The following is a 72,089-nucleotide window of genomic DNA, read 5'->3' as shown; positions in this document are numbered from 1 at the left end:
GTAGGTCACATATATGCCAAAAACATGTAGGTCAGATATATGCCAGAAACATACATGTCATATACATGCCAGAAACATACATGTCACATATATACCAGAAACATATATGTCACATGTATGTCAGAAACATGCATGCAACATTTATGCCAGAAACATGAAGGTCACATATATGGCCAGAAATATATGGATCACATGTATGCCAGAAATATATAGATCACATGTATGCCAGAAACATTTAGGTCACATATATGCCAGAAACATACATGTCACATATATGACAGAAACATACATGTCACATATATGTCAAAAACATGAAGGTCACATGTATGTCAGAAACATATAGGTCACTTGTAGGCCAGAAACATGTGGGTCACATGTAGGCCAGATACATGTGGGTCACTTGTAGGCCAGAAACATTTAGGTCACATGTAGGTCAGAAACATATAGGTCACATGTAGGCCAGAAACATACTGTATGTCACATAAATGCCAGAAACATATATGTCACATGAATGGATAAAGCATATATGTATACATTTATGCCAGAAAAAATGTTCATATATGTACAACCCCTTATCAGGAAAATGTTGCAACAGTATGGAAAATGCAAATAAAAAATAAACTAGTGATTTCCAAATTTACTTTGACTTGTATTTCACTGCAGACAATATGAACACAAAATATTTCATGTTTTGTCTGGTCATCTTCATTTAGAGATTTTAGAGCACAATATGCTGCCTTCTTTTCCAGGAACGCCCATGCCTATTTCAACAGGACAATGCAAAACCACATTCTGCACACATTACAAAGTCCTGGCTGCAGAGGAAGAGGATACAGGTACTTCACTGGCCTGCCCGCAGTCCTGAACTGTCTCCAATAGAGAATGTGGGGCACATTTTGAAGCGCAAAATGTGACAACGAAGAACCTGTGCTTTTGCCCACTTTAAGACTTGTTTTCAGGATAAATGGGACAAAATTACACCTGAAACACTTCATCAACGTAAACATATAAGCCAGTAGCATATACATATGTTCATTTATGTATAAAACTATATCTACACATGTACGTATAAAATGTATATGTGTACATATCTTGCAGAAAATATATATGAATATCATGGATAAAAGAAAGACACAAAAACGAATTCTTTCATTCCTGGTTGAAGGTTTTAAATAGAATGTTATGCTTGTGGTTGAAGTCAAATTAAAAATGGCCAATTGTGTTTTGATACAATTCAAACTGATTTGAATGACTGATTCGAGTTGACTGTATACTTTAATTCAGGACACATTATTGGTGCAAATTAGCCAAATGCAATTATACAGTATGTGCAGAATTAGATGTTTGTTGTTATGACTCAAGTTTAATTTTTAATCAATTATTTCCAAATTGATGACTTCGTTGAAGTATACGCCATCTATAAATTCAAGCTTTGTCTAGAAATCTCCAGAAAAATGACACACATATCATTGAAGCTTTCTAGCAGGTACCTTTACTTAGGGAACAGTGCACATGCACATTCGAATAATCAAAGAAATCACATGGCAAATCAAATTCCGCTCAAGTGTTTGTTTTAGAGGACCGTGTTTTCATGTTCCTGCAGTCCTGTGGGTTATCTATGCCTTGACTTGCAGATGCTCACAATGTGTGCACATTTAGTAGCCTACAGATTTCATAATGTTCCACACATATTAGAGTTGCATAATAACAAGTTCATAAAAATAAAATTATTAGTGCTGTGTATCAATAAAGATAATGAAGTAAAACAAATCCAATTATTTGCTAAATCAATTAATTGATTTGATGAGAAAAGAACCAATATTAGATTCAAGAACATTAGTTGATACATAAAAGTGTACTTTCTTTTGCAAGTGCAAATTTACTCTTAACTGTACTGTAAATAATCTGTAGATTCAATGCAAAAAATTAGCAGGACAATCAAAGAAATTTGATATAAAATTTTAAAATGTATAATATGCGATCCTGTCAATCAAACTATGTAATTATTTTAAGAATCAATAACTTAAATGTTATTTAAATTATCCTTTTAATAAACCATGTCCAATCTTGCTGTTTTTTAGCCAAAATGACAGTGACCTTTTTGTTTACATGTTTGCGCTATCATGTGATTTGCGTTTGAATGGCAGAAGCGGGAATTCATTTAAAATAATGTGATCAAACAGGGAAGACTTTACCTCGCTCTCATTTGATACTGTTATGATCATCAACAATCGAGCGGCTGCAGATCTTTGGTAAACACACACCTTCACCTGGACTACAATTCTATCACTTAACAAACTACAAATTCTGTCATGCACTTCGTACACACCGGTTCCTGTTTCACTTTGATTACACACTCACACACACAGCCGTAGGATCATTATTGACTGATTACATGGACTTTACTTACAATGCACACACACAAATCTTGGCTGAGTCTTGTTATCTGTTCTCTGTAACATTATGACGCGTTTCCTTTCCTTGATGCCTGTACTGACCGTTCGCCTGTTATTTGACCACGACTCTGGATTGTCCGTATACATCTGTTTGTTCCTGTGTTGACCATTGCTTGCCTGACAATTATCATAATAAATCCTGCATTTGGATCCGCACCTCCATTGTCTGCGTCCCCATCAATGACAAATACAGATAACAAAACCAGAGAACATTTGTTTCCAAACGTGTTTGATTTGTTTAAAACTAGAGTTTTAAAAAATGTATGTAGATATATTTTACATGTCTGTGAGGCAAGTATTTGTTAAGATTCCAGCACGTTTGTTGATCCAGAGGGTTCATAACAGTGAAGCTGCAGAAATAACTTGCGTCTGGATGAGCCCATCTTCCAGAGCATCATCTGCGACCCATGATTGGCTCATTTACTAGAAGATGAGGATTTATTTGCAGATGTTTCCAGATTCAAAACTATATTAGTGGCAAATCTTGTGTATTTTGTAGTCTTTGCTTGTGATATGACCATGCCACACATTGATTGATTGTCTCCACTGCCCCGGTTCCTTGTTTAGCCCATTGTTTTCCTTTGTATATAAGCCCCTTTGTTTCACTCACGCTTTGTCAGTAATTAATTGTGTTCAATGTATAGTTCCAGTTTTTTTTTTTGGCTGCTCCTGCCCAGTTTTTTTGTTTTGTTGTTTTGGTTTATTCCGCTTCTTGCCTTTGCCGCAGACAGACACTGAATGGTGACAACAGAAATGTTTGTCAGGTTTTGTTGGATCAATCACTCCAGTCAGCACCTGTTGCGTTTGGTTGGCATTTTGTTATATTTAGTTTGTAAACATTCTTTATTTTTTATATTTCCACTAATAACTCAGAAACATACTTTAAAACAAAAATTAAAGAAACAAATATAAGGGTGACTAATAATTCAGGAGGGCTAATAATTCTGACTTCAACTGTATAAAGTATAAAGTTTTGAAATCACCACTTTTTCCAGACCTTTAATGAAAGGCATCAATTCAGATTCAGATATGAACCTTTAAATTGGGACTTTGAGAAGACTTGCTGTAAAGCATCAAATGGGTGAATGCATTCAAACAGCCACAAACGATGATCTACTTTTTACACCTTGTTATGGGACGTACTGTCAAAATGCACAGCAAAAAATGGATTGTAATGACATTCCTAGTTGAAATAAACATTATTTTTATTGTCTTGCTTTCCTGCTCGATCATAAACTACATAACATTTGTTCACCACTAGACTAGAAAACCACACTAAAATCTCTCTCACTGAACAAAATCTGACTAAAACTGTATTTGACCAAGAGCTGTATTGTTAATGCATATTAAAACTAGTTGGAAAGGCAAATATGTTTCGATGGACTTGAAATTGTGATTGAATCGATGAAAACAAGAACCTGACCCTAGTTAAAGGTGCAAGATGTACAGGCAGCAATGGTTTGGTTTACCATGCAGTTTAGTGCATCTTTTTTATAACTTATTTTGTGTCCCAACCAGTGGAAAAATCCACAAACTCCAACAACATCAATTCCAAGTAGCAGATTGCTCTGGAAGAGAAACTTCATTGTTCAAAATGACCTATGCCTACTGAAAAGTATTAAATATGTTAATGTGGTTCCCACAGTTTTGCTAAACTCTTTATTTGGACAAAACATCAACAGTTTGTCTTCTATTTTACTGGCATGTGTCCCTGTCAGTGAATACTAGGTCATAAGTGTTCATTATAATTGGCCCACTTGTCGCAGAGATGATTACACAAACAGAGAAGATGAACTCAATGTTTCAATGATCTTTGCTTAATTCACTACACAAAAAACACTGTAACAATTCCAGCACTGTCAAATCTCCAGTATAAACCAGTGACAAACACAAATGTAACAGCCTAACAGAAATAAACGAAGCTTAATAAGTAAATATTCATTAAAATCATCAATGAGTTCTGCATAATGATTTCAATGTTATTTGTTAGTGTTTTCTCAAGAATAATGTTTTATTAATTAATGTATTGTGTTGTCAGAACAAATATTAAACAATTCAACAGGTTTCAACATTAATATTAATGAGAACTGTTTCTTGCCCATCAAATAATCAAATCAGAACAATTTTTGAAAGTTCATGAGCTACCGAAGACTAAATTCAGCTTAGAAATCATAATACATTATTTTATTTAATGTTAAACATAGAAAACCTTTGTCTAATTTGTAATATTAGTATTATAATAATACATTTCACAATATTAGCGGCTTTACTGTAATTGAATATGATTAAATAAAGTTTAAGTGAGTAATAAGTGAATAATTGATAAAACAAACAAACAAATCAGTAGCTCTTTACATGTATTAACTGCTAGTCTGGTTTAATTATTTTATATTTGAGGCTTTTTTAAAACATCAAATATTGATATATGTAGATTTTGCTATTAATTCCATCAATTAACATTTTAATTCCATCAATTAACATTTTACTATTAATCCACTAATATTAATTATCAGTAATAGTACTAATTCACTAATAATTCAGAGAATTGTACTGCAGCTTCACTAAGAGAACAGGTAAACACAAAAGCACTATCTTTCTTTACACAGTCTTCTAGCTGTCTGAATCAATTGCTTTGAAACACCAGAGTCTCCCAGCCGGGGAAAGTCTCTCACAAGCATGGACAACTTTGTGGCTGACAGCCGGAGATGTTTCCTATGAGGTAATGAGCCAGGAAGACAGAATGAAAGGCGACGGATAGAAAGAGACGGACCGAAAAGAGTAAACAAGTTTAAGAGATGGAAATAATAGATGGATAGTGCAGTATGGATTTTACCTTGACTGTAAGAATTCACTGATTGATTTAGTGCTATTCCTGATATGGTATTGGGTTTCAGCATATGTGCCAGTTATAGTATTATATAAGACTTATTCTCTGTAACTTTGTATACAGTCTCTATAGGTTAAACTCCATAGTATCAATATTTAATGCAGCAGATCAATGTCAGTGTCTATCACTCTATCAAAACAATGATGCTTTAAATTGCGTTGGATACTGATATTGGGGGTAAAAAACAGGTAATTTGAAAACATGATTTAACATACCTTAGAATGAAAATCTGGATGTTCCTATAGCCAAAGCTGAATAATAAGTTGCAGAGTTCAGTACATGGAAATTATATACAGTGATTTGCCATTCTCATTAAAATTCCATAAGAAGTAAGTGGTAAAGTCTAGATGGGACACAGCTGCAGATACATCAATATAGCATACATTTTGTGACACTGTACAACAATAATTCATATTTTTATATTACTGTGAGGGTTGGGGTAGACGATGTTCAAATACAATTTAATGCATGGTCTAATAATTAATATCAATGATACTCTGTATACTGTTTTTACATTACTGTGATGGTTGGGTTTAGGGTGGGGGGAGCGGTAGACAATAAAATCCAATTTAATGGGTAATTTAATAAAACAATATAAATAATACTATGTATAATTACTGTGTGTTAAATTACTGTAATGGTTGGGTTTAGAAATTATTTTAGTGTTAATGTTAATGTTAGTGTTAATTGTTAAGCTCCTCAGCCTTTTCAAACAAAGAACAAAAAAGAACTTTAAAATATAGTGGGGCTTTAAAGGTGCAGTCAGTGATTGTCTTTAGAAAATTTCTAAAGGCCTTGAAAATCTCTTCACATTCCAATAGTAATGATTAAAGTAAATGATCTAAATGTATTTATATGTATTTTCATAATCTGGGTAAGGCTTAAGACTAAAAATGCTTGTCCAATTAAAAATTGTTGGGCCGTCAATTCCCATAAATCCGATAAGTAGTCCAAACTGTCTGTAAACAAATGTAGATTTGTGCATCTGCGCACCCATTCACACAGATCCGCCATTTGCATGTGTGCAGTATTCACATGCACAAGAGAGAGAGAGAGAGAGAGAGAGAGAAAACAAATGCTGAATCAAAACTTTTTAAAATCCTGAATCAATGTTGGAGTTACTTTTGCACGCTGGAGGAGGGATGACATCATGGCTGAAGTATTTCTTTTAGACAAGTTCTGTTTTAAAACTATTTTAGTCACGCAAAGCTTATGTAGATTTTGTTGTTGTATTACATAGAGATATTTACTTAAGATTTACATTAGATGTTGCATATGCTATTGCTGTCTATTGGAAGGAATGTGTCAATAGAGTCACCATTTTAGTACAGGGTAGCGCTCCTTTGAAATGAATGTGAGACCAAGGTGCAGTGGAAGACTGGTCATCCGGTGTTTATTCTTGACTAGTGCGGTAATGACTTTTGTCCTGGGAGCACTGTACAAATGTGGCGGCGGTATAAATGCATGCTCAGGGTCCGTATGAAATATCTAGTGTATCTATCTATAGTTTTATGAATGGATTATATTCACTGAAGTGTTTTTCAGCCACTGAAATCTTCCAGTGAAATGTGACTATTTTCAGTTTCATAAGGGTCCTTTTACAGCATCGATAATGCCGATTTTTATTTAGTTTAACAACAAAACATAAGCAAATAGCATTATTCCACCTAGCCTGCTTTACTGAGGCAAAGTTGGCCTTATATTTACATGGTTTGAACAATGACAACCTGTGACACGCTCCCTATATTGTTTACCATACTACTTTGAATATTCGGTCTGAAATAGCATGTAAGTATGGCTTAGTAATAAGTATAATTCCTGCACCCCGCTGGCCAACCACTAAGCATACAGTAGTTGCTTAAGGACAAAGCGTATGAGAGAGTGAAACCAGCGATCCTTGCATGCTACACAACTGAAAACGTGCTAGATATAATACAGTTTTTCGTTCAAAATTGTAGTATTATAAAGCTCTATAAAGTTATTGGTCTTACTTTATATTAAGTGTCTTTAACTACTATGTACTTCCATCAAAAATAAATACAATGTACTTACTGTGTTCATAATGTATTTGAGACCACTTGTGGTGCTCTTGGGTAGGTTTATGAACAGGTTTTGTGGTATGGGTAGGTTTAGGGGGGTTAAGGTGTAAGGGATGGTCAACAGTGTATTTACAAATGTAAATACAGAATTTAATTACAGATGTAATTACATACAGGTATTTAATCAAGCATAAGTACACAGTAAATACATGTATTTACACAATAAGTACATTGTAATGAATTATTAATTTCTGTGTAAGTACATATTAGTTAAGGACACTTAATATAAAGTGGGACCAAGTTATCTAACTGGTGAATGACATGATCTAGTGGGTTGTCTGCTGTCTTCTTTAAGGTTCGTGTTCGTGATTCCAGGAGGGGTGGGTTTCACAGGGGAGTGACTGTTTCAAAAATATTATTTTAATGGATAGCATTTTGGCAGATCACATACTGCATCTTTATTCATAGCTGAATGTGAGCACCATATTTCTACAATAATATCAAATATTGAAAACTGCCACTATCTAGTGACTGACAATGTAACGCAAACTGTAACATGTACAGTAAATTATTATTTCTGTCTGCATTTTAAACAAATGTCCTATCTAAATTGACAATGACATCTACGCAATGACTGTTCTTTCCTTTTTGTGTCACAAAAATAGCAGATGCTATATGCACCAGGGTCAAAGAAAGACAGCTGTTAAGACTTGCCACTTTCTGTCAAAAAAAGACCAGGCTCTATCTATGATGCCTGATAAATCCTCTGGTGCAAAAAATTAAAAAACTCCATCCCATATACAGTTGAAGTCAGAATTATTAGCCCCCCTTTGAATTTTTTTTCCTTATTTAAATATTTCCCAAATTATGTTGAATAGAGCAAGGAAATTTTCACAGTATGTCTGATAATATTTTTTCTTCTGGAGAAAGTCTTTTTTGTTTTATTTCGGCTAGAATAAAAGCAGTTTTTAATCTAAAAAAAAACATTTTATGGTCAAAATTATTAGCCTGCCTAGTTAACCTAATTAACCTAGTTCAGCCTTTAAATGTCACTTTAAGATACAGCTTGTCTGTAAAAAAATCTAGTCAAATATAATTTACTGTCATCATTGCAAATATAAAATAAATCAGTTATTAGAAATGAGTTAATAAAACTATTGTGTTTAGAAATGTGTTTTGAAAATTGTGTAAAAAAATAAACAGGGGAAACAGGGGGGCTAATAATTCTGAATTCAACTGTATGATTAAAAAAATACATGTGTAAACAATATAAAACAAAAGTGCAAAAATAATATCGGTGCAACAATTTATAATTCACTTGTATTACTAATAGCTATTCATTATGAGCACAGACTTTCTAAATGTTTAAAAACAAAATTCCTCTGCTCTGCTTTTTAAGAGATTTACAAGTTGAACTGCTCCAATCTGGGTCTGTTCTTAAATGTAAACACATGAAATGAAGCTGCTGGTTCAGCAGGTTCAGAGCAAGAGAAACCAGTAAGATTTACTGCAAAGTTTGCACAGATGCCGTGAGCTTCTCTGAAACAACATGTAATAAAACAGGGACAGAAAGACAATGGCTTGCTCGTATAAGCAAACTTATAGGAGTTGAAACATTAAATTTAGCAATGGGTTTTATAGCGCTTGTAAAAATATACTTTAGAAATTAACATTTTTATGATTATTTAACCGCACTGCCTTAGACTTTAATTCCAAAATGCATTACTGGGTAAGACTTTACTTGAAGGGGTGTTCACAACAGTGTCATGACACCTTTATAATCATGACATGACAGTTGCTAAAGTGTCATTCGCCCAGTTATGTTATTTTAAATGCAAAGGTGACATAGTTTGAGATGTCTTTTTATTACAACTTGACATAAAGAAATGATAACATGTCTTTGTCTTTGTTATGCAACTTGATATTAACACGTTATATTTGGAATATAGGGGCGTCACGGTGGCGCAGTTGGTAGCATGATCGTCTTACAGCAAGAAGGTCGCTGGTTCGAGCCTCGGCTGGCATTTCTCTGTGTAAGTTTGCATGTTTGCGTGGGGTCCCCATGTTCGCGTGGGTTTCCTCTAGGTGCTCTGGTGTCCCCCACAGTCCAAAAACATGCAGTATAGGTGAATTGTCCAAAGTGTATGTGTGTGAATGAGAGTGTTTGGGTATTTCCCAATGTTGGGCTGTGGCTGAAAGGGCATCCACTACATAAAACATATGCTCGATAAGTTGGCGGTTCAATCCGCTGTGGTGACCCCAGATTAATAAAGGGACTAAGCCGAAAAGAAAATGAATGAACGAATAAATTTGGATTATTATTATATATTATGGATATTTATTAGAATGTTCTGGAATGTTAACTCGTACCTACATTTAGAATAAGCAAAACTGCGTTAATGGGTAACACTTTTTTTTTTAAAAGGGTGTTGATAAGTCTGACATAAAACTTTTATAATCGTGACACAAATATTAAGGAGAGTTTATGAATGCTTATGACAACTGTTATTAAGTGTCATTCGCTTATGTCATTTTAAATGTAAAGGTGACATTTGAGATGTCTTTATATCTTTGCCATGACAACTTGACATTATCAGGACAACATAATCTGTCATAAATCTGTCATTAACATGATTGTCATTATGCCATTATAATTGTGTCATGCAATTTTTGCTGATCCTTTTTCAGTGAAATTTGTCATTCAAATTTATCAATAAAAGTGTCATTACTCTGTCAAATTATTTAAATAATTTAATTGAATGGCAAATTTAATTTGTACCACTGTAGTTAAGCCAAGAAAATGGCTTATTTATTATTAATAAATTAATTATTTGTTTATGACACTGTTATAAAATTCATGACAATCATGTTTATGACAAGTTATGTTGTATTGATAATGTCAAGTGGTCACAACAAAGAAGTTTATGATGTACCGTGCATACGTATTCATATCGCTTTGCTTTTTCTAAATTTTTTATGTTACAGCTTTATTCCAGAATGGATTAGATTAATTTATTTCCTCAAAATTCTACACACAATACCCCATAATGATATAAATTATTGTATAATGATATAAATATTGTTGCAAATTTATTAAAAATAAAAACCTAAAAAATCACATGCACATAAGTATTCACAGCCTTTGCTCAATACTTTGTTGATGCACCTTTGGCGGCAATTACAGCCTCATTTTTGAATATGATGCCACAAGCTTAGCACACCTGTCTTTGGGACTTTTTGCCCATTCCTCTTTGCAGATCCCCTTAAGCTCTATCACGTTGGATGAGAAGCAACGGTGTACAGCCATTTTTAGATCTCTCCAGAGATGTTGAATAGGATTTAGGTCTGGGCTCTGGCTGGGCCACTCAAGGAAATTTACCGAGTTGTTGTGAAGCCATTCCATTGATATTTTGGCGGTGTGCTTTGGATCATTGTCCTGTTGGAAGATGAGCCGTCGCCCCAATCTGAGGCACTGCTTCACTCTAAAACATTTTCATTTTCATTTTCATTCAGGATGTCTCTGCACATTGCTGCATTCATCTTTCACTCTATCCTGACTAGTCTTCCAGTTCCTGCTGCTGAAAAACATCCCCACAGCATGCTGCCACCACCATACTTCCCTGTAGGGATGGTATTGGCCTGGTGATGAGCGGTGCCTGGTTTTCTCCAAACGTAACGCCTGGCATTCACTCCAAAGAGTTAAATTTTAGTCTCATTGGACCACAGAATTTTGTTTCTTATGGTCAGAGAGTTTTTCAGATGCTTTTCGGTAAATGCCAGGTGGGGAGTGGCTTCTGTTTGGCCACTCTACCATACAGGCCTGATTGGTGGATTGCTGCACAGACTGCTGTCCTTCTGTAAGGTTTCTCAACAGTAGAACCCTCGAGTTCAGACAGAGTGATCATCGGGTTATTGATCACCTCCCTGACTAAGGCCCTTCTCTCCCGATCACTCAGCTTAGATGGCCGGCCAGCTCTAGGAAGAGTTCTGATGGTTCCAAACATCTTCCACTTACGGATGATGGAGACCACTGTGCTCATTGGAACTTTCAGAGCAGCAGAAATTTTTCTGTAACCCTCCCCAGCCTTGTGCCTCGAGACAATCCTGTCTCGGAGGTCTACAGACAATTACTTTGTCTTCATGCTTAGTTTGTGCTTTGACATGCACTGTCAACCCTGGGACCTTATATAGACTGGTGTATGCCTTTTGAATTCATGTCCAATCAACTAAATTTACCACAGCTGAACTCTAATTAAGCTGCTAAAACATCTCAAGAATGATCAGTGGAAACAGAATGTACCTGAGCTCAATTTAGAGCTTCACGGCAAAGGCTGTGAATACTTATGTACATGTGATTTTCAGCTTTTTTATTTTTAATAAATTTGCAACAATTTCAAGAAATCGTTTTTCACATTGTCATTATGAGGTATTGTGTGTAGAATTTTGAGAAAACACATGAATTTAATCCATTTTGGAATGAGGTTGTAACAAAAAAATGCGGAAAAACTGAAGCGCTATGAATACTTTCCGGATGCACTGTATTTGGTTGTGTCAAGTTGTCATAAAGACATCTCAAACTGTCACCATTGCATTTAAAATAACATAACTTTGTGAATTACATTTAATAACGGTTGTCATAAACTCTCATTCGTATTCATGACATGTCAAATCATGATTATAAAAGCTGCAGTCTTACAAACACCCCCTTCAAATAAAGCATTATTCATCATTACTAATGTGCTAATTTCAAATGTAGGTACAATTTGACATCCCAGAACATTCTTATGAATATCAGTTTCAGCCACTTGATGCACCAAAGCTTGCAAAGCTTACTACACTGACATCAGAGTTACAGATAATGAATTTAACATAAGGGCTAGAGTAGTGAAGTAAATGATCTCTGTTTACATGTATAAGAGCAGCTATTAAACACCTGCGGTATGAGCGGATCTGAGCGAGTTTGAAGGCCAGACAGTGAAGTGAGCAGCCTGTGCTGTGATTGGGGTTGCTGATTTCCAGCTGAGATCACCAGCTGCTCTCCTGTTCATATTCACCCCGCGCTCTCTCCTTTTCTTGTCCATTACTCTGTATCTGCCTAATTTTCACTTTAGAATCCCCTTAGACTCCAGCAGAGAGAATGATGCAGAGGGGAAACTGAAAGATGTAATGGGGATTTTTCTACTCATTTTTGAAACTGGGTTTTTAGGGGAATATCATCACTCTTCTTGACATGCTACAGAGGGGATATGAATGGGGAAATCCAGTGGAGATTTACTGGGAATACCTGGATACTGCAAGACAAATGAGATGTTTTCAATATCCCCAGTGATTCTAGACAGCAGTGGCATCAAAAGAAATGCAAACAGAGGCTTTAATAAGGAGGAAAAAGGAAAACATTTGTCTGAACACAGTGAATATAAATTTTTATCCATTTATTTAAAAACCATGTCTTATATGAAAATCCAATAATAATTATAATCTATTATTAATAGTTTTTTTAAGAAAGAAATTATATATAATTATAATATATATATATATTATAATGACAGATATTTAATTGTTTTTTATTATATATATTAGTGTTGGACAAAGATAAACATGCATAATTGCATCCAAAATAAAAGTTTGTTTTAACAATGCTTGTGTGTGTGTTTTATATAATTATTATGTAGATATGATACACACACATACATAGAAACAAAGCTTATTTTAATTTATATATAAATTGTAGCATGTACACATGTAAACATTTTCTCAATTATATGCATGCATGTATGTATATATATATATGCAGGTTAGGTTATTTAGGCAAGTTGGTTTGTTCTGTAGACGATCGAAAAATATTTAGCTTTAAGGGGTTAATAATTTTGACCTTAAATTGTTTTTAAAAAATAAAAAACTGCTTTTATTTTAGCCGAAATAAAACAATTAAGACTCTCTTCAGAAGAAAAAATATTATAAGACATACTGTCAAAATTTCCTTGCTCCGTTAAACATCATTTGGGAAATATTCAAAAAGAAAAAGAAAATTCAAAGGGGGGTTAATAATTCTATATATTCATATGTATTCCCTTTTCTCCCAATAAATAAACTCTCCTTTTTTTTATTATTATTAAAAAAATAATATAAAAAATTAACTGGATGATTAATATACATCTGGTGATTTTATTTTACATATATAGTTCTTTTAATATAATAAACAATATTATTATATAAATACACTGTTAATTGTTTATTCGCTGAAAATGTTTTCTCCTTTTCCCCTTCCCTGTTAATAATTTTTGCTATTCCTGAATTTAATTTAAATCCAGTGGGTTTATATTTTCATAAAATGCATTTCTAAATAATTATTCATAAGCAATCATATCAGAAATTAGTCTAGAATGTCAAGTCATTTTATTGTGAACATTTTCATTTTAATACATCAAAAAAATCGTATAAAAATAAATTTATTAAGAAATAAAAAAAACTATTTTATTCTCTTCACTGTAAATATGTAAACTTTTTCCTGGCACAGTTTGTTAAATTTCCTTTTAAAATCTCTAGTATTCACATTAAATCTCAGAATGAGTACAATTAATCAGATTAAAATATATATTTAGCGATTTGGGTTTTAGAATAGCGCATTATAAATAAAATGTATTATATAGTCAAATTCTATTCCTAATTTTGTATATTAACAAATTTTTACCACCATCTCCCCCACCCCTCCCCAATTTAATTTCATCATAATTTCATCCTTTTCTTCACAAATTTTCCATCTATCTATCTATAGATAAAATTAAATCAATCATGATAAAATTAAATGAAGCTATTTAACTATCTATCTTATTTCTTTATTCCATTCCTAGAATGTACATTCAGTCATTCTCTTGCATCCCTCATGCCTTCTTTTGTTCCCTTGCTCTCTATCTGTTAGTCTCTCCATTCTCCCACCTGTCCCAGGCCTGTCTCTCTCCTGGAGGGTGACAAGTGTGTGCATAATGAAGGCCCATTAGGAGAAACAGCGGCAGCAGCTCCGTGCCGCACATGTTCAGTGGTCAAATGCTGACGACAGCTGCGCCAACACACACACAGACACACACACGATCCCCGAGACCTCCCTGGGTGTCCCGCAGTCTGCCAGACGAAACAGCCCAGACAGCTTCAACAGGAGGCTCAACCTGAGGATATAAATGGTGTGTGTGTGGGGTCGCCTGTGACACAGACAATTGCAATGTGATATTTCTGTCAGGCCGAGTCCACACTGAGTGGGTGCTGCAGTAAAGGTAGATCCCCACAATTCACATTTATCATCATAAATCTATACTTAAGAATTTTGATGGTCGTCAAGCTATAAGCATCTGCTTTCTTTGCCTGTCAGGCTTGAATGGTTCTGCCATATGTCTCCTACTAGAAAGTAAATTAAAAAAGTTTTGTATTTATTCATTCATTTATTCATTTACTTTTCGGCTTAGTCCCTTTATTAATCCGGGGTCATCACAGCGGAATGAACCGCCAACTTATCCAGCACATATTTTGTACAGTGGATGCCGTTCCAGCTGCAACCCATCACTGGGAAACATCTATACTCACTCATTCACACACATACACTACGGACAATTTTTCCTACCCAATTCACCTGTACCGCATATCTTTGGACTGTGGGGAAAACCGGAGCACCCAAAGGAAACCCACACGAACATGGGGAGAACATGCAAACTCCACATAGAAACGCCAACTGACGCAGCCAAGGCTCGAACCAGCGACCTTTTTGCTGTGAGGAAAACATGCTACCCACAGCGCCACCGCAACGCCAGTTTTGTATTTAAATGGTATGAAACATGCAACACAAATGGGTTTATTCAACACAATCTCACAGCATTTCGTAACTTTTTGATTTAGTGGCTAGTTTGTATTAATTCGTACGATCTAGTTCGTACAGTTTAGTGCGATTTGCTCATCCCCCAATGACGGTTGGGTTTAGTGGTGGGGTTAGGTGCCACGACTCCTTTTTAAAATCGTTTTTAAAACCTTTTTAAAAACAAACTGCAAACTGGTCTGACTCGGGCTGCTATATCTTTTACAACAGATCTGACTTCGGTTTTCCGATAACTGACCTGGAAAATTCGGAAAAGTCCCATTGACTTAACATTGGGCCAAACTTTGTGACCTCATAACTTTGTGCCAGACTGTCATACAGACTTAAGGTTGAGCTCATTTCACTCAGACTACCAATCTGCCAATCACTGATAACCTTTCAACTTACTAGCCACACCCTAGCAACAAAAAAAAAAATAATACAGATCTAATCTATTAATTGGAAATAAAATTTGATTAAAATGAGAAGAAAAAGTCAGATGTCTAAAATATTTTTCTGGGGAAAAATACTAATAACTGATAACAATAATTAATTTGATTATAATATGAGAGATTAATACTAAAATTTGATATTTTCAATGAAAAGATATATTTGAAATTATTAAAATGTTTAATAAATAATATTTTAAAAACATTGTGGCAACCCCTAAATGTTTGGCAGAAAGATCTGGGATGTTCAAGCGATGCAGACACTTGGACACACATTTGGCAGTATGCTGGCAATATGGAACAGAACTAAAGAACAACAGTTACATTTTCGCATCATCTCCAAATGACCCCATCCTATAGACACAAGTTTAACTCAAATTATTCTCCAATTTGTTTAAAGTGAAAAGTTATTTTATGCATTGGTTTTGGAATTGTATCTTTATTAAAGGCTATTGGGTAAAGATATGGAAATTGAGTCTTACATTTAATACAAAATGTGACTTCGACTCTTATAATTTTTTGTTAGGTGTTGCTGATAATAATTTGAAGAGTACAAAAAACATCAAGCTGGTTAACTTTATTAGCTGCTAATAAGAGTATATTTCTTAAATGGATATCTGATAAACCACTGACAGTATCAGAATGGCATAAAGTAATATTTGATCTTATGTCATTAGAATACTTTACCCACATGGTCCTTTCCTTGACCATGAAGGTTCCAGGATTTCAGGTACCTTTTTGTAAAAACTTAGATCACCATAAATCTTAGTTAATTTATGTATATTATTATTATTATTACTTTGTGTATTTTTATTGGTCTTCTTTTTGATCTTTATTATGTGCTGTGATTATGAGAAATTTGTTGGTTGTAATCTGTGGTTATTGTTCTGTTATAAAACATTGTATTTTTTTAATAAAATGACTAGACAGGACTATTTCTGAATGACAGACTACAAAAATGTCCGTGTAAAAGACTGAGGTTATTAAAATTGTAAAGCTTTTGAAAGAAGTCTCTTATGCATTCTATTCTTATGCTTAATAAAGTTAAGTTGCTCATAAAGCTTCTATTTGAATATGTTTTTAATGTAATTTATTTATGTGTCAGCTGAATCTTCTGCATCATTACTCCAGCCTTCTGTGCCACGGGATCCTTTAGAAATCATTCTAATATGCTGATTCGGGCAAACCAGCCCCTTTTTAAATTTTTTTGGTGGATACATTTCAAATAAGTATTTTTATATGAACAAATGTCTGTATATGTGAATCAATCCATCCATCTATCCATCTATCTATCTATAAAACAACACATGCATAGTATCAATAAATCAATATTATATGTTTATAATCGATATGTATTACTACATTTATAGTATCTGTTGTCACATCACATCTGTTTAAGATTGTTTAAGATGAACTGGAAGTTAGATTGCTTTTTTTAATTCAAGGCACTCATTTATCTTCTTGATTATAACACTTAGATTATAACACTTACACAACATTAATTGATACACTGAATAATGATTCTTTTACACCAATCTAAGACTTTAAATTTGTGACTAAATAATGGTTACAGAGGTAAAAAAAAAAAAGAAGTCCAAACTTAGCAGTATTTAGCTAGCAAGTTAATTATAACCACTGTATAATTTCAATACAGCCATCTAATATAAAAAGAACTATATCACATTTGAAAAAACATGTGTTAAAAAAATGCCATTTTTATAAATGGAACGTAACATTTTTAATTAATAACAAAATTCCCTTGAAAATGCATTAAAACTAAATACATATTTATACAACAGTTCTGTCTGGCTCTCAAGTCTGATTGGCTGATAGCAGTGCAATATTCTGAAATATCAGAACTACTACCACCTCTTCACCCTTGTGTATTACTCCGCCCACATAGAGTGACAGCAGATCAATAAACCAACTACAGTTTGACAAATATTTCAGCTGTTGGACAAGATAATGTACTTTTGAGGCTTTTTTAGGCGTGAATAGCTAAAATAGAAGTTGTTTAGATTGCTACTATGCAGGTTGTTTATGAGGATAGTGCCTATTTTAAATATTTATAATTTCGGAGATATAGCACCATCCACAAGATGGCGACTTAGACTATATAAAAAGCCTTTAGAGGAAGGACAAACCCAGCGTAATTTTTTAAACCACAGCTGATGAAATCATTATAAAACTGGTAAGTGACATTCTAAGTCGATATCTCTCTTTCGTATGTTGCAGTTCTGTATTTATTTCATAGTAATTGTAGTGTGTTGAGTGTGAGATGGATCTCACATATCAGGAACGTATGTATTTTTTGTTGGCCACTCTTTGTATAACCCTGAGTTACTTTTTGGTTGGCCATCTGTTTCTAATGAGTCTCCTGTTTTCGATACTGCAAACCAGTAAACAAAAAGAAAAAAGAAATGCTCACATGCGCTTAGTGTTTTTCCTTAACACAAACACAACAGTAATCTGCTAGTGGTTGCTTTGCTTTGGCTTTTTCAGGAATAATTATTATGATATCCAGATTGCAACTGAGAAATTCTCGAAAAACTCTAGACTGATGGCATTTCATGCCATTAGCCTTATAATCTTAAAATGTGAGCAAAATCACCTATTTTGTCATCACTTTAGACATTACGCCACAGAATCATTCAAATACTAGCTCTACAGTGACATTGGTGAAGTAGCAACGGTTTCTGCTGTTCTAACGTCAGCTGCAGTTGTGAATGAATGGTTGAAGAACGTACTTTCTCATACAAAAGGATTTTCAGAATGTCTGTGATTGATTTTTTATATTCATGATTATGCCATCAAGCTGTTGTATAAATGAGCAAAATCACACTCGTAGCTGTGCAATATTGCAATATGGATATATTTTTCCATATAGATTCAGTATACTTATTTGAAATGTATCACTGCTCCATAAAAATATATATACTAAAAAGAAACAGTTTTTTCAGTGCTACAAAAATAATTATAAATAAATGAGAATATAAAAAATATAAATGCTAAAATTAAATGCTTGGTTTAAAAAAAAGAAAAATTTCTAATTGAAATGTATCACTGTTTGTAAACGTCATGAATTAAAAAAATTGGAGAATCAAACTGAAACGTGTTGATGTTTTAATAACTTCTGGCTGATAGTGAAGTAACAAAAGACCCTTTATACTTTATTAAAACACAACCAGCAACAAAGAGAGCGCCTGAAGTCAAATGAAACAGCACTGTGAATTGTGCGTTTCTCCTGTCTCTCTCTGCAGTTCACCTCAGAGCACACAAACACAAGCCCTGATGCCCTTCAGCCAAACAGACACAACAGAAGAGGTTTCAGCTGTACTGCAAAAACCTCCTGGAGAATATCGACTATAACCTGACACAGGGCTTCCTGCCTCCCTCAGGTACCACAGAACAAACATCAATGCTGCCTGAAGATGAAAGCACAAGAAGGCATGAATGGAAAGTGAAATGAAGAGGTAATTATAAAAATAAAATAAATGGCATCAGTTGAAAATTTTGTGAATGTGTAAGCGTGTGGAAAACTGAAGACAGGACAGAAATACACACAGCCTGATGTTTATAAGATCAACATGGAGAGAATAAAACCAGTAGAGCAGCTGCTGATAAATGTTGTATATATACTCAAGCTGAATACAGAAAAATAAACTTTAAAGCAGGGGTGCCCAAACCATTTCTTATGAAGAGTCAAAAACCAAAGGTGGGCCGAAGGTACATTAATGTTTCCATGAGTAATCTCCTCATTTATTTCCTAATATTTAAAAATAACTAGAATGCAGTATGTAAAAAAATGAACTTATTACAACGAAAACATAAACAATCCCATTAATACAACGGAGTTCAATGCTGTAAACACAGTTAGCTGCACCGGCCTTTGGCTTTGATTTTCTTGCCATTAATTACATTTTTTTAAAAATCTGATGAATTTACAAAACTGAAGAAATTACCTAAACAAACAAACAAAAGGTTACATTACATTTGAAATGATGATATCTGTCAAAGATATTCACCAGACCACCAACCCAATCATTCTCCCTCTCTTCTAAAATGGAATGGTGGGCCAAATCAAAGGTTAGAATGGGCCAACTTTGCCACAGCGGAATGAACCGCCAACTTATCCACATATGTTTTATGCAGTGGATGCCACTGCAGCCGCAACCCAACATTCACATTCACCCACATACACTACGCCCAATTTAGCTTATTTAAATCACCTATATTGCATGTCTTTGGACTGTGGGGGAAACCGGAGCTCCCGCAGGAAACCCACACAAACACTGGGAGAACATGCAAACTCCACACAGAAATGCCAACTGACCCAGCCGGGGCTTGAACCAGCGACCTTCTTGCTGTGAGGCGATTGTGCTACCCACTGTGCCACTGTGACACCTAAATTTAGGAATATTGCATTAAAAATGCTTAATGGAAACACAAAGATGTGCATACATTTTGAAAATGCACATTTAAAAAAATGTATGCGCACAAATGAGCAGGACAAAGTTTTTATCCAATAAGAAAAAGTGCAGAAACGATATGATACAAACATATAAAAATATAGAAATGAATTAATTTCAACATGTGCATTTACAACACAATTTTTGAGTTATTTTTTTAAATGACAACTCGAGTGTTTTATGTTCAATCTACTTAAATTTGTAAAAACTAATGAGTTAACAATTCCTTCATGTTGTCCCAACACAACTTTGTGTTGAACCCAGCATTTTTCAGTGTGCATCAAAATTTCATGTGAATTTTTTTTTACAGATCAGGCGTGATGGGACATTGTAAATTATCTCTAATTATGTTTTGGTCATAACTGCCTTAGCCAAAGTCTGTTATTAAAGTGGTTCAGTAGTATTACCTTGCTGCCATGTGCATGCGGAAAGTGATGATTTTGTTCTCTGACTTATTGGATTTAAACAGTGCTTTATTTGCAAATGTTTTACACAATATTCCAGTTATTACATTTATTTTGCAACAATATTACATTTAATTTGCATCTTTGGATTTAAACATTGCTAGTGGATACCAGTTTTCAACATTCTTCAAAATATTTTGTGTGTGTGTGTGTTCAACAGAAGAATAAACTTGAAGGTTTAATTTTGGGTGTACTATCCCTTAATTCGAACACTTCCTAGGTATCATGGTTTCTAAATGGCTAAACAAAACAATATTCATTAATCATCACTTCATCATCTCTTGTTGGGAAATTAAAAATGTTATCATTAGCCCACTCTTTACCTTAATGCACACACATGCACAACGTAAACCGCCCTCTGCTCTTCAGTCAATCCCCAGACACAAACCGAGCAGTGTGGCATGAATTATTCAATCACTTTCACACGGCTTGAATAACAGATGGCCAGTGGGTTCTTTACCCAGCACAAGAGCACCAAAACATGAACTTATGGGTTAATTAACTGGACATGTGTGCAGTTCATGCAGAAAAGCGGCTTTATGCATTGGAAAGTGACAATAAAACCTGTTTTGGATCCTTTGTGGAGAGGTCTTGCTAAAACGAACACTTTGGAATCACCGCCATCTTGTGGAGGATAGTCGACTTTGTATAGTCTGATTAAATGACAATAGAAGGCAGGAAATGTACACAGACTTTTAAATTGGTGAATGAATAAATATAATTTCATTTAATAAAGAAAATGTTATCTAATAGTCACAGAGAAACATTATTTACTCACCTTCTAAGGTATTAGACCAGTGTGATTTTGTAAAGAAATGTACATTTCCGTCTTTTCCACGTGGCCACAGTTGGTAATCTTCAAAAGTTACAATACATCATTAATTTAGTTGCCCTTATGAGAAGCTGTATTATAGCTTTGTGAAAGGAACACACGGAAAAAATGTATCAATATCAAAATATATTAAATCGAGAGCTATCAACGTGGAAAATGCTACACAGTGACTTCGTAAATTGAACCGAATCGATTAATTCGAATCATGTGTGAATCATCCGGTTTATATAACACGGCTCAACAGAATAATTTTACAAGACTTGTTGACAGCATATTAAGATTAAAGGTAGCAACGAAAAGGCCCACTTGTATGTTTCAATAATTAAATTTTCAATTAATTAACTGGTATTTTGGACATGTGCTGTTTGTTAGTTAGTTTGAATGGTAAACAAATTGGTCAAAATAAATACCAGACTAAACCAGATCAACACAACACGATGGCTCAGTAATTTGCACTGTCACCTCACCGCAAGAAGGTTGCTGGTTCACGGTCCAAAGACATGTATGTGAATTAAATAAACTAAATTGGCCATAGTTTATTTGTGTGAGTGTGTAAGGGTGTTTCCCAGTACTGGGTTTCAGCTGGAAGGGCATCCAGTGTAAAACATATGCCGGATAAGTTGGCGGTTTATTCCGCTGTGGTGACCCCAGATGAATAAAGGGACTAAGCCGAAGGAAAATGAATTAAATGAACGAATAAATTAGATAAAAAAAATAATATTGTGAATCATTTGAAATAACTGATTTCTGTTTAAGTATCTTAAATTGTAAATTTATACATGTGACTGCATTCAACAGCCACAGTTCACATAAACCTTCAAAAATCATTCAAAAAGCTGATTAAGAAAACATTATTATTTTAATACAATGTATTTCTTTGTTACCTCTTCATAAAATTCATCCATACTGAAAACATCAAATATTAGTTTGATAAGTAATATGTAGCAAAACAAGATTTTTTTATTTTTTTATTTAGGTAACACACACAAAAGAGGCCATTTTGTCTTTATTTCAGCACTTTATTTCACACAGTTCTATTTGAGACATTAGTCTTCTCAAATGAATTGATTACAAGGAAAATTAATGAAAAGAACAATAACTGGTAAAAGAAAAACAAGTCGTAAATTCAAAAGTTCAGACGCTCATCATATAGGCTTGTAAGTGTTAAGAGGGTTGAGAAACGCACTGAAAAAATAATGCCAAGCTGAAAGAAAATAAACCAGACAACTACAATAAACACAATCCAGAAATGCAATAATGGTGCATGAGAGACGCACCAACAAACAAATCACCTGAAAATCTTCTTCACAATATGAATTGGCAGATTTCAACACAAATATGACTTGATAAATGAAGTGTGCCGACCAGTTGACCATCATGAAGGTCAGACCATTAAGTCCGGTTAATTACACTTTCAGACCAACAGCCTTTATGCAGTTTATCAAAACTCTTTCGCAAACTTTTCCAGTAATTAAATGTACATGGCTCATTTTTTACCCATTAAAACACCTGCATGATACCATGTTATTTTGGTAGGTTAATGCATGCTCTGCCTTGTACAGAAAGCTCTATACCTTTAGCCTGAATGTTAAAACAAGTAAACCTTCTACCGAAGCAGAGATTTAACACAGCGTTATTACAAGTTACACACACAAAACAGACACATACAGTCTTACCTTCTCATTTTAGTGGTGAAAAAAAACAAACTGATAACCCGTTATTTAGGCTATGTTGGCACACAGTAGAACAGTGCAGTCATATAAAGATTAATGAATGAACAGGAGATGGAGAAAAGAGAAGAAATCATAAACAACCAAAACATGAATGCTAATAAAAATAAACTTCTGGGTAAAATGATTTCTAATATACAAGTGGATCTTGTAAAAAAGCTGTTAAAACTCTGTCAAACTCAGGGTTTCCTACAGATTTCTTAAGGTCAGCGGACAGCAGTAGGATTTATATGTCTCTAAGCTTTTTATTTTTCCCCATTTCGTCTGCTACTAGCGTTGTACTAAATTCCACCCGATCGTTCTCCTTGCAGATCTGATGCTTGTTTGGGCCAGACAGCGGCGTTATGTTTGGTGCCTCTGGTGGTCACACAGCAGTATAGCAGCGGTTCTCAAACAGATGTTCAATGACGGAGCTGTCCGCTAATGTGGACACGTCACCCAGATCCCGTTCATTACATGCTATCTTCCGTAGTACGCGACGCATGATTTTACCTTGGAGGAAAAAAAAAAAAAAACATTTTCGTAATTCAATTTCATTATTTAGCACAGTGGTCCCCAACCCCCAGGCTGTGGACCCATACCGATCTGTGGATCAATTGGTACCAGGCTACAGAAGAAATCATTAATTATTTTTGTTTTATTTATTATTCGAGTCTGAACGATCTTTCATTTTAAAAAATCCTATATTTTCAAAAATTACCATATTCTGTTGGTTATATATTGATCACTTGAACGCCAAAATTTGGGGAAAAGGCCTAGTGAAGGACCCAAGAACTGCCAAAGGTATGGATCCACAACCCATTTGTAAATAAATCAGGTGAATCCAGCATGTCAAGAAGAAGATCAACCGCTGAAGATTGCAAATGATGGTGGCCATTCAAATATTGCGTATATCTGTGCAGAAGTTCATGATTTCCAATGGAGGTATGTTTTTTGTGTGTGCACATTGGAAACGACGCTTCCAGGCGAACGCAGTTAAAAACATCTTCAGAATGTCGCAATCGCGCTGCCAGTCACATTACAAGAACTGATCGATCAGCTTCATATTTTGTTTAGAATATACACATTTTGGTAGACTATCTCAGACAAACACTGTAGTGCTTTTTAATTTTCTCCATTAATAAAACTTGTATCAGAGTTGCAGCAACGTTTTGTCAGCTTCTTATTCTCTGAGAAAACGGTTGATGGTAAATATACCCACCACCCGGGCTGCGGTAAAGTTGTCAAGCGTTGACTAGTCCACTGTGAAGAATAGGTTGGAGACCACTGATTTAGCAGAAGCATTTATCCAAAGAACAATAGAAGCAATAAAACCAACAAAAGACTAACAAAAATTTCAGTGCTGTAACAAGTTGTTGAGCGCTGTATATAGTAAGGTTTTTAAAATTGAGAGAAGGAAGAAGATAAAATGGAAACAGAATAGGATATGCTAGAGTTAGAGTGTGTTAACAGACAACCATTTCTTGAATAACTGCGCAGTAGGCAGTAGGGGTGGGAACTCACGATACGATATTATTACGATACTTAGCCCCCTATAATGATATATCATGGTTTCAGCGATTGTTCCATATATTACAAGAAAACCATCCATGATATCCCATGATATTTGTAAACAAAGAGGAGAAAATGCATAAAAAGTTATGAGATGTATTTTATACACATTTTATAGATTGCAACAAGCACACAGCTTCAAAAAAGCTTGAAAGTGCAGCGAGCAGTTTGTGGCTAAAAAGTCACATCTCTAAATTAGTCAAAGCAGCGGCATCCCAATTTAATACAAATTATATGTAACAAAAAAAAAAAAAACTATCAAATTAGCTATTTTATTGCTTTCTACTTTTCTGTAAACCTAAGACACTTATTTCATCTTGCATATACTGCAGCTAAAGTGATAAGCAACTGCTTGGATTGATGAATTGATCTTTTGTATATTCAAATAAATATCGATACTTGCCTCTAGAGTACCGATAATGTATCGCAGCCAGAAATATTGCAATAAATTGGCATATCGTTATTTTGTCCCACCCCTAATAGGCAATGATTGTTTTGAAGGCAAACATCAATGCTTTGAATATAATGTGAGAATTGCTGAACAAAAGCAGAATTGTCAGAGCTTGTCTAAAGCTTTCTCTGAGAGAAAAAAATAAAACGAAACCAAATGCACTGCATTACAAAATGCTTTTCTTACTTAGATTTTTTAAAATCTCATTTCTCACACGAATATCTAAATATTCTTAAATCAAGAAGCATTTTCTAGACATGCTAAAACATAACGTCTTGTTTTGAGAAATAATATGCCAAATTAAGTGAGCTTTTCCTCAAAACGAGCTAAATAATCTGCTGATGGGATAAGCAAAATAATCCTGTTGTTCCTTTTGACATAACATTATTTAGCTTAACCCACTGACAGATTGTTTCCATGTAGTGACACAGTTCAATTCATTACAGTATGGTATGATATGATTTGGTACGGGTCTCCCTGATCAAACAGGCATTCCCACTGCCAACTGTACCCTTACTTAACAGGCATGGTGTACAACATGCTCCCGTGAAGAAGCAAGCCATGCAGGTCATTCACATATTGCATCTTCAGCACTATCAAGTTCATTATTTCAAATGTAAATGTGTGGCATACACACGCAAATATAAAAAGGAAGTGGTGCCCCTCATGACGCAAAACGTGAAGAGCCTTGTGAACAATAATAGAGGACATGCAGCAGATTCTCTTCTTGCTTCTTGTCAGGTGGCTGTCTGTCACAGGAATAAACTGGATTTTTTTTGAGTATGGTTTATATTATTATGGCTTGGCTATGGATTTAAATATGCCGCTTTTTGTGTTGTCGTTCACCTGATGTAAGTGACCGATTGGCTTTAAATCAATAGCATTCAACAGAGAGTCTCTTTCCACCCTTTTTAGTACCTTGACACTGGAAATTGAAATGGAAATAAATACACATCGTACTGTAGCGATCAGTGGAAATGCGGCAAAAAAATCTAATAATACCTGATCTGGTTTTGGGAAGGCCAGGGGCATTCTGAATGTAGTCAGGTGTAGCAATGGCACCAATCTTCTCTCTCACTGTTTGAAGATGACACAGAAGTTATTAGATGTGGTTCTTGATCAAATTCTAATGATACATTTTTGAAGTCGTGATCAAATGATTTATTTATATTATCTACTTACATGCATTCTGATTCCTGATTGATACTTTTATAGCAAGTAACAAGCACTTATAATTGTGAACAACCCCTAAGTGCATGCTTTGCTGTTAAATCATTAAAGATTTAAGTTCAGTTTTAATAAATAAATGTATAAATAGCTTTTATATTGTTAATAATACTTCAAGATCAATATGTAATTATTTACAGCAGGCTTTTTTGAAAAGAATTATTTAGATGAATTATTTACTCGTACAAATTAGTTTTTAAAAATATGTTTAAAGTCAAAAAATCTAATTTGATACATCAGGCTTTTTTAGGTTAATCTATTTGATCAAACTTTTTTCTGCTTTTTGCCAGCATGATTATCAGCATAAAAAACAAAACAGCAAACAAAAACCCTGACCAAAACACAATCGGTAACACTTTATTTTAGGTCACAATTCATGATATTAACTACTCGCTTATTACCTGGCTATTACTAAGATATTAACCGTTCATTAGTAGTTATTAAGCATGATCTTATGCTGTATCCCTAATCCTACCCAAAACCCAAACACAATTTCTACCTTACTAATTATTAATAAACAGCTAGTTAGTAGTTTATTAAACTAGTGTTGGTTAATGGTTAACACTGTGAATTGTGACCTAAACTAATAGTGTTACCACAAAATCTAATGATATCAGAAGATGTAACACAATAAATGTACTGTTATTGTTATGATACCTCTGAGATTTCATTTTATTAAGTTTGACATTGCTTCCCTGACTTATTATCTCAATTATTTATTTGTATAGAAGACAGCAGTTTCAACTTTTTAACTATCAATTATTGCCTTTAAATGGAATAATATATATGAATTTACTCCAGTGTTTCTCAACTATACTCCTGGAGGACCTCCACCTCTGTACATTTGCCATGTCTCCTTAACTAAACACACCAGATTCAGCCCATCAGCTCATTAGCAGAGACTGAAAGATCTTCAATGGGTGCAACAGACAAAAGGACACATCCAAAATATGCAGTGCTGGTGGTCCTCCAGGGACGTGGTTGAGGAACACTGAACTACTCAATCGAACACACCTTGCTTCTTAAGCTCCGCCTCCAGCTTTTGGTTGTAGTTGATTCCGTCATTAAGGGTGACGAAACAGTAGAGACTCTCGCCTTTGACAGGGTGAGGCCTTCCCACAACCGCTGCCTCCGCCACGGCTTCATGCTCCACCAGAGCAGACTCCACCTCTGCGGTGCTCAGTAAGTGCCCTGAATCAAACACATCCACCACAAGGCATTTTACTCTGCTGCTACTTCTTCTAAGTAGGCTACTTCAATGCTATGTGAAATCTCTAAAGTACTATCAGTAAAGAGGCTAGTGTTTGGAACTCGTGGCCTGGATTTCATCATTTTAGCTTTGAAACTCGTTCATCAGGATTATCATTTCAACATCTGTGGGTCTGCGCCACTCGTTCTCTTGGGGAAATTACAAAACGGGAGAAATTTTCTGTTGAAATGTACAGATGTAGTCATCCTTTTCTCACCAGAAACATTCAGCATGTCATCTATTCGTCCAGTGATCCAGTAGTAGCCATCTTTATCTCTGCGACAACCTGGAAAAACATATCACATGGTAAACTAAACCACAAAATATTTCTCACTTCATACTAAAATACAGTACCTTAAATAAACAGACATTTTTCTGATTTTCTGTTTAATATTTTTGAAATAAATGTTTTAAATTTTTTCAATATTTGCAGCATTTCTTGGGTTGTTTGCAGTGAAAATATATACAAATCAGGGCTTGACATTAACTTTTTTGATCACCAACCACTGTGGCTAACAGATTTCCAACATTACAAGCTACAATTTTGTTGTTAGGAAAATATATTTTATATGCATAAATATGACTTTGGCATGCTAAAATTAAATGATTAAGATTTTTTGCTCATTCTCATTGCTCATTCATTTAACTTTGTGTGTTGTTATGAGCAAATGGGTTATGGTTTCATAGTGTCGCATTGCAATTGGCTTTTATTTTACATGACTTTTTAGAGCTCAAAATTCAGGATTTACCAAATTTATCTCTGACCACACCAACAAATAAAAATAAATAAAATAAATAATTATATATACACATACATACATACATACATACATACATACATACATACATACATACATACATACATACATACATACATACATACATACATACATACATACATACATACATACATACATACATACATACATACATACATACATACATACATACATACATACATACATACATACATACATACATACATACATACATACATACATATATATATACCAAATTATATATATACCAAACATACCGTGTGTGATCATGACAGGATGATCATGCTCACACGGTTAAAAGAATATCTGTTAAAAGAATGATTCAAGCGAAAGCAGCAACCTGCGTACACAATGAAAAAAATCTGGAGCTTTTGAAAGCATCGGGGCTGTGGGGCTTTTTCGTCCAGTCTTTTTGAAAGAGAACAGATCACATCAGTTGCTTTTTTTGACAAAGTTGCTTCATGCAAGGAAACGGGAGCGAGCATCACATCACCTGTGCATGCGAGTGTTCATCCTCTCATTCAGTATTCACCTGCTTTCTTTTGTTCGCGCAGGCACAATTATTTTTGTCAGTCGTGCTGCTTCTCAATTTTAAGATTTTTTTCATATTCATGCATATTTGGTAATCCTTATTGTCGAACCCTGCTAAAATTATTTTCAACCAGTCTAAGTGGCTAGTGGGAGTGTCTGTCTAAGCCTGTAGGAGACATACTCTTATTTCCTCTCCACATGCACCACACACTTTCATACATGTTAAAAAAAAAAAAAAATCCTGCTAAACTATCTTAGACTTGTCAGAAGCGTTTATATATTGCTGCTCTCTGGCTCTCTCTTCTTTTATCCTCGTTTGCTAATCACTTTGGATACAAAAATCTGTTCAATTAAAACATTTACATGTAAAATGTAAATAATTTATATGTAACACTAAGAGAAACTTAGGCGTTTACCACATGACAATATAAGGCCTGCTAAACTACAATTCATAGACAAAAACCCCCCTCAAATTAACAAAAAGAATCTGGTCAACATTTGCAAAAATACATTTATCTACAAAAAAATGAAGCAATATATTTGCAATTATTTGTTCATTCAATTAGGCGTTCAGCATTGTTTTGCCCACCACTATTAAAAATACAGAGAAATAAATTATCATTTGTATGCACTGTATTTATGTAGTTATTATACATTTGTGAAAACGTAATTGATTTATATTTGTATCCATAAAAAAAATATGTTTTTGCCCAGTTTGAGGCTTTAAGTAAAACTGAGCTATTCTTTCTTCTGTATTTTTCATATTTCTCAAGTATGAGTATATTTTAAGTATAAGACAGTATTGTAATACTGGCACATGGTTCATTTGGCTGCCCAAAATATGAACGAAATCTGCATGCTCTTCTGAATTTTGCTGCATTGGCTTTATTACATTCTGATCACAAAATCACAAAAAGACTAAAGAAACAAAATGGAACTCAAATTACCGTCCCCAGTCACATAATATCCAGGAAATTTCTTGAAATAGGTGGTCTCAAATCTCAGATGGTTCCCATATACAGTTCTCATCACACCTGGCCATGGCTGTTTAAACACCTGAGGAAGAGAAGAGTTTATTTTGTGATAAATTAATGATAAACTAAAAAAAAAATCATATAATTTTGCTAAAAATATATGAAAAGTATACCAGATAGCCTTCATTTGGTCCTTCAAGTTCCTCTCCTGACTCATTTAGAATAGCAGGTACAACCCCAAAAAAGGGAAATGTCTGCAAAATTAAAATATTAACCACCATACAGAAGTTAGTTGACACTAGAGGTGTGTGACATTTATTATGTAAAATAATAGTTTATAATCATATAAGAGCTGATATCATCTATTGCATATTATTCAGTCACTATGCAAAACAAACCTCTTTAGAATCCAAAAGCATTCACTGAAAGAAGTTACATTAAAATAAATATATAATATAATTCAGTAAAAAGGTCGCTGGTTTGAGCCTCGGCTGGGTGGAGTTTGCATGTTCTCCCCGCGTTCGCGTGGGTTTCCTCTGGTTGCTCCGGTTTCCCCCACAGTCCATAGACATGTGGCACAGGTGAATTGAGTAGGTAAATTGTCCGTAGTGTATGTGTGTGAATGAGTATGGATGGATGGATGTTTCCCAGAGAAGGGTTGCAGCTGGAAGGGCATGCGCTGCGTAAAACATGTGCTGGATAAGTTGGCGGTTCATTCCGCTGTGGCGACCCCGGATTAAATATAGGGACCAAGCCGAAAAGAAAATGAATGAATGAATAATTCAGTAAAAAGACGCAAGCAAAACCATAATTTCCTGAATATCAGCACAGATCTCATCTATATTGAATTAAAAAAAGTGTAATTTTAAAATATAATATATAGTATTAATACAGTATTTCACAATCATATTCAACTGTATATTTCACAAAATAATTCCAGCCATTGTAAGAATAAGAGATCACTTTCAAAACAATTCCACCATACTCAACCTCTTATGCAAAGCATTTTACATACACTGCTAGATTTTACTATTTATTCCTAACTCTGGTGTTCACTTACAGCAGAGCCGGGTTTCATTGGAGTAGCGGCTGGCAGCGGCGTCATCACATGCCCACCCTGAAGAAGACATTTACACAAGACCAGTAATTTTACAGCAGACAGGATGAGCACCGTGACCATTCCTGCTCTGGTCTGACTGGATCTTTCTATTATAATTTAGACCGTACCGTCTCGGTCTGCCAGAACGTGTCCACCACCGGACATCTCTTCTCGCCCACCACATTATAGTACCACTGCCAGGCTTCAGGGTTTATGGGTTCACCAACTGTCCCTAAAATCTTCAGGGAGGTTCGCTTGTATCTGATAACACAAAATACACCAGTCAAAAGTTAGCACAGTATGGTATGGTACACTTTAAATACACAGCCGAGACATGATACCCTAACAACTTATGAGCCATGGTTGACCCGAGCTCAAACAAACCATGTCTTCTTGTGACAAGCAGCCACATGCCAAGAATTTAAGCTTTAAGCTTACTTTTTAACAAGAGGTTACAGGTGCTGGTGAAGAATCAAAGATAACCAGAGGTTTGTATTGATTGTAAAAAAATTGTTTTAACACAAATAAGGCCTATATGTTTGTTTTGGGTCATTTTTATGTATAATAGTAACATTTCGAAGACTGTAAGGGTCTGTATATGTTCATATTAGGGCTGCACGATATTGGAAAAATCTGATATTGTGATATTTTATTGTTCTGCGATATGAATACAGTTTCACAAGATTGACATGTGTAAATAGCTCTATTTGATGGTTTTCTGGGTAGTCTAACAGTAATCTGGTATAAAAATTGAATAATCACAATAGAATAAAAACTTTTCTTATTTTGCTTTGTCTTGTTTCTAGACTAAATATCAACACATTTCAGATCATATAAAACTGGTTTTGTTTCCAACTTGCAAAGAAATAAATGAAAAGTTTTTCCTTTAAAACAAGTAAAATGATCTGCCGGTAAGGCAAGTAAAACAATATTTTTTGCTTTAAAATGAAGATATTTAGTCTAGAAAAAAGACAAACATAGATTTCATTAAATACAGTAATTCAATACAATTCTGTGGCTCCTGTTCAACTTTAATCCAGACTCAACATAGCATATCTGGCTATTATCATGTTTACAAGCCTTTTGCACTATACACTGTTCTATATCTGCACAACTCTGGTTTGCACTCATTGCCATATTCTCCTAATGTTGTATTGTATTGTTTACACACTTTTTTCTTTACGTATGTTTTTAGACTACATTTTTAGATTACATTTTATGTATAATTGTATTCATTGTAAATTCCTTCTCAAAAGCTGTACTTTTTGTATTAATATTATATGCACCTAGGGTCTGAGAGTAACGTAATTTCGATTCTCTATATGTCCTGTACATGTAGTTGAATTGACAATAAAGCTGACTTTGACTTGACTTTGATTTAACTCATGCGCATGTGCACATTGCGATATGGATGCTGAAACTATATATTGTGCAGCCCTAGTTTATATAGGCTTTGTTTTATTTTATTTTTTATTATTTATATATAGGCTATACAATTACAGACATTCAGTAACTTGCAAATAGCACAGAACTGTAGCTATCATAAAATCCTGTTCATAGAAAGGTAAGTAATTAAGATTTATACACAAGTATTTATGTATAATATTTTTTGTGAGAAGTGGTTCTTGTGACATGTGAAGGACCTGTATGCCTTTATTATTGAGGTCAATCATGGCTTTCTGTTGTACACCATGCCTACCAAAAGTCAGCGGAGACACAAGCCTGATAAAGTGACCTGAACCGAATCATACTGTACTGAACCGCTTAGCGGAAATGAGGCATAAGTTGAATGAAGAAAAAAACAAAACAAATCCAAATACTTGAAGGAACAGTTCACTCGAAAATGAACATTTCACTCAGCCTGGTTCCAAACAAAGACATTTTAAAGACAGCTGGAAACCGGTAACCTTTAACATCTATAGTAAGAAAAACAAATACTATGTAAGTCAATGGTTACCCATTTTCAACCTCTTTCAAAACATTATCTTTTGTGTTCAACAGAAGAAAGTAACTCATGTAGGTTTGTGACTAGTGAAGGGTCAGTAAATGATGACAATTTGAATTTTTGGGTGAACTATCCCTTTAAATGACAGCATTTATCTAAATAAAATAAATAGGTTGTGTCTATGCAAGGACCACAAAAGTTCCACATTTCCTTATTTTAAAATGTTGAAGTATGGAAACATCTATGGAGTAGATTTTTATTTTGGTACTGTATAAGGGATGTGTACTGATGGTGCAGGTCAGAAACTGGCACACACTGGCATCAATTGCACTCACTAGTACAGAGTGAAAAGAATTATAAATGGTGCTCTGTTAGAAGACTTTGTAAGCCAACAGAGTGCATGAGAGAATACAGAGCAATTCAAAAACAGAGAAATTAATAACGTCAAGTCTAATATGTTAGTTTAGTGTTAATTGGAAATGAAAGAAACTGTCCTATGACGCATAACATACATTTCAAAGCACAAATACACATTCATAATAGTGTCAACACTTAATACTGTCCTAAACAAACACTCTATTGTATACACTACGCATAAACAATGTGTCAAATTTAAAAAAAAATTATTATTTAAACAAAGAAAAGCATGTTTTAGTTTTTCCCTAATTCAGTCAGTGTTTTTACACTTTTAGCTCCTGTACTTTTCCAACCAACTATTTATGATTACTGCATAAATGCTGCATTAAAAAAGGGTTGCTAACTTTTTTAGGAAATTTTGATTGTGTCACTGTGTATAAATCAAATTAATTTGACAAAAGTGTTTTATATACATTTAACGCATATAAACTGCATATAAAGTGTCCACTTTATATGTTCAAACGTTTCAAACTATTGTGAAAATAAAATGTCAGGAGAGTTCAAATAACTGTAAATCAATGCATTTATGTACAGATTCAACTGTATTTTCTAACACGCACAGATTGTTATAATAAAATTACTTGATAATTTAAATTATTGTAAGTTTTATTGTTGACAATGATGGTACAACTTATGAATTTGAAGTATAATTATTTGATACTTTAGTATTTGAGGCTGCACTGTGATCCTCAATTTGAGGATCACAGTGCTTATTCCTAAAATATGCCAGATGAGATTTTTGGTATATAGTAAATATATATTGTTAGAGTGAATGGCATTTTAGTGGGTGTTTTCCATCAAATCATAGCAAAATATATGATGGCCATTAATTAAATAAACAGGAAAATATTTCTAATGTCCAGAAAAATCTTCAGACTGAATTAACTCTTATCGTTTTCATAAATGGAAATCTCTTTTCCTCTTCTACAAAGAGTTTGTTTTTTTCATATGCAGTTATTCGGTGATGTTATGGTTAAATACTGCTAAAGTACTTCATTTAATACTTATGCATTTCTATTTTTATTTCTTCTCGTTTTGTTAATTAAGTTAATGAACAAGGGATTAGGGGATGGGATTAACAATGGACAATACATTACTGTTTACCTCTCAATACTACTAATAATAAAGGAGTTTGTTAATGAGAGTAAAAATACATGAAAGTGTATATTTAAAAGACAAGTTATGTTTTAAGTTCTTTAAAGACAGAGCCCAAACTCACTTATGAACGGGATCACTGCCGTACTTCATCAGGAGCCGGATGGCAGTGGGTGCTGTGTAGAACTTCGAGACGTGATATTTATCAACAATCTCCCACATTCGGCTCACATCTGGGTACGTTGGAAGACCCTCAAACTAGAGACAGAAAATGACAAATTCTTATTTATTTACAACAACAAATGCCAATGTAGATGAGTCAATATACTAGTAATTACTTCTAATATACTTGTACTTATAGTAATTACGCAACGAAAGTAAGAACATAGAGCAAAATGCAAAATCAGACACACGTAATGTATATCAGGATGCTTCCCTTACCAACACACTGGTTGCACCATTTGCCAAGGGCCCATACGTGATGTATGAGTGGCCGGTGATCCAGCCAATGTCAGCGGTGCACCAGTAAACATCATCAGAGTGATAATCAAACACCATCTTGAAGGTGGCAGCGGTGTACAGCATGTATCCGCTCACTGTGTGCAACACACCCTAGACCAGTGACAGAGCAGGAGCAACAAATAGGAGATATAAATGAAAAGCAAGTATTGCACAGTTCAAGGAGTACTTGTGTGGAAGAAAATCTATGGAAAATATACTTAAATAGCACAAACACGATATATGGATCAGCTCAAATGTCTCAAATCCGCTGCTTCAAACAAATCTTATATCCACACCTATACATTTTTCTGATATAGATATCTTGAGTACACTCAAGCACAATCATTATTTTTTCTTTGTTTTCATCATTATGTTAGTTGATCGTTTGATTTCAAATACAGACTACACATCTACTGTATGACAGAATTTAAGTAACCTGCTTTTAAATTAGCATTTATGTATAAAACAAAGTTTGCTTTGCCCAGATTAGGGGCCGATCACACTGAACATGCTTTTTCATTCCAAAAACGTGAGGAAAATGCACCTTTTGTGTTGCTAGGCAATGACTGAATCAGCTGGGTATTGTGTGCGAGTGTTGCTGTTGATATTGGTAATTTTAATAATTAATTATATTGTGATATTCAAGATTTGTGAAGTCTGAATAACTCAAAACAACAACCACAAGTCTTTCCTCCATCTTCAAAAGTCTCAGTGCTGTCAACTCAACAGAAACCCCGCCTCTCCTTTCATTTGATTGGAGAATGAAAGTGGAGTGCTTTTTCAGCTCAGAGTTGACGCTTTTTAAACTGCGAGTGCACAGCGTGCAACGGCTAAAACACGTTATTAACAACACACTGTACATGCCAATTTGTACATAATAGCTGCACATATAACGCTGTATATAGTAAATAGCTGTACATACACTTGTCAATTTGTATATTTGCATTCACTACTTCTATTTTCTTTATATATATATTTATTATCTGGTTTATTTTCCTGTCTCTGTAATCCTGTTGCACTGTAGAAGCTCTGTCACGAAAACAAATTCCTTGTATGTGTGAACATACCTGGCAATAAAGCTCTTTCTGATCCTGATTATCATCAGGAATCATGTCATTGTTTTTAGTTTTACACTGATTATGGAGTTTAATGGAGAATTTGCTGTAAAAATGTTTAACAACTGTTATGAATTGCATCTCTTTGCAATAAAAAGTTTTTTAACTGAGATGTATTGTTGGTGATTGGATAAATGTTGGCCCAACTGAGTAGCTTTGTAAAAATGCAAACTTTTTAAGAGCTACAACACAATAATTTTGTCAATTTAAAACTTTTTAAAACCCTGCAGACACCGTGCTATATTTTTTTTTTTTACCTTTAATAGATAGAACAGTTGAGAATATCAACAGGAAATTGTAGGGAGCAGAGAGAGGGGAAAGATTGGCAAAGGACCTCGAGCTGGGAATCAAACTCGGGTCACCGTGAACACTTCAGTACTATATGCTGACACAATAACCTCTAGGCTATTGGTGCCGACTCCCCAACATTTTTAAACATGTCAAAAAGTTCTAAAACTGTAGGCTTAAAATTGTGTGGCTGACCAATTGGGAGGACAAACTTATGAACATTGAGCACTGTATGATGTGTAATGCATGACAATTGTCAGATCATAGTGTACAGCAAACTAGTCTTTTTAATTCACACAGAGAGAGAGACTCTTAAAGCAATGTTATTCTCTGTCCAATTTGGCTTTATGCGATTATTCAGAATTCATCAGGTCAAAATTAAATCACAAAAAAGAAATTAGGGTGAACTAACCCTTCCTGTCATTAATGCAATGAATGTTTCTATTCTATACAATTCTCTTTTTGTTTGTTTCAAAGACATTAGTCATGGATTTAATTCCAGAGCTGTTGTTGCCTGGAGGAAGTACCTTAGGCTTCCCAGTAGAGCCGCTGGTGTAGAGGATGAAGAGTGGGTCTTCTGATTCACACCAGACGGGCTCACACTCCTCCGACACTCCACCAATCAGAGAGTGCCAACACATATCGACCTCCGGATTCCACGGCACCTGCACCAATCACAGCACAAACAGCGTTCTGATTAAATCAGCTCGTGTGAAATGCGCTTACTCCTGCTGGTGTCACTTTAGAAAAAAAAGAGAAAAACAAGTAGCTTGTGTTATCAATTCAGCCTGAGAAGATAATAAATGAAATAAAAATAATGCTGGTTTGAAAAGAACTAATGCTGCTTTCAAATCAAGGAAAGTTTGTAAATTGTAAAGTCTGTTCAAGGGTTTTATAGTTGTTGTTTTTAACCCTCGTGCACTGTTCAAATGTGCTACCCTTTTGTTATGTTCAGGATGAAAACATCCACTGAATTAAACTGCTGTAAAAATGCATCAGATAAATGTTTTTGCATAAATCTATTAAATCAACCTCAGTCCTGATCAAAATGACTAAATTGTTTAGAAAATTACAGGATTTTAACTTTTTAATTGCCAAATTCATAAATGAGGTCACTGATTTGGTGATAAAAACAGACAAAATAATGTATTTTCAATTTAAAAAGTAATTGTGGACTGGGCTTTTTTTATACATCTTGGACATGTAAAACAACATTGCCTTTGACGCACTGTTTTTAATTAATTCTTAAAATATTAGTAAATAAGCCCAGAGTGTATCGTTGCTTTTTTTGTTTTGTTTTGTTTTTTAAATCAAAGCATTTTCTGAAAATGTGTGACAAAACCAGATTTGTCACCAAAATTCATTCTGCTAGCTGAAACACAGAAAAAGTTATGGCTAAATTAAGACACAAAATCAGCCAAGAGTGGATGAAAACATCCCCAACAGTACATAAGGGTTGTGTAGTAGTGTATCTATTCACACTATTAAACACTAAAAACTACACTGTTCCAATTTACTATGACCTTTTATGTGAAGCTGCTTTGACACAATCTACATTGTAAAAGCGCTATACATTAAAGGTGAATTGAATAGAACATTCATCTATTGAATGTAGATTTAGAATTTTTATGCTGCCACAGATGACACAACCATCTATAAAAAGCAATTGCAGTTACTTCCTCATTTACAAGCATTGTTTTTACAAAGCAAACTTCAAGAACAGGAATTACACTGCACAATCATAACCAGGTACATTTTATTTTAGAAGTTTATTAAACCTGTAATTTGATTAAAAAAATGCCATAATAGGGTATTTTAAAAAAAATAAGTAATAGTTTTTATTATATTTTTGTTAATTTTTATATGGTCATTTATCAATTTTAGTTTCAATTTTAGTAATATTGTTAAATCTTTTGTTATTTATATTAGTTATTTTCAGAAAAAGAATCAGAATCTGATTAGTTCCAGTTTTTTTATATTGTGAAACATCCCAATTGTTCATTAATGGCTATTATGTTAAGTAAAAGTCTTTTAATTAAAACCTGACACCAGATTAGAGACAAAATGCTTAAATTTTAGCTAAAATTCAGAGATTATCAGTTTATCTCTACTTGAGGCGACTGTATTTTTTTGTGGTCAGACATCCCCATCGAGAAAAGCCACATTGAAAATCGGCACATGGTCGTGGCTTGTACAGTGTAAAAGAAACGTACGGTTCAAAAGCTGACCATCATTTTTTTATTATTATTTGCTAATACTATCAGTTATTTTCTGATTAATTTAAGTTTTTTATATTTCATTACTTCAAATTCATATTTACTTTAATTTTCTAGCTTATTCTAGCTAATTTATAGCTAGAATCTCAATTATATCAATTAAAATCAATTATTTTGTATTTTTAATTTATTTTTCAAGACATTTTAATAACTTAATTTTACCTTTATTTTACTCATTCTATATCTTTTATAATACATAGAAAATGTAATTCAGTTCTGTTGCATTAGAACATTTAGACAACATCGCAAATAATAAATAAACTATTTTTGCTACTTTAAATCTTGCTTTTTCTTTTTAAAAATGTATTTACAAAAAAGTAAATAAAAAAACCAAGGGGGCTTGTTTTTAAACCCCCTAGTCAATACGTGCCACAAACATCCCTGTAAATTACATAGATGTTTTTAATTTCCTTTATAATGGAAAGTCACTGTGGATCCAACATTAATTTCTCTCAAATATAAACCTCTCATAATGACTTGAAAGCAGCAAAAGATGAAATGAAAAGAGTTGTTTGCCAATAATGCATGTTATACATTATTTACAAGCTCATGTTGGCATTTACTTTGATCTAACATATTCAATTCATTCAGTTCAGTCACCAAACTGAATGCAGCACAGAAGCCTGTCTGCTTTAGGCGTTTCAGAACTGAAAGAGAGGGCGCCGGGAAGATCGGGTTTGGTTAATAACGCAAAAAACACAAGACAAAGAGAGGCATAAACAACATTCAAGTCTAAAGATCTACTTTTCATGCAGTTTGGAGACTAAGGGAGAACTATATGCAAGCTTGGAATTCATTTAAAGAGACAGTGCATTTAAAAATATTTTTATTTTCTCCCTCTGGTGATTCCAAGAGTTTCTTTTCTTTCTGCTGAACACAAAAAATATATATTTTGAGGAAAGTTGAAAACTGGTAACCATTGACTTCCGTTGTAGGAAAAACAAACATTATGGGAGTCAATGGTTACAAGTTTACAACATTTTTCAAAATATACTCTGTGTTTGAAAGAGGAAAACTCAAAGGTACAAAACAAGCAAAGGGTGAGTAAATAATGACAGAATGTTCATTTTTGAGTGAACTATCCCTTTAAGTGATGAAAGCATTAACACAGAGCTCATAGGAGAGAGTTAGCGTTAAACTACACAGAGAGAACAATCAAATCCATTAGACAGTCTAAATGGAAAAGGTTTCTGCTAAACAGAAGAGAACTGTTACAGTCTAGTCACTACTGTGGTATAAGAGCTTCCTAGATACATTTGTGATGAAATCAAGCTCTAGATCAGTGTTTCCCAACGCTGTTGCTGAAGGCACACCAACAGTGCACATTTTCAACCTCTCCCTAATCAAACACACTTGAATCAACTCGTCAGAACATTAGAAACAAAACTAAAAGTGAACGGGGATCAGATAAGGGAGACATCCAAAATATGTACTGTTGGTGTACCTCCTGGAACAGGGTTGGGGAAACACTGCTCTACTGGAGCAATAAAGTTTATGCAAGGAAATCGATCAGAAAATAGACTCAAGAAAACACTAGTCATTTAATGGAGAGGTGAACGTTGAAAAAAGGTTTTCAGTGCTAGATCATATATCAGAATTGGAGACTAGATTATATAGAAACACTTCATATTAACCATCAATAAACATTATGATGCTGAACAGATCAGTTGTTGATATTTTACATATTTGAATGTAGTGAAGTATTAGATAAGTATTCAGCATTTTATAATGTTATTGAAAGATTTTTGAGGTGTTACTAAAACCAGTCCACCACAATGAAAGCCTGTTTCCACCTTGGAGTAAAAAAACGCTAATAAAAACTGCAACTTTGCGAAATATTAAAATAAGACTCATTTTAAAAAGTCTGTGATTATTATGATTTTCCCCCCTAAAAAAAAAAGAAAAAGAAAAAAAATTAATAAAATCAATCAGGTGAAAAAAAAAAAAGATTTTACTGATTTATATATTTTAATAAATTATGTTCTTTTAAACTTTATATTCATTAATGCACAAAAATGAATTTGATTAGAAGATTTTGATTACAAAGATTAGAAAAAAAAAAAAAGAAAAAAAAAAACATCCAACCCCAAACACTGAAGTGTTGTCTGTAAAATTGTAAAAAACAATGTCACAATTAAAAGATATATACCAAGTAATGAAGTTGTGGAATTTTGACAATATTGTGAGTTATTGTCACAATTAGAAGACATAATGTCTAATTGTGATACACAGTAACAGTTGGGAGATATAAACTTGTTAATTTTTGTTACTCAGTGGAGAAAACAGGCTTCCATAATAGGCTGACATCACAAACATTCTACAGTCAGAATTAACACTCATAAGGCTGCCAAATGCATTATTTTCATGAATAAAATCCTTAACTTTTCAACTTTAAGTCGTCCGTAAGGGCCATGTAGGATTTTTTCATTTGTGAATTGCTTTCGATTGCCAACATGTGAACAATTTGCAATGTAACTCAAAAAAATAAGAGACCCTGGCCAACTTCCTAGATTGTGTCTAAAAGCCTTTAGCTTAATTTAAATGTATAGAACTTTGTAAAACAATAAAAAAGCCATTTTGTACCATATTCAAACTATTTATGATCAGATGCTTTCTTAACTGCCGTTTTCCCACCACTGCGAAATTCTGTGCATCTATATTGTTATGATGAGGAAAGTGTGTGCAAAAATAAAAATTAATGAAACCGCTTTGAACAATAACACAAACTGTATCATGTTGTCTCAAAATATTATGTTTTGTGAGTATTTGGGACAATTTGCATAGAAAATATTAACTTAAAAAGTTCCACTATACCTATTTTTTGACCGTTTCCACCTCCTGAATCAAACAATCTGCTTTCATTAAGTTAAATTTTTGTATTGTTTGTGTGTTTGCTATACTAATTAAATAAACATTAAACTGTAACATTGTCTGTATTGTTTGTAATTTTAGTAATAATATATAGGTCTGTCCCAATGTCAACTATGTTACATTGATTAAAAAATGGACAATAATCTTTAAAGCACTGACTGAAAAAGCATGTGACTTGCTCAAAGGCATGTCACTTCCTCTGGCGGGCATTGAGGCATGTCATTATTATTCTCTCGTTACTTGCAATCAATATTTAGGATTCACCAATAGTAGATTAATCATGGCCCAATCCAAATTCTACCCCTTACCCCTCATTTTGCACGTTCACTTAAAGGGATAGGGGTGTCCCAATTCTCTTTAGTTTGAAGGCGTAGGGCTAAGTGGAAGGGCTACATACCCCTTCAATCGAAGATTTTTCAGGACCACACTCGAAATCAAGGGGTGAGTAAATTTCCCCACATACACCATCTACAACGGTAACATGGCTGCACACGGAAGCAGATGCACAAATTTGTATTTTTTCATCATTATTACAAATTTGTACAACAAACAAGCACATGTTTTAATCCATCTAATACAGCGTTCGTGTTTTACCGTCATGCTTTATATATAAAAAATAAATAAATAAAAAAAACGCTAAAATAAAAACTGCTAAATTTCGCGACCTATAATCCCAGTCCAACAACATTCTATCACTCGATGACACTCGAATACCCTGTCAGAAAAGTCTAGTGGCTGGGAATGACCTTTTTACAGTGTCTTCTATAATGTTAATGTTGTTTTCGTGTGATTACATGGATAAATATGGCCACTGTGTAAACGCACTGTACAGTTATGAGCTTATTGCCACATTATATCATTATGATAACATGATATTTTTGCCTTCAGTGGTTTCCTGAAGATAAATAACTAAAAATAACGCATCTGGAATAACTACAGCAGTCACTGTGGTCTGATCTCAAATGAAGCAAGAGATCGCGATGACATTTGATAACGTGTGAATGTGTTGTAGTGCTGTCCCATTTCTTAGGGGTAAATTTTGAAGCCCTTTCCCTTCACACTCTGTTTCAAGGACCAAAGGGAAGTGGCACAAAAATTGAATCGGGCCTATATGTCAACATCATATGTCAAATTGGATTGGGCCTAAAATTCAAATTTTAAATTCATAAAAATCTGTTTAAGACATGCCATGTGGCATCTGGTTTGAGGTTAGCATCATGTGCTAAAACAAAACGTTTGGAAAAATGTCAACTCAGTTATTGTCAACTAAGTTTAAATTTAAAAAAAATTGTGTGTGTATATATATATTATATATATATATATATATATATATATATATATATATATATATATATATATATATATATATATATATATATATAGCATTTAGATTTAAAAAGCATTAATTATTGGTTCAGTTTGGAGTAAATTAGACATTTGTTTTGTTTTATTTATTATATCACTCTAGTTTAAAATGGAATGTACCACAATTCTGGAATGAGTCACGTACACTATTGCAAGTTGCTTACTTCAGGTTTCCATTAATGGCCACCAATGTTTGAATTCTACTCACAAACCCTTTGATCATCTGTGGTCTGATGTTAATTACACCATTTTCTTGTAACTGCTCAGCTTGTGTTGAAAATACAAGAAATTAACAGTTTTTACAAATGCTTTTGTTTACTTTTACAAAATGTGTTCTATGTCTGTCATGCACTGGGAAAACTAGAAGTTGTTAAAAAGCCAGAATATGCCTTGAATTAATAGCTTAAATGCCAAGTCTGATGAGTGTGTAAATGGTGAATTGTATTTGCAAAAGCAAACACACAGAGTGACACACACACACACACACAACAGTGTAAAAAAAACAGCGTTGTGTGAAAAAGTGAGGGTTGTGCTAAAGTTCTCAAACCATCCCCAAGTGAATGAGTAAGAGAGCAGACGAACTGAAGTGTTAATCAGAAAAACAAAAACACAAAGGAAACATGAAATACCTGTGGAGGGAGACGGACCTTCCTTACTCTTTCTTTCTGTTTCTCCTGCTAAAGGGGGTTAATGGAGAGGTTACTCACACTGAAAGAGGAGAAGGACACAGAAATGGACTCGCACTGAAGGGGGGATAAACGCCAAAGATCTTTTGGATTAAGGTCACATTAACAACATTAAAATTAAAATGGGTCAGCTAGTATTAATGAATGTCACATATAATACACTGAACGTTTCAAAGGTCTTCAGCACAACAGCTCAAGAGAAATCATGCCAGACCTTTATGGATTTACAACAGTAACGCAAAGCCTTTGTTAAATAACCAAGGATATCTGTAAAGTATGGGACAATGAAAGAAACAAACACTGCAAAAGATGCACAGGACAAGTGTTAACATTAAAAGATTAGAATGAAAGGGATAACGCAGTCATTTCATCTGAATCTGCTTCCCACTTAGGCCGCTCTCCATTGATTCAGGTGTTGTAGTATTGTGCGTGAAACATTATGGATTTCATAACAGGAGAGTGAGGCTTCTTATTAACTTTTATTACAAAGTCAACAAAAAGATTTGTTTAAACCTCATAATGGTGTCAAAATTGTGACCTAGTGGTAACAGCATGTGTTCATGAGAGAATTCTGAAGCTTATAATTCAACCTTTTCATGTAATCACTGTTTACTACTACATTAGTAATTATTGAGTAAATAAATATTTTAGACAAATTATATATATATATATATATATATATATATATATATATATATATATATATATATATATATATATATATATATATATATATATATATATATATATATATATACACACAATTTTTATTTTATTTATTTATTTATTTATTTATTTATTTGTGTGTGTGTTTTAACATTTAAATGTAACTAAGCACATACAAAAAAAAGTTAGTGTTTACATAATATATGTGCGCGCACTATGTATATTATTTATGTACACTTGCAAACTTTTTACATACAAATGACTTATATTTATAGGTGGGCATAGATAATTTTTTAATTCAGATTATTCTCACTGTAATCTTGGAATTAATCTAGATTAAAATGGCTCATTTGAATTCTGGCCAAGGCATTCAAAATATGTGTGCTACCCAAATAATTACTAAAAGTAAGTCTTTAAAAACAGGTTTCTCAAACCAGGTGGCGCATTAGACCAGGGGCATATCTCCTGTTTCAGCCTGATCTGCAGGAAAAAAAACGCAAGTATTTTACACTTTGTCAGTTTAGTGGCTAATTCGTACAAATTCGTACGAGTTCAGTCATACGAAATTGTACAATTTTAAAAAGGAGGGTGGCACCTAACCCCACCCCTAAACCCAACCGTCATTGGGCGATGAGCAAATCATACTAAATTGTATGAATTAGATTTCATACGAATTAGCCACCAAATCAAAAAAGTTACGAATTGCCATGAGATTGTGTTGACTGTTTCCAAAATGCATCACAAACTGCTTGAGAAACTGTTCTACTGTGATAATTGGTGATGAAAATAAATGATGTTTAATAAGATGTACTTGTGTTTACTAACTGTTTATTCAGTTAAACATGAATTTTGCACTGTAGGCCTACATAAGCTTGAAACAATGATTTTTGATTACCTTCTGACTAAAGTCATAACTGAACTAAACAGAAACTGAATTAAGACGTGTGGTATGCATATATTAGTGGTATTATTGAAGTAAACACCGCAATCAAACTATTACCACCATGTAGGATATTTTGCCATATTTTCCGACTAGATCCACACACGCAGATGTGAGTTAAGGACCGCGCACGCACACACGCACACACATATGGCGGAAGTTTTTTTTCTTTCCTTGGTGTCTTGGAAGTAAGTGAAAGTGATTTATTTTTAACAAACCATCAGTATACAATAACTTGCCTAATTACCCTAACCTGCCTAGTTAACCTAATTAATCTAGTTAAGACTTTAAATGTCACTTTAAGCTGTATAGAAGTGTCTTGAAAAATATCTAGTCATATATTATTTACTGTTATAGTGAAAATAAAATAAATCAATTATTAGAAATGAGTTAATAAAACTATTATGCTTAGAAATGTGTTGAAAAAAAATCTCTCCGTTAAACAGAAATTGGGGAAAAAATAAACAGGGGGGCTAATAATTCAGGGGGGCTAACAATTCGGACTTCAACTGTATATACACAAATGCATCATATATGCACACAGTACACAGAAAATTATTATGTAAATGCAAACTTTTGTTTTGAATGTGATTAGACATGATTAATCATTTAACAGCACTAACATATTTTGAAATACTGTTTTGGGGTCAGTATAAATATTGTTGGATTTTTTATAAATGTTTTGATTTGTATTTTTAAATATAAACAAATTTTTTGGTTTTTCATTTCATTTATAATTTCTGGAGGACCATGCGGCACTGATTACTGAAGAAATTACCGCAGAAAATGCAGCTTTGTCACCACAGAAATAAATTATGTTTTAATACATTTTAATGAAAAAAAATTTGAATGCATTAGAAGGAAACTGTGATTTTTAAATGTATTATTTGATGATTATTTGAATTGATAAAATCGAAAACAAGGTGTCTTTTTCAAAACCATTGAAGTAACAAATAATATAAACACATTTATTACTGAAATTATTGATAAAAAGCGTCCTGTGATTGAGACTAATATGAGCTTGAGACCTGATGGATAAATTTACAAACACCTGTAGCAATGTGGAGATGTCCATAAGATTAGGAAACAAACTGAGACGAAAAAAACAAAACAAAAAATGTGAGGCCTGTTAGGTTTTCGGCTGTGGGGCAGAGCTTCAGCTTTTACCTGTAGGTCGGGACAGGCTCGTTTTGCTGGGGGCGACAGTGAACCAGACGATGCCTCATCCTCCTTGGTGAGGTGTTTTAGCATTATGCATTTCTCCACTGGGAAAGACCTGACAGTCAAAGACATTTTAGAAGTTGATTGAATGTAATTTGGGGTGTCCATTAATACATCTTGATATTATTTTTTTTATACAAGAATACTTTTATTCAGCAATAATGCGTTAAATTGTCTGAAAAAGATAGCAAAGATATTAATAACATCTTAAAGGAAAACTCGCTTTTAGAAAGCTTTTAAATACGGTTATGTGGCAACAGTGTAATATTTAGCCAGCCTCTAATAGTAAAATTAATTAATTCTATTTTTATAATCACACTTCATAAAAACAGTTTGCATAAACAGCCCTGAGTGACAAGCAGCCACTATGCTGACACATATGAAGTTTGTAGCCCCGCCCTCTTTTGAAAATCTCATTTGAATTTAAAGTGACAGTCAACAAAATGGCACAATCTGGATCAAAGACTAGAAGATGCAGTTTCAAAAAGTTATAAACATTATTTGTGGGGTATAACGAGTTGAAACTTCACATACACATTCTAGGGACGTCAGAGACTTATTTTACATCATGTAAAAATAGGCATAACAGGTTCCCTTTAAAATATATCCATTTCAAACCGGATTAATGGCTGCTAAAAAAATCTGTATATCACAGAAATAAAAAAAAATTGTATTAAGCATTTATAAAGAGTGATTTTAAAATGTAATATATCCTGATCTGATCAAAAACATATCGCTGTGTGACAAAAGGTTTCAGCAGTAATTAAAGGAACTTTCCAATATTACTCCAGTATTTCTTCCTTATTTAGAAACCAAAATATGAACCAAATATATATTTTTATATTATCTTCTAACAAGGTTATCCGTTACAACTGCTCCACATCTAAATCTAATAAATTGGCCACTGTGTATGTACATATATGATAAACATTGCATGATTACTCATTTTTCCTAGTCAATTAGTCATTATCATACTTGTCTCGGCATTTCTTGAGAGCCTCATCGGCTATAAGCTTCAGATTTATCAGTTTATCACCACGGTAAAAGCCATCTGAGGAAGAGAAAGAGAGAAACACACAATAAAACAACTTTTATTTACTTTCTGAAAAGACAAAAGACAGTGTCTTTTTATTAGGCTGATAACAGATCGGTCTTATCACGGCTGAAATGTGTATTTTATGGTTATAGTCCACTCCCAAGCCCCTAATAAGCTCATGAACCTTGTGTTAATCTCAGTTTCTCAGTAATCTCAGTTAACACAGCCTCAAAGACTTCAGCTCTACCTACACATCTAATATCTATGGGATTTTTGAATGTAAATTGAAAGCAAATTCCTTCTTTTATTTTACAATTCTGACTTTTTCCCCTGCATTTCTGAGAATAAAAGTGTATTCACATGAATCAAATTCGGCAATCTAATTGGTTTCCATCGTTGGTGCAGATCTTTTGGGCAATACTGCAATGTGGTGTGCACCAGATAAACAGACTTACATGTGATCTCTGGTATGGTTAATTTTAGTAAGGGTAAGGTTTGCTGTGATCCGACATTTGGAAAAGTCCTGCACATTTCAAGTTATCAGGATCCTGTAGTTTGGATTGTGCACCAGGAGTTTTCTATTGCTAAGCAACCATCAGCAGTACTCTAACTAACCCCTGCAGTAGCTTTGATACAAGTTTTACTTATGGATAAGCCAAAAAATGGTGTTGTTGTGTTTGGCTGTTGCGAGTTTGTCTGAGGTAACTAGTCTTCTATTATACCTGAAATCTTTAATAGGTTGTTTTCACATGACGTCATTGATGATGTGCGAGACTCAGATGGAGAGCAGGAAGTGATTCTTCTACATAGGAATCGCTATCAGGACATCAAAATGTTTCTGTTTTATGTGGTTTACAATTGTTTAAATCGGCCAAAATAAGAAATGCTGAACAGCTTTTATAGACTTCCAAAAGTTTTTGCTCATAAAGGTTAAAGTAAAAAAACTGGCTGAAAAACTGGAGGATGAACATTCTTTTAATACATCCATGTGTACAAACTTTTTTGAATTCGATAATTCGTTTGACAGCACTAATATAGATTTACAGACCTAGCTATGTGTATAAATATGTTAATGTGTTATATAAAAATCAGATACAAACACCACCACACTTCCAGGTAAATATAAATAACGTATTCTGCTACGTAATTGCTGCAATGAAATCTCCGTCTTGTTTCGCAATAATCCAAGTCTTTACTGCCGTTTTGGCAGAATAAACAATCGTAACCTTAACGTCTATATGCGCAGCAGCAGTGAATGTTTGTTAATGGCAAGTTTATTATGTTCATTCCCCCTTACAAAAAGAAATAATAATAAGATAGACTATGCGTCCACACTTTATAAGCTTTCATATGTTATTTTGTGATGTCTGGAAGATATCCGCATGGGGAAAAAAACTATAGTAATTAATCAACTGATCAACTGTAATAAATACTGTAAGATTAGTGTAAACTCTGCTGCATTGTGATGGCGCATAAAGCGAAGAAAACTGGAGCCTATTGAATAATTTGTTTATTACTACAAACTTATTTTCCCATTTTGCCGTCTGTTTCGCTCTATGGTTTCGATACATGTGGAGAGCATCACATAACCTTTTCCAGCGGTCAGAGGTGCTTGGCTGGACATGCCCCGGCCCAAACCAATCGTGTGGATCGAGCATGCCATTGTTAATATTAGGAGGAAAATAAATAAATATTTATTCTTTTTTGGAGTCAAACACTTTGGACAACACTTGAACAAAATTAAAGACCTCATAAAACGCAATTAAGACTTTTATTACCTTTTAAGGAGCTTAAATTTTCTTATAATTGATTTATCAACTTTTAATACTTTTTAAGACCCCGCGGACACCCTGTGATGATATAAGGATCATGCCCAACAGATATGGTTATTTTCCATTTATACCCATTTGAATTTGGTATAAATCGTCAAAATTCAGACTTTCCTCTACGTCTCCCATTCAGTTTTTTTACTTCCTGCCCTCCATCTAAAATTCGCATGACACCAGAACCATGTGATTGAAAACAACCTATACACATTTCACGATCATATTGCTTTCTATTTGCGTCCATCTATGAAATAAATTACTTGTTTGAGGAATGTGAACGGTCCCTCAAGGCTTAAACAACAGGCTTTACAGATGTCTGATTTAAGCAAATCGTGCCAAATAAAATAAAAAGCCGGACGAAAACAAGTGAACTAACAGACTATCCTGGTGTGACTACAACCTATATCTATAATTAAAAAACAGTTATGAGATATAAACTCAGAATTCTCAAATAATATTAATAATAATAATAATAATAAAAGCAAGATGTACAGGTATGTGCCAAAAAAATTGAATATCGAAGGAAAGTCTATTTATTTCACTAATTTGTTTCAAAAGGTGAAACTTTTGTGTTTTATTAGTTCACTACACACAAAGTGAAATATGTCAAGTCTTTATTTGTTTCAATTTTAATGATTACGGATTAAAGATGACAAAACTCAAATCCAGTATTTCACAAAATTAGAATATAATGACAAAGTTCAACATTGTAGGCTCCCCGTGTCTCAATCTGGTCCACTAATTAATGCAAAGCCTTGAAATTGTCTCAGTCTGGCCTAGTAGGCTTCAGAATCATGGGGAAGACTGCTTGACTTGACAGTTGTGCAGAAGACCATTATTGGCACCCTCCATAAGGAGGAAAAGACTTCAAAAGAAATTGCAAAAGAAGATGAATGCTCAGAGTGCAGTATCTAAGTATATTAATAAGGTGTTAAGAGGAAGGGAAAAATGTGGCCATAAAAAGTGCACAAATATGACGGCAGTCTTGAGAGGATTGTCAAGCAAGGGTGACTGAGGACTGGTGTCAAGAACCACTTGATGCAACTTGGGCTACCATAAAGTCTGGTTTATACTCGATGCATCCACTAGTTTGCTGGAGTATGTGGGGCGAATGTGACGTCATTGCGGCGTTTGCAGAAGTTCGATTTGGGTGCGCGCGACATGATTTCGGCTGGCAGGATGCACATTTTTTGACACTTGAGCGAACAGTTTGAATTTGAATTGAATAATGAGTCACTTTGAAGAGATTCTGTTTGAAACAGGCACAACTATAGACATCATAGTGGAAACAAGATGGACACTAATTCTTGGCTAGAATTTGCAACAGCAGTGGGAAAGGAAGTTTTTGTAAAAGTTTGAAAAACCTGAGGGATAAAAGTTTGTTAAAGCCAAAAAGCACGGAAATATGTTTTTTCACCATTCATTTTGAATTTAAAGTAATTTAAAGCTACAAAACTATAATTAAGGAACAAATTATTTATTTGATAACTGGAAAAAAATATTTGACCGTATCGGTTTAAAACATATTGATGTCCTGTTTTTTTGCAGTGATAATGGTTCATTCTTTCCATAAAAAAAAAAAAAAAATTATATATATATATATATATATATATATATATATATATATATATATATATATATATATATTTGTAGAGCAACCCATGTTCTGTTGCCATTAATATTTTAATAAACTTTAATAGGTAGAACTGTCCAAGATATGAACAGAAGCAAGTGAGGCATTAAAGTTTGATTTAAAAAAATCTTTAATAGTTATAAAAATCATTAAAATAATTTATAAAAATAATAAAAATAATTACTTACAAAATCTTGAATGATATTGATGATATGACATACAGTAGTTCCAGAAAATTCCTACTTCCTATCTGTCTGATTTTACAATGGGTTTTGATGTACTGAGGAGATAATATAGTACATTAACACACTTTTCAGAAGGCCAACATGTGTTTAAGATCTTTTTTTGTTGGTCACACATGAAATTAGGTGAACTAGGCAGGTTAGGGTAATTAGGCAAGTTATTGTATAACAATGGTTTGTTCTGTAGACTATAGGAAAAATATATAGCTTAAAGGGGCTAATAACTTTGACCTTAAAATGATTTAATATTTAAATAAGACTTTCTCCAGAAGAAAAAATATTATCAGACATGCTGTGAAAATTTCCTTTCTCTGTTAAACATCATTTGGGAGATATTTAAAAACGAAAAAAAATTAAAAGGGGGGCTAATAATTCTGATTTCAACTGTGTAATATTATATATAAATTCTCTATAAATGTAATACAGAACATAATACTGAACTTCATCTTTAGCCTTTAAAATCTGTTTAACGGCAGATTATAAGACTCATCCATCCATATTTACCACAAACACACATTCTCTTTTCTAAACGTGCCAAACTCTCGGCATAGAGTTTTCAGGTTTGCAGCCGAAAGCTAAATAGCTTTTGATAGTAATACGATTAACACCGCTTCAAATCCACAGACTTGTGAACAAAGCAAAATGCAGTGCTCTTTTGCAGGAGCTGAAACTCAGCTGATTAACTTTGGGATTAGCTCTGCTGAGATTATACTTTGAGTAAATTATGTCTGACTTTTCTGGCATGCCTTCCTTACCAGCTGTTATAAGAAGACAGCATTGAGAGTCCATGATCCTTTCGCACAGTGACTCAGAGGAGAAGCCGGCAAACTGGATTGTGAACAGAAAAAAAAAAAAAAAAAAAAAAGATTCATAAATGTTTTTAGTCATTTTTCTTTTGCATTTAATATCTGACACAGCGCTAAATCTGGAATAGAATCAACTGATCTAGCATGATAAAGATCACACCCTACAAAACATGTACAGATACGTCGTTTTTACACGCTTCATAAAAACCTGACTGCTCAATACAGCATTCCAGGTAGGAAATACTGAGATAATGGCAAAGAACTGACCACAATAGAGTGGACTGCTCCAATCCGAGCGCAGGCCAACATGGCCACCACCAGCTCCACAACCATAGGCATGTAAATAGAAACACGGTCACCTTTCTTCACACCTGAACAGTCAGAGACAGAAAGAGAGCAAAGGGGGCGACAAGAGGACATTGCCTTAATACACAACATCAGTGACAAATCTTTAACCCAATGTTTGGTCACTGTTAAACCATTCTTAACCAGTTTAACAGCACAACTTTACCTTGTGACTTGAGGACATTGGCAAACTTGCAGACTTGCTGAAGCAGTTCTCTGTAGGTAATCGTCTTTTCGTCTCCAGGTTCATTTCCTTCCCTGTACACAAAGACCAAAAGAATTACTCTTGTATGCCATGGGTAATAATTTTAATTAAACGCTACTGAAAATGGCTGAATAATTACTAGAGCTGCACAATATCTCATATTTATCTAAATATCTCACATTTTCATACTGCAATTTGCTTATAAATGAGCAATTTAAAGGTCCAATGAAAAGCTTTGAAAGTAGTAGCTTTGTTAAGCAAATTAACTATGCACAAAACTGTAATATCGCATAAAAGACATACAAATTAAGCAGCTCTTCCATTCAGTTAAAGATTTAAAGAGAACAAATCGTCACTTCCTGATTAACTGGCGCCAAATTTCAACAGTAAAAAAACTAAATTTGCTGCGGTAGGAGACGCTGCGTCAATCTTTTCTTCATTTAATAAACGAATTGTGCGTCAGAAGGCAATCCTGACACGCAGTGAACGCGTGGTGGCATTTGAAGGCGAGAAACGCGGAGCACAGACGCTCTTGATTCTGGAGGTCATTAATCATATAATAACACTAATACTGAAATGGTTAAAGTTTTATAATGTGCTCAGCCTGTTGGTTTGTCCATTCACACACATTTTTACCACATGATCTCTTTTAACAAAATCACAGGACTTTTTTAATGCGCATACTGGAATTTGTTTGGTAAAAGTGTTTTCATCGCAGTTTATGTGCATCTTTTCTTATTGAATAAAAAGTTTATCCTACTCCGTTATGCGCACATTTTTATGCACATTTTCAAAATTGATGCGCATCTTGGCGTTTCCATCAACCGATTTTTACGCGCATATCCAAAATGCACATAAAAATAGGTGGATGGAAACGTAGCTAGTGAGAGGGGTTGCACTCAAGTGCATCAAATAAAATGCATAATGACAAGCGTCTTAAAGGGGGCGGGGCATGTCAGATACTAGAGAGCATTTGATTGGTTATGATTTGATGGGAAACCATAGTTTTTTTTCTTGTATTATGACAAATACAATAAGGCAAAATTCGATTAACAACTTTCAACAACATTTACAGAACAGAGCACAAATAATATTCAATAAGGCAAGATAATAATACAAAAACAATTTTAAACATAGAATAGACACACAAACACAGCAAAACACTGCTGGGTCTTCTATTATTTAAAATTTTTTTCAATAAACTAAACTGTCTTCTTCCTAATTTTGATTTTACCAACTTTAAAGATTTACGGTATAATCAAAATTCCTGTGGTTTTATTTTAAGGGACTTGCATTTATGAATATAAAATTTCTCCAAAATTATAATACTGTTCAATACAAATTGAATATTAACATCTTCCCCTAATAATCCAAAGAAAATATGATTTTTTAAAAATTGGGAGGACAACTTGAGAGAAATGTTTAACCACTCGAATGAATCAGACCAGAAGGTTCTGCTATATAAACAGTCAAAAAAATAAATGTGCAGTCGTTTTAACATCACAGAATGTGCAATTATTGTGATCAAAATAAAATCCATGTCTAATAAACTCTGAAGATGGGTAAATATCATTGAAAGTGTACTTCTTTAGCTTTGGGAGATATGGGAAAGAAAAGAAACATAGTTCTTGATTTGATGGGAAACCAGAATAAACCCACTGATCCATTTAGGCGTGAAGTGACAAACTGCAAATTTTAATTTTGCATCAATTTATTTCTTGTAACGTGAATTTAGTCACTGTTTTGAAGCACACTAGCTTATAGATATCCTAAAAATGAATTATAATGATACTAACATCCAATACTGATACTAACGACTTTATTTCATGGGACCTATAATACAAAAGTGTCTCTTTGTGTGGCTGTGGCTAACACTAGCACACTTTCTGAAAGACTTTTCAGCACATCAATCAATCAATGTAGATGCATTTCAGCATGCATCTGAAACCAAACAGTGTGGACATGTTTGGTTTTCTTATCCAAACATCTGTAATGATTTGGATGCTGTACAGATGCTGAATTATGAGCAAGCAATCAAGCCATGTTAAGAAAGCAGTAAGAAAGCATTGAAGTAACTTGATTTGGTTTTCCTGAGTGTTCTTGATGGTTTCAGGTTGACGTTACTATACCGGTAGAGCAAAAACTGGTTGTGATACTGTGATTGTGATTTTTGTCTGTTTACATTGTTAAAATGTCTGATTTGTTTTATGCAACAGTTATGCAATAGCTGTACGCATTCAGAAGATGTCCAATTTCAGATGCTTTCTTTTTCCTGATATAATATGAAAATAGTGTTGGCCATTTTTTTTTAAATATTGTATCGAATATCAAACATCACATTTCACATTTTTCTTCAAAATCGCACAGCCCTAAGAATTACGCATTGCCTATTGAAATTAGCATTTCTCTTGTCATTAACAACAAATTGGAGACACAATTGGAGACTCATTTCCCGGCTTCAGTGATTTTAATAGGAGTTTCTGTGAAAGTCGAGCTATGATCAATGTATTTATATGGACAATCTTGACAAATCAAATTAATTGTTTACTTTCTGAAGGCATGTTTCATGTATGGCATTAAAAATTCAGCTTACAGCTACAAAATTATATTTGAAAACAAAAAACATACAAACACAAATGAATATAAAAAAAAGAGAACACACAAATCCTTGGAAGACTCGTTAAAAAATTCAAACATTTTTTATAACTCAGACACATTTAATAATTTGCATTCATTTACAGTCATAATGATGTATAATAACTAAGGCCAGAGAGAATCTGCAGACATTTTTTTGCTATATCATTATGTATTTTAACTAAAAACTTAATATATTAAATTAAAAATAAAAATTAAAAATAAAAAAGTTTTATTTAATGTTTACAATACAAATCCAATTAGATCCTCTTATTTGGTAAACAAATCAGGTCTCTCATATATCTACGAAAAGACAAAATATTACTTTACAAATTGTATTGTAAATAAATCATATGAACGTTTTCATATTAGTCGATAATATTACTTAAAATAATTTCAATGAATTTCAATAATTTATGAACTCGAGACGCAGAGCAAGTTGACGAAAGATGTTTTCAGATTCCACTGCATGATAAACTCAACACTTTAACTTGTTTGTTTACATGCTTCACTCATTCTAAACCTCATAAAACACTGTTTCGGTGTAAGAGGTTACCTTAAAAGTCCTCTACAAGTTAACGTGTAACTTTTTATTTTTTCTTCATTTTGGCAGACTCAGCAGATGATCTAAAAATAGAGTTGCATTCTGACAGAGGAAAAAAAGCTAGCAAAACAACACTACTGCTAAAGCGATTCATGCATTTCACATTGACTCCTGTAATGAACAATGTCGCAACAAAGAAACAATTGAAAAATTCACAATTGCCAAACTGCCATTGCAAAAATTGAGATTTAGCAACTACCCCATGATATGTGTTGTTGCGTCTAAAATGCTAACTTCCATAGATCTGACTGCTAATGAACAGTGACTGCCAAAAAAAAAAGTTTTGTGAAAGCATCCAGTATAGAAGTGATTTACTGCATTGCACTTGAAGAAATAAGCCCTATGAAAAAGCAACACTAAAGATACACCTCATTCTGAGTGGTTCAAGCTTTTGTGATCGACTAAAATAGCTTGAGAGAGCCTAAATTTATCCCAGTTGTTTTGCTGTAACTCACCCAGCCTGTCAGCAAGTCTATGTTTGTTTGTGGCCAAATATCCAGGTCCTAACCTGAATGCAAGGATGGTTTAACCTAGTGGTTTTAGATCTGGGCCAACTGAAGCTTGAAAACTTTTAAGAGCTGAGCTAAGATGAGCAATCACCCTAATTTAAAGGTATTATAGTGTTTGTTCATTTAAAAATCAAATCTGAGCCATTATTTTTCTTCTGCTTCTGTTGTTCTAACAGTATACACCCATTTTTTTATTATTCAGACCACAAAAGGAGAAATTAAAACAATTCCCTGCTCACATTCATGTAGGTGTACAGTACAGTACCTGCCTTTTATTAAAATATATGTAAATGCACCACAGAATGGTTCAATGTGTCCTATATTCTAAGTGTAGTGGGATATAAACGGTTCCCACTCTAAGCCAAATGTCAAATTCCCTGACTTTCATCAACTAAAAACCTGAATTTCCTTGACTTTTAGTGAATGGAAAAACCAAGTTCTGTTGTGTTTTGCGTAATATTAAAATTGTTTAAGCTTGAATATCATTTTTCATTCCTTTAATAGCCATCATAAGAGAAATATTTGATAATTTACCGCAAGGTTTGAGAGGAAATGATAAGAAACAAGAGCACCAACTCTAATACAGAGTCATTTTGTAGGCAAAGCTCTTAAAATTGACATTTTCCTGGTGTGTTTGCCTTAGTTAACAATAGGTACAGCTTGGTGACTGCATCTGACATAAGTGACAGTCAGCTGAATAAAATGGTGCTGGAACTATCCATAACAATAAACAAAACATGTGATGAAAACATGATACAGTATGGAAAATTAACATTTTAATAAATGGAATCTACAATTTAAAGCAACAAACAAACGTCTCTGACTCTGATATTCCATGACTTGGAGAGAAATGTATATATAAAATTCCCTGAAATTTAATCTTTGGAATATACCTTTTAAAATTCTGAGATATTTCAAAAATCCCATGACCTGTGGGAACCCTGGGTATATGATAATGTTCGGTGAATAAAATATATGATTTGAAACTCCACAGTTAGCATCGCACAGATAACCATTTCTACCTCAAAAAGCACAGTTTTTATAAATCATGATTAATAACACAATGGCTAAAAATCTCAAAAATGTATCAGTGGAGTTTCTTCAGTTATTTTTTTTTTTTTTGTGTGATTATTTATTTATTACAGAACAAAGCCAGCATACAGAGCTCCGCATATACGAGTAAACCCCTCACAAATCTGTCTTTAAAATTCATATTTTTAATAAGAAGCTATTACAATATTATATTTGTGCATACATTAGATTAATCAGTACTGAAGCCAAATCTGGAGCTTATCTAACAAAATAACTTACAATAACAGTCCAAAAACCAGTACACCCAAATTTATATGTTATAGAAAAATATTAATTTCATTAATATGTAAGTTCATTACAATACATTAATATGAGTTCATTACATTACTTATTTCTTTTAAAAAAAAGAGGAAAATTTTAAATTAAGAAGTAAAAATTTTGTAGGTTGTAATTTATTTTGCAATATTTAGCTTGAATTTAACTGTATTATCTTTCAATTTCTAAATATGTTTGGTCATTAAATTATTATTTTAATAAATGCATCTGTTTAATAAATCTGTTTTGTTCAAATGCATCAAAATACATTGCCTATATTCACTGAGAAAGGGATATTACAAGCCAGGGTTTGTATTAAATGAAAATACATAAGAAATTAAATAAATAAATAACAATAAACAGGAAAAGAAAAAACTCTGGTGTGAGAAGTGACCTTTAAACACCTCCAATATAAAACTATTATCCTTTAAGTACACTTTAGTTTATTTAGTTATTATATAAGGTATTTTTATTTTTCAAATAAAAGTGAAAATAGCAGTTTATAGATTAACCCTTTATAGGACACATGTGTAAATATTCACTGAAAAAACCCTGGAGTGGAGACCCTGGAGACTCATTAACACTTTATAGATATAAAATTAAAATTATATTGGAATCATGTCAATGAAGTTACCACATACAGTTCTTTGTCCGATAAAGGGTTATGAGATAAACAATATATTAATTTACCTCAGACAAGTATGAAAGTGGATTGTACTGTGTCATGTGACTAATTATCTTGACTTCTCATTCTCAAATAACTTTTATGACGAGGAGAGTCAGAATGAATTGTGCAGCTAATAGAGTCTTATGGACATAGAATTGTGTACAAAGACCATGGTTAGATTTTTTTTTCATGGTTAGAATTGGATTTTTTTCCCCTGAAAATCCTTGAGAATTTGGGACATAGGTTGCATCTTTTCTAAGAGCTAAAAGCTTGTCTGTGTTTACTGAACATGGATATGTGCAAAAAAATAATAAAAATCTCAAAATAAAAATGTACTCGCTATTTAATTACCATCAAGTGGTTCCAAACCTTGTGACTTTTATCTCCAAGAATGTTAGAAACCTGCACCCATTAACATTCATAGTACTAATAGAAAAAAAAAACAAGTTGGCTACTATTGAAGTCAATAGTTACCCGTAGCAAACATTTTTGTGTTCAAGAAAGAAACTCAAACAGGTTTGAAATGATGACTGAATTTTCAATTTCGGTTGAACTATTCCTTTGAGTGTGCTTACTGTTTGTTGTTTTGGATGACAACATTGACTAAAAATAGATACCACGAATATCAAAACACTGAAAGGACCATTCTTAAAATGGTACATGCATGAATTCTGTGTAAAACAAAACATGTAAACCACACGTTTCACAAATACCAACCAGTAGAAAGCGACTCGGTCACCCAGTTTCCTCTCATGGACGTTGCGGTCCAACACATTATAGCAGATGTTGGTTGTGGCGCCTTCCATGCACTTGATGTAAATCTCACCCTTGGTCACGTCAAAGTTGTAGTCCAGGAACTTGCCGGTGTATTTCGTCTTCCAGAAAAAGTCTTTGGCGACATCTGACCAGAACTCTAAACACAATGAGATTAAAATATTAATAATATTAATGCAAAACAGATTTGTAAATAGAACAAAAAAGGAAAATAATGCATAGACAATTTTACTTGAGTGTTATTTATTTAAAAAAAAACATATGAATGATATTTAGAAACAAATAAAAAACAACTGCAATAATATTAACTTTCTTATAGTGCAGGTAAGCTAATAATGAATTTAATATTTCAGTTGTATACACAAAGTCAGTATGTGTCCTTTATATATTTATGTTTGAAATGTTTTGCCTTTTCTATGAAGTTCATCTGAAGAAATTATGTTTTAACTTCAACAGTTAATAATAGTAATTATGTATTCATGTTTGTATTTGTATTATATATATTTGTTAAATAACTGTTCAAGGGAAAACATTCATGATTTCTTCACATGAACTTCATAGAAAAATCAAACCATAAAACACATAAAAATACAGTGCTTAGCATATACAAGTACACCTCTCACAAATCTTTTAAATTCATATTTTTAATAGTAAGCTATTAGGGTTGCACGGTTTAACGGTACTATGGTAGTATCGTGACACTATGGCTCCAAAATATTGCCGATGCCACTGTACAGTAGTATTGTCATTAACAGTCTATCCACAATATAGGTAATGTAGCATGTGGAAAAGTCACTAAAATGCTCACACATTTGTGCAACAATAGAAAATTTTATTTTAATAGTCTGTGGAGCTCTTTAAAGTGGCAAAACTGTGTAGAATTTGTGCCTTTTATGTAACCTATTGCATGTTTTCTGACGCTTCAGCTCGAATGCACATCTGAATCGGTTCATTTCTGTTCCTGTTAATATGATTTAGTAGCTATAACAACCGCGACAACATCTTAAAAAGTGAAACTTTGAATTACTTGGAATTGTTACCTGATAAGACTTTAAAAAAAAGAGATGAGAATTCCAAAATAGCAACAGGAAACAATAAAATTTGACCACCTCATAAAGCCTAATTTTGTTAATTGGTTTAATTTGTATTTTTATTTTAATGTATTTTTTGTTGGTCAGATCTACAAAATAAACAGACAGAATGAATACATTTTAGGTGAAGTGAGGTGAAAATAATACTTTATTTGCCTAAAGGGAATTATGAATTACATTCAAGTAGGTTTATTATAACATAAAATATAGTATTTCTATCAGTTTTCTTTATAATTTGAGTTATGAATTACAGTATTGCAATACTACTTAGTATTGTGATACTTCAGCTGGTATAGTATTATAAGATTAATTAATGGTATTGCGACAACCCTAGAAGATATACAATATTATATTGTACATTTAAAATAGATTAGTCAGTACTGAAGCCAAACCAGGAGCTTATCTAACAAAATAACTTATGATAACGGTCAAAAAACTAGTACACCCAAATTCATATGTTATAGAAAAATATTAAATACAAATTTAAAAAATGTTGAAAAATCAAAAGAAGCAAAAGAAATTGAAAAATTGTTGAAATTTTCTAAGTTGTAATTTAATTTTTTCGATATTTTGCTTGAATTTAATTGCATTATCTTTCAATTTATAAATATGTTTGGTGACTAAAATATTATTTTAATAAACATATCTGTTTAATAAATCTGTTTTGTTTAAATGCACCTAATTACATTGCCTATGTTCACTGAGAAACGGATCTCCCATGTAATTACGTAGTTAGGTTTGTGTTTGTACAATTATAGTTTTTAATAACTGTTCAAGATAAAACATTTATATTTTTGTCAAATGCTCTTCATAGAAAAGGTTAAACACAAAACAAAACAAAAAATATTAAGGACATACGGACTGTGCATACCATTATTCTATACACCAATTCATTCATTAATTTTCTTTTCTGCTAAGTCCCTTTATTAATCAGGGGTCGCCACAGTGGAATGAACCACCAACTTTTCCAGCGTATTATGGATGCCCTTCTAGCTGCAACCCATCACTGGGCAACACCCATACACAAATTATTTTCAATAAACACAACATTTTATTTTATTTTCATTTATTGAATATAAACGAAAGGCTAACTTAAGCTTTAGTGATTTAACGTAACAATGTAGTAACTCCATTACATTGATTCAAATAACACACTTAACCCTAACTAAAAAATAATGCACCATAGACATCTTAAACTGCTGTCTAGCAAGGGCACAAGGCACAGACAAAATCCTGTTAATAACTGTCCAAAACACGACACTCACCTTCAGGAGACTCGACTGACTTGATGTAGAGCTCTTTGTACTTCTCAAAGCTGGGGATGTGCGCTTCTTTCTTCAAGTCTGCTGGCGCATGCAACACGTCCCCTCCTGGTGCCTTTTCAGGAATCATTTTAATAACTAATAATTCAATGGGCGCAAATAATAAAGCCTCCTAAAACAACACACAGACTAATCACTGGCCTAACGTGTGTAAGTCACTTCCGTGTGGGAGTTTCACTCCCTTGCAGACGCTGTGAGCATTTGAGTCCAAAATAATGAACAAAAAAAGACGAATTCAGACTAGATTCGGATTTAAAGTGGAGCAGCCGCTGTTGTGTTTCAGTGAATCAGGAGCGCTTCGGTTCAGTTCAGTTCAATTCAGTTTAAGAAAGGACGAGCTGACCGAGTCGCGCTAACAACAATGCAGTTTGAAAGTGTTATTTTGAGCTAGAAAAAACCTTGCTCTGAGTACTGACGGAAAAACATAACGTTAATAAGTTTGGATTCTGCAGAAATCCACATATGGCAATATATTTACAAAGAAACAGAGATGCAGTTGAGTGCTGTCAGACTGCAGGTTTCCTCAGGTTTGAGATTATCTCGTGTGAGGTCGATTCAAGATCAAATCATTTCCGACTCTACAGCAAACCCAGCCTTTAACGGAATGAAACATGTAATCAAAAGAGCCGTGTTTGCAGTGTGAGATCAGTCAGTCTTCCACGCGTGGATTACAAATCCTTGGCGTCTGCAGAAGGACAGCCATTGAAGCGTAGAAATGATGCGAGCTGGAATGGAAACAACGTGAAACGTAATGTCTGAGATGGGCGGGACTTCTTCTTCTTCTTTAGATTTTAACGGCAGCTGGCATCCTATATGTTGCATTACTTCCCCCTTCTGTACTATTTTTCTTTTACTCTATATTCTTTTTTTCCAGTCCAGTTTCCCTTAGGAAATTCACCAAACACTTCCTTCCTTTCTGTTTTTCGGCACATTCTAATATACTTTTGATACTTATTTCTGCATTTCCTAAATTTATCATCAGTTGAGTTACAATTTCTTGTCTTTCTTGTATAAATTTACTACATGACATCAATACATGTTCCACTGTCTTATACCCCTGACACTGATTACATAATCCTGTTTCATGTTTTCCCATTATAATGGGAATGTAAATGCAAATGTACTATGTAAATGACTGTCACATTCTCATTCTGCTTATAGTTACTTGTTCTTTTCTACTCGTATTCTCATTCCTTACTACCCTTACTTTATTCTGTATAGAATACAAGTCTTCCCTTTGCCTCTTCATTCCATTGGATCTCCTAAATGTTTGACACCTTGTCACACCTACAGAGGTTATTATTATTATTTTTAACGACAAATTTTATTTCATAAGGGGGCACAAGGGACTTTTTGCACTCCTAGGTTCTGGTATATTTGATTCTGCCAATTCTGTGACTTGTTTTAGTCCCAAAGGTATAATTTTTTTATATTACAATAACCCAAAAGATAAACCCCTGGAAAACATTATAATTATTTATTTTATACTTTATTTGGGCATTTTTTCATTCCCAATCATAAATTCGCAAATAGCTATCCATTCATTTTCATTTCAGAATATAATTTAACTCACTCCTAGTCACTTCATCTTATTAAAAATTAAAAAAAAAATAAAACAAAATAAGATTCCTGAACTATTACAGATGTATTTAAAGGAGATCCTCAATTTTAGTTGCTTTCCTGATGGTTAAGTGTCATAGTAATGTTATTCGTTTAATTTTGATCAATTTAGCAATTTTATTATTATGATTTATAATTGTTAATACTATTTTTTTCCTTTTCGTCTAATGATGTTATTTGTATGTGATTATGGGTGTGTATTATTGACCTTTTATAAGATCTGTCTGTGATCCCTTGGATTTTGTTCTGATGTTCTTGTATTGTCAATTAAAGCAAAAAAAAAAAAAAAAAAAAAAAACTTTTTGTGGGTCTACGGGAAAAAAAACAATTCTACAAACATAAACTTGTAATAAATGTAATATATAATCTAAACGGAATTTAATAATTTAGTTAAATACAGATTTGTTACAAGATACAAATCGAAAGCACAACTAATCTGCTTATAAATAAATGCGTAATAATTATGTACAGAATACAGCACTTTTTATATATTTTAACGAAGTTTCTTTTTAAAAATATGAAATGTTTATTATAACATGAAATATTTGTCAAATAGCTTTAAATCCTCACTTCTGGACCGCCAAACGCCCCCTAGTGGAAGAACAACACGGCGCAAAACGTGCAGTTACACATTTTTGCTCAAAAAGAGCGAAAAGGCGCGCAGTTTGAACTCAGTGACCTCTAGCGGACGGAAGAGCAACGCTATTAGTTTTCTACAAAAATTGTAGTTAGATAATATAGAAAAAATATATAAATATAGAAAAAAAAGATAGCCAATCTTTATTATTCAAAGCAAATAAAAATACTACAAAATAGACACATTACTTAACTATTTACTTAAAGAAATGTGCTTGCATTATTTTTTAACTGGGAGTTTTTGGGTGTTCTTTTAGTGTTTCCATATAATCATTGCCAAACACAACACACCATGAGGAAATCATCTGCATTACATTTCACTCAAACACTTGGAAAAACTGAATATCAGAAAACTAATGTAAATTAAATAGACAAATATTAATAAGACTTTACAATACATGACACAATCAAGGTATTTTCTAACAATGTTCAGTATCAATTCATCCTTTACAGTACAATGAAAATAGTTCATTGTTAGTTTAAGTGCATAAACAATTGTTAACAAGTACACAGTTGGATTTTAATAAATCTGTGTGATAAATGCTGTACAAGCATTGTTGACGCATGTTAAGTTAATTGTGTCCTATATTGTAAAGTGTTACTAAAGTTTCTTATTCCTATAAATAATCAATAGTCAATCAATATTTACTAATTTCCATAATACAACTAAATGAGCCATTGATAATTGTCATTCATTCACAATCACATCATATATATTAAACACACACAAACAAGTTTCATTTTACTTTTTATTTTTTAACCAAAGAAACTTTGAGAGCCCATCCTTCAACTTAGGTGTTCCTATAAAGAGAAAAACAAAATATCATTAGCAACCAGCTGTGAGAATAAACACACATTTAATCAGCAATAGGGCATATACACACAGACTTTTAATTGCAGCCAGCCCGCCTCAGCACTTCCAGTGAACTGTCTTTCTATTATATATATATATATATATATATATATATATATATATATATATAAATTTAAAAAATAAATTAAAAAAACGCTACATTTAATATCTGATTTCTTCAAAAATCATTGATATTTACTGCCTGAAGTACAATATAGTGTATCTCAGACCAGACAAGGAGCACTGCAATGAATTCCATTTCCCTCTCACTGTGTCTTTAAAATATGACAGTTTATTTTACCCCAGTATTTTCAATAGAGCGACAGCGATAGGGGTTACACAAGCTTTCATCTCATTTTATGCTTGAACCACTAAATGGAATGCTTAAGTCCATTTAACTGAATGTATTTTAATTACATCACAACATCGATGTTGTAAAAGGACCCTAACGAAATTCTAAATTGTCACAATAATCTTTCATCGGAAGTGTATCTTTGGCTGTAAAACACTTGCTGTGCATATACCCCATTGTAAACTATTTATAGGAAAATTAAATATAAAGATTAAACAATTTCAAAACCATATCAATATGAAGGCTTGGACTTATTTGTAATGTCAGTCTGTAAAGTGCTCAGTGATGCTGGCTGAAAGAACAAAAACACTAGTGGCGACAGAGGTGAATTGATAAAAGTAGCAGTATATTACTTACAACCTACTTGGCCACAATGCTGTCAGTCTTTGCGAGCCTCAGGAGGGAGTCATCAGCTTCACCCTGTAGATCAAGCAAGTCTCAAATTGACACCTAGTATGCTTTCCCACTGATATAAACATCCACACTTTCACAACACCTTTGTAATTCCCTACACCTGTTGTACTGGTGCAGCAGGGCTTTTAGAGTGTATATACATACCATTCTACGGATGGCGCCACAGATGGCATAGGTCTTGAACTGTCCATTGAACCTGCCTGTAACCCTGTCCACCTGGAAGAAACCATGTAAAATTGTGAAATAATGTTCCACTGTCATCCAGCATATGACATACAGTTAAAGTCAGAATTATTAGCCCCCCTTTAAATTTATTTTTCTATTTTAAATATTTCCCAAATGATGTTTAACAGAACAAGATTATTTTCACAGTATGTCTGATAATATTTTTCTTCTGGAGAAAGTCTTATTTGTTTTATTTCAGCCAGAATAAAGCAGATTTTATTTTTTTTAAAAACATTAAGGTGATTATTAGCCCCTTTAAGCTATTTATTTTTTCGATAGTCTACAGAACAAACTATCGTTATACAATAACTTGCCTAATTACCCTAACCTGCCTAGTTAACCTAATTAACCTAGTTAAGCCTTTAAATGTCACTCTAAGCTGTATAGAAGTGTCTTGAAAAATATCTAGTCAAATATTATTTACTGTCATCATGGCAAAGATAAAATAAATCAGTTATTAGAAGGGAGTTATTAACACTTTTGTGTTTAGAAATGTACTGAAAAAAAATCTCTCCGTTAAACAAAAATTGGGGAGAAAATAAACAGGGGGGCTAATAATTGAAGAGGGCTAATAATTCTGACTTCAACTGTATTTATGTATAAATCAAACAATGTATCCGCAGGTTCTTACCAGTTCAATTTAAGAACTTTTTAATACCACACATAATACATTTTTAGACCAATTTAAGACTTAGGGATCCACGGACACCATGAAAACGCATGCTTTTGACATTACGTAATAAAAAAAACGAAAAAGTTAAATGGGTACTAAAAATATTATATTAAATTAATATAAAATACAAATATTAGACAAATAAATTTATATTTGTTTAAAGGATAGTGGCAGAATAGGATTATTACAGCCAAACAAAAGCCCAAAATAAACCAATTAGTAAGCTGCATTGATACAAAGAGATGAACGATGACAGCAGGAGTAAAGATCCGCACAAGAGACTGAGGAAGATCTTTTTGCTCAGATATATTTGTTACATTTCCCATTTTAATACTAATTGTAGTCGAAATGTCAGTTTCTTATTTATAGTACAAAAAACAAAAACTATATGGCAAACGGCTATTATGAAACATTTATCTTAATTTGTTGCAATTAACATGTTTCCCACAACAAAAAATGTTTCGATTACAGTTTGCTATATTATAGAAATACACACACAATATACTTCTCATAACTAGAATATACACTATTACTAGTTTATCAGACTCGTGTCAAACCTCAGCAATGTTAATCTGGATGGAGGCATGGTCCTTGGCACCAATGATTCTGTTGCTAGCAGAGCTGAAAGAAAAAACACAACAATTTTTAATATTTGCCAACTCAATAAGGATGTGTGTACTCATAATTAAAGGGATTGAGGTAAAGTTAGTTTTCTATTCATTACATTCAGACTTTTGTGTTCAATAAAAAGGCTAATGCAGATGAATTATCATGGCATACTGTCTGTCTTGCACAACATATGTTTAACTAACTTTCCATTTAAAAAAATTAATAAATAAACACTTCTCTATGGAAGGTCCCTATTAACTATTTAGTCTGAATTCGCATGCAAGCATGACCTCAAAACAACATTAGCATATTTAAATGACTGTGAAATGTTATACTTTGACAGTCATTGGCTGCTATGATTATGATTTCCCCATCTATAATCTAGAAGAACACTTTTCTGAATTTATATTAATCCACTTGTTAAGTGTGACGTCACACGAAGGCTTCTGGGTCCAACCGCTATATCAAACTTAAATGATAATAATAAACATTTACAAAGCAATGTAATACTTTTGAAAATCACGATCGCAATATATATATATATATATATATCCATGCCTAATATCCGATCGCCAGAAAGTGATTGTTTAGTGTCGTGTACACCATGATTTGATATAAAATTAATTTTAATGTGTGATAGGACTAAAAAGTGGTCATAAACTAATATTTTCTCAATTTAAATGGGTAGTGGATTGGACCCGAAAAGTCTGAATGTACAAATAAAAACAACTTTACCTCAATATTAAAGGACATGATTCACCCAAATGCCTAAACATTTACACACAATCAAGTGGTTATAAACTTGTATGAATGTCTTCTGTTTCTTCTGTCACAAGATATTGTAAACAATGTGAGAAACCAACAGCTCTGCCATTCACTGTAAAAACAAAAAGTACTAGAGGCCAATGGCTGTTTTTCACATTCTTCTAAATCTCTTCTTTATTCAACAGAAGAAACACAAACAGCTTTTGAACAAGTTGAGGGTGACAGAAAATAGGGCTGTGCGATTTGCCCTAAATTCAAAATCTTGATTAATTGAATATTTTAAGTCGATTACAATTAATGAAAGATTTTAATACCTTTATGTTTTTGCCCTCATAATTCACTGACAGTTTTTGTACAGTAAATATGCTCACATATTACAAGTGAGAGATTTTTCTTTTTTTTTTTTCTTTCTTTAATAATTATTTTTTTCGTGGGTTTCGCATTTAATTGATAGGACAGTAGAGAGTATTGACAGGAAAGTACGGGGAACAGAGAGAGCGGAAGGATCGGCATAGGACCACGAGGCGGGAATCAAACTCGGGTCGCCGCAAGTACCAGAGTGCATGTGTCGACGCACTAACCACTACATCACTGGCGCAGACACAAGTGAGAGATTTCTAAATGAAGGGTGCATTACTTGATTGTCTATGATTCTTTATTGAACATCAACGCTCAACAACTGAAATTAAAACACATTGTCTAAAACGCGGCTCTCTGTACTGCCCACTCTCGTTACCGCTACCAAACTGACCAATCACAAAGCTTTTGCTACGCACTGTTGTGACATGCAAGTTGCATAAATTACATATTTAACCCAAAAATTAAACGCTCTGTATTGGGGTAAAGTTAGTTTTATATTTCAGAAAAGTATTCTTTGCAAATTTTAAATAGAGAAGTCATATTATAAGCCAAAATTTATCAAAGTAGCATTACAACATTGTTCACAGTGAATTAAACAGTGCTAATGTTTGAAGTCAAACTTGCATGAGATTTCACACAGATTAAAAAAATGTGCTAAACAATGTAACATCAGCACTATTTAATTCACTGTGAACAATGAATTTTGGCTGATAATATGATTTCCCTATTTAGAATTTGCAAAGCATACTATTCTGAAATATAAAAGTAACTTTAACCCATTACCGAGCGTAATTTTTTGGGTTAAATGTCATTTATGCAACTTAATAGTATTTGTGGAAGCACAGAGCAAGGCAGACAGTTAGTACCGTATGTGCAACTCACAATATCACTAATATAAACAAAACAGACATTCATAAACTCTAGTTTGTGGTAAACTCACCATTTACGGGGGACGTACAGGTCCACGAATTCACCAGCGTCGTTCTGCATCTTCGCTTTATTTGATGACTGTCAACCAACTCGGTCTGCGGTAAAGAGAAATCGGTCAAATGTTATATAAATCCACTATATGTACACACATACATATTTAATTACGAATTATTATTTTTAATATTTATTCCAATAGATTCAGTTTCTGAGAGCGGCCTTAAAGAGCTCGTCTCTCCACATGTATAACGTTGGCGCCTGAACCCTGCTGCCGCATTTACACACAAATACACTCATGGAAAACGGTTTACTAATCATACATGCGACACATGTTGTCTATAACGGTTCCGTGCATGAATGCAGCAACAAAGATAAGGCAAATATGTGTTCAAAACTGTTATAATATAACAAAACACTAGAGCTCGTGGTGTTCTTACCGATTAACACAAATGGCCGACGCGGAAAGGAAAGAGCAAGGGTCCGGATGTGACATAACAGGAAATGTAAGATAAAAGTTTGTGATATTTATTTTAACAGAAACGTTGTCCTCATAATCAAAATAGGAAACTACCGAAATAACCGTTAATGTTTGATTATTCATGGAATATTTTGGATATTAGGTCAAGCCACTTCAGGCAAAATCATTGGGGGTTTTTAAGACATGCAGCAACCTTTTCTAATTGTCAAAGTGTATTTTGGAAACACCCAAAAACTACACATTCAAATGTTTATTTTAATACATTGTAACTACGTGCAACATAGATTTACAATACATGCCATTTTCTTTATTTTATTAGTTTACCTAGTTGTAATCCAGACCAGTACATCAGACAAAACATTTTATAGAGTAGAACGGACCTGATGCTTTTCTTTTTTCTTTTTCCCGAATATTTACTTATTCATTTATTTATTTCGAATATCGTGTATAGTTTCAAGTATTAAGACAATACAAATATTAAATACAGCTTTAATTTTTAGAATAATGTACATTCATGTTAATTTAGCGTTTTCATTACAAAAATAATAACTAGTCTTTCTCGTTTTTTTACCATGATTTGCTGAAGAAACTTACTAAAATGTTAAATGTTAAGTTGTTAAAGACTGGATGACCAACAATTTCCTTCTCTTAAATTGACCAACAATTTCCTTCTCAGACAAAACATTATTATTGGGTCTAAATCCTGTACACAGCAGATCTCACAACTCGACCTCCAAGAAAAGTTGACCACATCACCCATATTTATCCTCCTTACACTGGCTGCATGTTAAGTTTCGTAGTGAATTTAAAATTTTGCTTCTTACCTATAAAGCTTTAAATAATCTAGCTCCTGCTTATCTAACCAATTCTGTCTTGCTACAATCCAACCTGCTCTTTAAGATCTCAAAACTCAGGGCTTCTGGATGTACCTAGAATAGCAAAGTCCACTAAAGGAGGTCAGGACTTCTCATTTATGGCCTCTAAACTGTGGAATAGGCTTCCTGATATTGTCAGAGGCTCAGAAACACTAGATTCTCAGTTCAAAACTAGATTAAAGATCTATCTTTTTAGTAAAGCATACACAAAAACAAGTATGATGCATGAGCGTGCTCCATGCAGGTGAGTGGGCTTGACAACCACCTGTAGGACACACTCCTCCTGTCTTAATGCTTAAAGTTTGTTTCTATGTTTGTTTATATAACTACTATTTTCATTTATATCACTTCATTTTTGCATTGATATTTAATATCTCTTGTTTAAATACATTATGAACAGCTTTGTTCTCTATTTCTACCTGGGGATACTCATCCCGAGGCCTCTAGAGATTGTGCAGCACCCTTGATGTGATGCAAGACCTGTGAAGAGATGATGTCAACCATTGAAGATCTCAAGGACAACACATACGAAAAGATGATATCCATCAAATAGAACTTCGAAGACAACTCGTACATAGAGACAGAGATGATCCCAACAATCTAGGATTTTTTTAAATCTTTAAATTTGCCAATATCATTGAAATACAAGGGTAATATTTAAAAATATAATACAATTGCTGCATCAGCTGCATCTAAGCACATCATTTTTTTTCCTGAAACTGTACAAAAATAATTACTGTGAGGGTTGGTAGATGTTAATAACATACAATTAATGGGTATTTTAATGAATATTATAAAATTGTTTTGGCTACTTCCGGTCGCAGCTGAATCCCTTCTAGCAACAACCCTGTAGCGGAGATGCAGCTTACGCAAATACAAAATTCATTAAAACATTCACTGGAATTCTATTTATGGTGAATAGAACCAAATATGGTGCAGACCCACAAGTATGACCACCTTGTTTGAGTATTCTGGAGGAAACAATGTCAAAATAACAAACGTCAATGGTAATGTTATCCAACTATTTCACACCTGCTGTGTTTTGTGCTTTTTTCTAATGTGCCATATGCAAAACAATAGAAGCTAGCTTTGTAAAGCTTGCGGCAAAATACCATTTCGCGAGTCTGTGGATGATGACACATGATATCAGTTACATGAGGGAAAGGGAATACCTCTCATTGCAAAGGTTGTGTGTGCCAGAAGTTAACGTTGACTTAACTTCAGTATTGTAAAATATTTTCCACGTCTCTTGTCATCTTGAATTGAGTGTTTGCCAGTGAAGTCAGAACAACCTGTTATTCACATGAGATGAACGCACAACAAACCACAAACATCCAAACAATTTTCCATGGAAAAAAAAACAAGTCCTGTTCTATTTTTATTTATTTACTTGTTTATTTATTTTATTACATCTGTTTCATTCTGACATTAAAGGGCACCTGTGATGAAAAACATCTTTTGTAAGCTGTTTGAACAGAAATGTGAGTAGGTAAAGTGTGTCCAAAGTCATATCGGGGTGATTTAAAGACAATTATTCTCTTTTTTACAGTGATTTTAGCGTCTTTATCATCACAGCCCCGTGTCGGTACAATTATAAAAGAAGCCGCTTCAATCCCAGCTTGTGGACAGTAAATCAGGTTTATTTTGTACATAAACATAATGGATATCCATACAGCAGTGGATATTAACGTGTATCCTGTCACATCTGCAGAGCAAAAACAGTGCAAAGTTAAAGTGCTCGCTTTGTGTGTGCGTGAACTTTGTAACAACATTGTGTGTGTCTCATCATCGCAGAAAGGGTTGAAGTTTAGTTTAGTAAAGCATACACTCAGTGCATCACTTAGCAAG

The 72,089-nt window shown here is 33.5% G+C and overlaps 2 protein-coding genes across 4 annotated transcripts; both read right to left on the bottom strand.

Annotated features, from left to right (window-relative positions):
- Window positions 1-22,434: 22,434 nt before the first annotated feature.
- Window positions 22,435-62,178, bottom strand: acss2 (acyl-CoA synthetase short chain family member 2). 2 transcript variants are annotated; one of them, XM_056448890.1, is made up of 19 exons: window positions 61,398-62,178; window positions 58,985-59,180; window positions 52,468-52,559; window positions 52,224-52,327; window positions 51,906-51,978; window positions 47,389-47,464; window positions 46,360-46,468; window positions 43,530-43,577; window positions 36,916-37,053; window positions 34,926-35,096; window positions 34,609-34,742; window positions 31,156-31,288; window positions 30,989-31,045; window positions 30,102-30,182; window positions 29,902-30,010; window positions 27,862-27,930; window positions 27,410-27,586; window positions 26,171-26,245; window positions 22,435-23,658 (listed from the first exon to the last, which is right to left on the bottom strand). In XM_056448890.1, exons 1-19 carry the CDS (start codon window positions 61,522-61,524, stop codon window positions 23,531-23,533), a joined length of 2,097 nt encoding a protein of 698 aa, XP_056304865.1. In that variant the 5' UTR covers window positions 61,525-62,178; the 3' UTR covers window positions 22,435-23,530. The 2 variants fall into 2 exon arrangements, with proteins under 2 accessions (XP_056304865.1, XP_056304866.1); XM_056448891.1 differs by lacking the exon at window positions 43,530-43,577.
- Window positions 62,179-64,445: 2,267 nt separating this feature from the next.
- On the bottom strand, window positions 64,446-69,396 carry rps21 (ribosomal protein S21). Of its 2 annotated transcripts, none has more exons than XM_056449292.1 (6): window positions 69,326-69,396; window positions 68,902-68,986; window positions 66,785-66,848; window positions 65,474-65,545; window positions 65,273-65,335; window positions 64,446-64,511 (listed from the first exon to the last, which is right to left on the bottom strand). In XM_056449292.1, the coding sequence occupies exons 2-5, from the start codon at window positions 68,949-68,951 to the stop codon at window positions 65,276-65,278; spliced, it is 246 nt and encodes an 81-aa protein (XP_056305267.1). In that variant the 5' UTR covers window positions 68,952-68,986; window positions 69,326-69,396; the 3' UTR covers window positions 64,446-64,511; window positions 65,273-65,275. The 2 variants fall into 2 exon arrangements, with proteins under 2 accessions (XP_056305267.1, XP_056305265.1); XM_056449290.1 differs by having other exon boundaries at window positions 65,280-65,335.
- Window positions 69,397-72,089: the final 2,693 nt, after the last annotated feature.

Source organism: Danio aesculapii, chromosome 23, assembly GCF_903798145.1.
Source record: "Danio aesculapii chromosome 23, fDanAes4.1, whole genome shotgun sequence".
In the NCBI taxonomy this organism is placed as follows: Eukaryota; Metazoa; Chordata; class Actinopteri; order Cypriniformes; family Danionidae; genus Danio; species Danio aesculapii.
The sequence above is the reverse complement of the archived record's forward strand: the minus strand, read 5'-3'. Positions and strand labels throughout refer to the sequence as shown.

Excerpts from the sequence above, each read along its gene's own strand:
- acss2 (XM_056448890.1), bottom strand. The coding sequence starts at position 61,524 with ATGATTCCTGAAAAGGCACCAGGAGGGGACGTGTTGCATGCGCCAGCA. Across the intron at positions 35,097-36,915 it reads GCTCTACTGGGAAGCCTAAG|GGTGTGTTGCACACAGTGAG; the intron begins GTACTTCCTCCA and ends TCACTGGTCTAG. Across the intron at positions 30,011-30,101 it reads GACCAAATGAAGGCTATCTG|GTGTTTAAACAGCCATGGCC; the intron begins GTATACTTTTCA and ends TCTCTTCCTCAG.
- rps21 (XM_056449290.1), bottom strand. The coding sequence starts at position 68,951 with ATGCAGAACGACGCTGGTGAATTCGTGGACCTGTACGTCCCCCGTAAA. Across the intron at positions 65,546-66,784 it reads TCCAGATTAACATTGCTGAG|GTGGACAGGGTTACAGGCAG; the intron begins GTTTGACACGAG and ends GGTTTCTTCCAG. Across the intron at positions 65,336-65,473 it reads GTGGCGCCATCCGTAGAATG|GGTGAAGCTGATGACTCCCT; the intron begins GTATGTATATAC and ends CTTGATCTACAG.